This window comes from Corella eumyota, chromosome 1 (genome assembly GCF_963082875.1).
Source record: "Corella eumyota chromosome 1, kaCorEumy4.1, whole genome shotgun sequence".
NCBI lineage: Eukaryota > Metazoa > Chordata > Ascidiacea > Phlebobranchia > Corellidae > Corella > Corella eumyota.
In genome coordinates, this window is record NC_137490.1 from 9,736,910 (window position 1) to 9,801,843 (window position 64,934).

The 64,934-nt window shown below is 25.5% G+C and overlaps 4 protein-coding genes and 1 pseudogene across 8 annotated transcripts; 2 read left to right on the forward strand and 3 right to left on the reverse strand.

Annotated features, from left to right (window-relative positions):
• Nucleotides 1-21,039: 21,039 nt before the first annotated feature.
• On the reverse strand, nucleotides 21,040-22,326 carry LOC145758554 (uncharacterized; annotated as a pseudogene). Its single transcript, XR_014286503.1, has 4 exons — nucleotides 22,044-22,326; nucleotides 21,707-21,954; nucleotides 21,443-21,617; nucleotides 21,040-21,344 (listed from the first exon to the last, which is right to left on the reverse strand). The product of XR_014286503.1 is annotated as an uncharacterized LOC145758554 (transcript).
• LOC145759275 (uncharacterized) lies at nucleotides 22,285-23,652 on the reverse strand. 2 transcript variants are annotated; one of them, XM_082573062.1, is made up of 5 exons: nucleotides 23,589-23,652; nucleotides 23,260-23,483; nucleotides 23,053-23,163; nucleotides 22,817-22,981; nucleotides 22,285-22,740 (listed from the first exon to the last, which is right to left on the reverse strand). In XM_082573062.1, the coding sequence occupies exons 2-5, from the start codon at nucleotides 23,323-23,325 to the stop codon at nucleotides 22,429-22,431; spliced, it is 654 nt and encodes a 217-aa protein (XP_082429188.1). In that variant the 5' UTR covers nucleotides 23,326-23,483; nucleotides 23,589-23,652; the 3' UTR covers nucleotides 22,285-22,428. The 2 variants fall into 2 exon arrangements, with proteins under 2 accessions (XP_082429188.1, XP_082429197.1); XM_082573071.1 differs by lacking the exon at nucleotides 22,817-22,981.
• Nucleotides 23,653-27,407: 3,755 nt separating this feature from the next.
• LOC145758344 (uncharacterized) lies at nucleotides 27,408-30,450 on the reverse strand. Of its 2 annotated transcripts, none has more exons than XM_082572505.1 (6): nucleotides 30,173-30,450; nucleotides 29,770-29,864; nucleotides 29,512-29,693; nucleotides 29,212-29,366; nucleotides 28,615-28,806; nucleotides 27,408-28,542 (listed from the first exon to the last, which is right to left on the reverse strand). In XM_082572505.1, the coding sequence occupies exons 1-6, from the start codon at nucleotides 30,330-30,332 to the stop codon at nucleotides 27,938-27,940; spliced, it is 1,389 nt and encodes a 462-aa protein (XP_082428631.1). In that variant the 5' UTR covers nucleotides 30,333-30,450; the 3' UTR covers nucleotides 27,408-27,937. The 2 variants fall into 2 exon arrangements, with proteins under 2 accessions (XP_082428631.1, XP_082428632.1); XM_082572506.1 differs by having other exon boundaries at nucleotides 27,409-28,542; nucleotides 29,770-29,852.
• A 2,904-nt stretch (nucleotides 30,451-33,354) lies between these two features.
• Nucleotides 33,355-41,741, forward strand: LOC145764105 (frizzled-4-like). The gene is made up of 10 exons (XM_082575693.1): nucleotides 33,355-33,595; nucleotides 34,654-35,288; nucleotides 35,426-35,608; nucleotides 35,959-36,094; nucleotides 37,936-38,047; nucleotides 39,839-39,945; nucleotides 40,188-40,336; nucleotides 40,614-40,751; nucleotides 40,868-40,956; nucleotides 41,063-41,741. The coding sequence occupies exons 2-10, from the start codon at nucleotides 34,687-34,689 to the stop codon at nucleotides 41,401-41,403; spliced, it is 1,857 nt and encodes a 618-aa protein (XP_082431819.1). The 5' UTR covers nucleotides 33,355-33,595; nucleotides 34,654-34,686; the 3' UTR covers nucleotides 41,404-41,741.
• A 1,338-nt stretch (nucleotides 41,742-43,079) lies between these two features.
• LOC145764104 (Na(+)/citrate cotransporter-like) lies at nucleotides 43,080-52,343 on the forward strand. 2 transcript variants are annotated; one of them, XM_082575690.1, is made up of 16 exons: nucleotides 43,080-43,229; nucleotides 43,500-43,628; nucleotides 43,809-43,945; nucleotides 44,441-44,558; nucleotides 44,855-45,002; nucleotides 45,123-45,249; nucleotides 45,326-45,356; nucleotides 45,983-46,063; nucleotides 46,167-46,321; nucleotides 46,551-46,670; nucleotides 47,071-47,181; nucleotides 47,280-47,390; nucleotides 48,425-48,522; nucleotides 49,823-49,941; nucleotides 50,570-50,731; nucleotides 50,911-52,343. In XM_082575690.1, the coding sequence occupies exons 1-16, from the start codon at nucleotides 43,122-43,124 to the stop codon at nucleotides 51,223-51,225; spliced, it is 2,070 nt and encodes a 689-aa protein (XP_082431816.1). In that variant the 5' UTR covers nucleotides 43,080-43,121; the 3' UTR covers nucleotides 51,226-52,343. The 2 variants fall into 2 exon arrangements, with proteins under 2 accessions (XP_082431816.1, XP_082431817.1); XM_082575691.1 differs by lacking the exon at nucleotides 43,500-43,628.
• The last annotated feature ends 12,591 nt before the right edge of the window (nucleotides 52,344-64,934 follow it).

A 64,934-nucleotide genomic window follows, 5' to 3' on the forward strand; every position in this document is an offset into this window, starting at 1 on the left:
AATAAACCTACTAAATAAATTATATTTATAAAAAAGAATCAAACAATTTCGAACCATATTTTATTATGGTTCGAAATCTTAGATTTCGAAACATATTGTTATTGTCATTATATTTATTATTATTATTATTATTATTATTATTATTATTATTATTATTATGGTTCGAAATCTTAGATTTCGAAACATATTGTTATTGTCATTATATTTATTATTATTATTATGGTTCGAAATCTTAGATTTCGAAACATATTGTTATTGTCCGTATATTTATTATTATTTTTATTTTTATTCTTACTAATCCGAATTTTGAAATCGAATAACTTTTGTTCTTTAAAACTAAAAGTTCTAAATTTTTAGTATGTTTGTTATTATCCCAACGAATCGCAAACCTCCTATTTACAACTTTTAATTATCACTAATTACTAATTAATATATTTTATTATTAAAATTAAAAGATTAAAATTTCTGAAATTTTAATATGTTGCTGGTATTATTATTTTGTATGTTGCTATTTAAAATGAAGATTTAACTTTAGCTAAATATCGTTTAATCATTATTTTTGTTTTTTTATAAAATAATGAATCAGTGTGAGTTTAACGCGTGAATAATTTAATAGCGTTCTGGTCGCCGTCAAAAATCGTCCTTATCGCTGTCCATTAAAGTAAAAAATAATGGTTGAAAATTTAAGTAAAATGTTAAAATATAAGTAAAAAATGTGTAAAATTTTTGTTTTAATTGTTTTGTTATTATTATATTTCAATACTTATTTGATTACTAAAAATTAAGATCTGTATTTTGCTTTTAAATTTAGTTTACTTTTATATTACAATATCAATGAGTGCGTGTTCGCTTGTTAAAATTAGGTTTAAATATAAAAAAGTTCATATTTAAATTTATAATTTAATTAATAAACCTACTAAATAAATTATATTTATAAAAAAGAATCAAACGATTTCGAACCATATTTTATTTATCAAATAAATCTAGTTATTATTATGGTTCGAAATCTTAGATTTCGAAACATATTGTTATTGTCATTATATTTATTATTATTATTATTATTATTGTTTTTATTCTTATTTGACAAATTTTGAAAGACGATAACTTTTGTTCTTTAAAACTAAAAGTTCTGAATTTTTAGTATGTTTGTTATTATCCCAACGAATCGCAAACCTCCTATTAACGACATTTAATTATCACTAATTACTAATTAATATATTTTATTATTAAAATTTAAAGATTAAATTTGCTGAAATTTTAATATGTTGTTGGTATTACTATTTTGTATGTTGCTATTTAAAATGAAGATTTAACTCTAGCTAAATATCGTTTAATCATTATTTTTGTTTTTTATAAAATAATGAATCAGTGTGAGTTTAACGCTTGAATAATTTAATAGCGTTCTGGTCGCCGTCAAAAATCGTCCTTTTCGCTGTCCATTAAAGTAAAAAATATTGGTTGAAAATTTAAGTAAAATGTTAAAATATAAGTAAAAAATGTGTAAAGTTTTTGTTTTAATTGTTTTGTTATTATTATATTTTAATACTTGTTTGATTACTAAAAAATTAAGATCGGTATTTTGCTTTTAAATTTAGTTTACTTTTATATTACAATATCAATAAGTGCGTGTTCGCTTGTTAAAATTAGGTTTAAATATACAAAAGTTTATATTTAAATTTATAATTTAATTAATAAACCTACTAAATAAATTATATTTATAAAAAAGAATCAAATAATTTCGAACCATATTTTATTTATCAAATAAATCTAGTTATTATTGTTTTTATTCTTATTTGACGAATTTTGAAAGACGATAACTTTTGTTCTTTAAAACTAAAAGTTCTGAATTTTTAGTATGTTTGTTATTATCCCAACGAATCGCAAACCTCCTATTAACGACATTTAATTATCACTAATTACTAATTAATATATTTTATTATTAAAATTTAAAGATTAAATTTGCTGAAATTTTAATATGTTGTTGGTATTATTATTTTGTATGTTGCTATTTAAAATGAAGATTTAACTCTAGCTAAATATCGTTTAATCATTATTTTTGTTTTTTATAAAATAATGAATCAGTGTGAGTTTAACGCTTGAATAATTTAATAGCGTTCTGGTCGCCGTCAAAAATCGTCCTTTTCGCTGTCCATTAAAGTAAAAAATATTGGTTGAAAATTTAAGTAAAATGTTAAAATATAAGTAAAAAATGTGTAAAATTTTTTTATGGTTCGAAATCTTAGATTTCGAAACATATTGTTATTGTCAGTGTATTTATTATTATTATTATTATTATTGTTTTTATTCTTTCTAGTCAGAATTTTGAAAGACGATAACTTTTGTTCTTTAAAACTAAAAGTTCTAAAATTTTAGTATGTTTGTTATTATCCCAACGAATCGCAAACCTCCTATTTATGACATTTAATTATCACTAATTACTAATTAATAGGTGTTTGTTTATTAAAATTTAAAGGTTGTTATTAATTTTTTAAATCTTGGTCAATTGTATATTATGATATTACTAACTCAAAAATAAATTAAAATTTTAATTTTTATCACTAATAACTTAATAATAGGTGTTTGTTTATTAAAATTTAAAGAATGTTATTAATTTTTTAAATTTTTGTCAATTGTATATCATGATATTAGTAACTCAAAAACGAATTAAATTTTAATTTTTGTCACTAATTACTAATTAATAGGTGTTTGTTTATTTAAATTTAAAGATTGTTATTGGGTTTTTAAATTTTGGTCGGTTTTATCTTATAATATTTATAATTCGAAAATGAATTAAAAAATAATTCTTGTTTGTTTTTTATATTTGAATGCTGGTTTGTTCATTAAAAAAGTTCGACTTTAAGCATTAAAAATTTGGTATGATGTATTTTATAATATAAGTAATTAAAAAACATATTAGAAAAATAATTTTCGTTTATTTATCATATTTAAATGCTTGTTTATTTAATAAAAATCAATTTTAAGAATTTAAAATTTACTATAATTTATATCCTAATATTACCAACTTAAAACTGGGTTAAATATTAATTTTTGTTTGTATTATATTTTTAATGCTTGTTTGTTTATTAAAAATCAAAGGTTCGTAATATTCTTAGTTAATGTTTATGCATATCTTTTTTTATTTATAAAAACCTATGAAAAATAATCAAATATTTTCGAACCATATTTTATTTATCAAATAAATCTAGTTTTAATTGTTTTTTTATTATTATATTTTAATACTTGTTTGATTACTAAAAAATTAAGATCGGTATTTTGCTTTTAAATTCAGTTTACTTTTATATTACAATATCGATAAGTGCGTGTTCGCTTGTTAAAATTAGGTTTAAATATACAAAAGTTTATATTTAAATTTATAATTTAATTAATAAACCTACTAAATAAATTATATTTATAAAAAAGAATCAAATAATTTCGAACCATATTTTATTTATCAAATAAATCTAGTTGTTTTTATTCTTATTTGACAAATTTTGAAAGACGATAACTTTTGTTCTTTAAAACTAAAAGTTCTAAATTTTTAGTATGTTTGTTATTATCCCAACGAATCGCAAACCTCCTATTAACGACATTTAAATGTCACTAATTATATTTATTATTATTATTATTATTATTATTATTGTTTTTATTCTTATTTGACGAATTTTGAAAGACGATAACATTTGTTCTTTAAAACTAAAAGTTCTAAATTTTTAGTATGTTTGTTATTATCCCAACGAATCGCAAACCTCCTATTAACGACATTTAATTATCACTAATTACTAATTAATATATTTTATTATTAAAATTTAAAGATTAAATTTGCTGAAATTTTAATATGTTGTTGGTATTATTATTTTGTATGTTGCTATTTAAAATGAAGATTTAACTCCAGCTAAATATCGTTTAATCATTATTTTAGTTTTTTTATAAAATAATGAATCAGTGTGAGTTTAACGCTTGAATAATTTAATAGCGTTCTGGTCGCCGGTCAAAAATCGTCCTTTTCGCTGTCTATTAAAGTAAAAAATATTGGTTGAAAATTTAAGTAAAATGTTAAAGTATAAGTCAAAAATTTGTAAAATTTTTTTTTTAATTGTTTTGTTATTATTATATTTTAATACTCGTTTGATTACTAAAAAATTAAGATTGGTATTTTGCTTTTAAATTTAGTTTACTTTTCTATTACAATATCAATGAATGCGTGTTCGTTTGTTAAAATTAGGTTTAAATATAAAAAAAATCATATTTAAATTTATAATTTAATTAATAAACCTACTAAATAAATTATATTTATAAAAAAAAATCAAACGATTTCGAACCATATTTTATTTATCAAATAAATCTAGTTTATCAAATAAATCTAGTTGTTTTTATTCTTTCTAGTCAGAATTTTGAAAGACGATAACTTTTGTTCTTTAAAACTAAAAGTTCTAAATTTTTAGTATGTTTGTTATTATCCCAACGAATCGCAAACCTCCTATTAACGACATTTAATTATCACTAATTACTAATTAATATATTTTATTATTAAAATTTAAAGATTAAATTTGCTGAAATTTTAATATGTTGTTGGTATTATTATTTTGTATGTTGCTATTTAAAATGAAGATTTAACTCTAGCTAAATATCGTTTAATCATTATTTTTGTTTTTTTATAAAATAATGAATCAGTGTGAGTTTAACGCGTGAATAATTTAATAGCGTTCTGGTCGCCGTCAAAAATCGTCCTTTTCGCTGTCCATTAAAGTAAAAAATAATGGTTGAAAATTTAAGTAAAATGTTAAAATATACGTAAAAAATGTGTAAAATTTTTGTTTTAATTGTTTTGTTATTATTATATTTTAATACTTGTTTGATTACTAAAAATTAAGATCTGTATTTTGCTTTTAAATTTAGTTAACTTTTATATTACAATATCAATGAGTGCGTGTTCGCTTGTTAAAATTAGGTTTAAATATAAAAAAGTTCATATTTAAATTTATAATTTAATTAATAAACCTACTAAATAAATTATATTTATAAAAAAATCAAACAATTTCGAACCATATTTTATTTATCAAATAAATCTAGTTGTTTTTATTTTTATTTGACAAATTTTGAAAGACGATAACTTTTGTTCTTTAAAACTAAAAGTTCTAAATTTTTAGTATGTTTGTTATTATCCCAACAAATCGCAAACCTCCTATTAACGACATTTAAATGTCACTAATTACTAATTAATATATTTTATTATTAAAATTTAAAGATTAAATTTGCTGAAATTTTAATATGTTTTTGGTATTATTATTTTGTATGTTGCTATTTAAAATGAAGATTTAACTCTAGCTAAATATCGTTTAATCATTATTATAGTTTTTTTATAAAATAACGAATCAGTCTGAGTTTAACGCTTGAATAATTTAATAGCGTTCTGGTCGCCGTCAAAAATCGTCCTTTTCGCTGTCCATTAAAGTAAAAAATATTGGTTGAAAATTTAAGTAAAATGTTAAAATATAAGTAAACAATGTGTAAAATTTTCGTTTTAATTGTTTTGTTATTATTATATTTTAATACTTGTTTGAATACTAAAAAATTAAGATCGGTATTTTGCTTTTAAATTTAGTTTACTTTTATATTACAATATCAATGAGTGCGTGTTCGCTTGTTAAAATTAGGTTTAAAAATAAAAAGGTTCATATTTAAATTTATAATTTAATTAATAAACCTACTAAATAAATTATATTTATAAAAAAAATCAAACAATTTCGAACCATATTTTATTTATCAAATAAATCTAGTTTTTTTTATTCTTATTTGACGAATTTTGAAAGACGATAACTTTTGTTCTTTAAAACTAAAAGTTCTAAATTTTTAGTATGTTTGTTATTATCCCAACGAATCGCAAACCTCCTATTCACGACGATTAATTATCACTAATTACTAATTAATATATTTTATTATTAAAATTTAAAGATTAAATTTTCTGAAATTTTAATATGTTGTTGGTATTATTATTTTGTATGTTGCTATTTAAAATGAAGATTTAACTCTAGCTAAATATCATTTAATCATTATTTTAGTTTTTTATAAAATAACGAATCAGTGTGAGTTTAACGCTTGAATAATTTAATAGCGTTCTGGTCGCCGTCAAAAATCGTCCTTTTCGCTGTCCATTAAAGTAAAATATATTGGTTGAAAATTTAAGTAAAATGTTAAAATATAAGTAAAAAATGTGTAAAATTTTTGTTTTAATTGTTTTGTTATTATTATATTTTAATACTTGTTTGTTTACTAAAAAATTAAGATCGGTATTTTGCTTTTAAATTCAGTTTACTTTTATATTACAATATCAATGTGTGCGTGTTCGCTTGTTAAAATTAGGTTTAAATATAAAAAAGTTCATATTTAAATTTATAATTTAATTAATAAACCTACTAAATAAATTATATTTATAAAAAAGAATCAAACAATTTCGAACCATATTTTATTATGGTTCGAAATCTTAGATTTCGAAACATATTGTTATTGTCATTATATTTATTATTATTATTATTATTATTATTATTATTATTATTATTATTATGGCTCGAAATCTTAGATTTCGAAACATATTGTTATTGTCATTATATTTATTATTATTATTATGGTTCGAAATCTTAGATTTCGAAACATATTGTTATTGTCCGTATATTTATTATTATTTTTATTTTTATTCTTACTAATCCGAATTTTGAAATCGAATAACTTTTGTTCTTTAAAACTAAAAGTTCTAAATTTTTAGTATGTTTGTTATTATCCCAACGAATCGCAAACCTCCTATTTACAACTTTTAATTATCACTAATTACTAATTAATATATTTTATTATTAAAATTAAAAGATTAAAATTTCTGAAATTTTAATATGTTGCTGGTATTATTATTTTGTATGTTGCTATTTAAAATGAAGATTTAACTCTAGCTAAATATCGTTTAATCATTATTTTTGTTTTTTTATAAAATAATGAATCAGTGTGAGTTTAACGCGTGAATAATTTAATAGCGTTCTGGTCGCCGTCAAAAATCGTCCTTATCGCTGTCCATTAAAGTAAAAAATAATGGTTGAAAATTTAAGTAAAATGTTAAAATATAAGTAAAAAATGTGTAAAATTTTTGTTTTAATTGTTTTGTTATTATTATATTTCAATACTTATTTGATTACTAAAAATTAAGATCTGTATTTTGCTTTTAAATTTAGTTTACTTTTATATTACAATATCAATGAGTGCGTGTTCGCTTGTTAAAATTAGGTTTAAATATAAAAAAGTTCATATTTAAATTTATAATTTAATTAATAAACCTACTAAATAAATTATATTTATAAAAAAGAATCAAACGATTTCGAACCATATTTTATTTATCAAATAAATCTAGTTATTATTATTATTGTTTTTATTCTTATTTGACGAATTTTGAAAGACGATAACTTTTGTTCTTTAAAACTAAAAGTTCTGAATTTTTAGTATGTTTGTTATTATCCCAACGAATCGCAAACCTCCTATTAACGACATTTAATTATCACTAATTACTAATTAATATATTTTATTATTAAAATTTAAAGATTAAATTTGCTGAAATTTTAATATGTTGTTGGTATTATTATTTTGTATGTTGCTATTTAAAATGAAGATTTAACTCTAGCTAAATATCGTTTAATCATTATTTTTGTTTTTTATAAAATAATGAATCAGTGTGAGTTTAACGCTTGAATAATTTAATAGCGTTCTGGTCGCCGTCAAAAATCGTCCTTTTCGCTGTCCATTAAAGTAAAAAATATTGGTTGAAAATTTAAGTAAAATGTTAAAATATAAGTAAAAAATGTGTAAAATTTTTGTTTTAATTGTTTTTTTATTATTATATTTTAATACTTGTTTGATTACTAAAAAATTAAGATCGGTATTTTGCTTTTAAATTTAGTTTACTTTTCTATTACAATATCAATGAATGCGTGTTCGTTTGTTAAAATTAGGTTTAAATATAAAAAAAATCATATTTAAATTTATAATTTAATTAATAAACCTACTAAATAAATTATATTTATAAAAAAAAATCAAACGATTTCGAACCATATTTTATTTATCAAATAAATCTAGTTTATCAAATAAATCTAGTTGTTTTTATTCTTTCTAGTCAGAATTTTGAAAGACGATAACTTTTGTTCTTTAAAACTAAAAGTTCTAAATTTTTAGTATGTTTGTTATTATCCCAACGAATCGCAAACCTCCTATTAACGACATTTAATTATCACTAATTACTAATTAATATATTTTATTATTAAAATTTAAAGATTAAATTTGCTGAAATTTTAATATGTTGTTGGTATTATTATTTTGTATGTTGCTATTTAAAATGAAGATTTAACTCTAGCTAAATATCGTTTAATCATTATTTTTGTTTTTTTATAAAATAATGAATCAGTGTGAGTTTAACGCGTGAATAATTTAATAGCGTTCTGGTCGCCGTCAAAAATCGTCCTTTTCGCTGTCCATTAAAGTAAAAAATAATGGTTGAAAATTTAAGTAAAATGTTAAAATATACGTAAAAAATGTGTAAAATTTTTGTTTTAATTGTTTTGTTATTATTATATTTTAATACTTGTTTGATTACTAAAAATTAAGATCTGTATTTTGCTTTTAAATTTAGTTAACTTTTATATTACAATATCAATGAGTGCGTGTTCGCTTGTTAAAATTAGGTTTAAATATAAAAAAGTTCATATTTAAATTTATAATTTAATTAATAAACCTACTAAATAAATTATATTTATAAAAAAGAATCAAACGATTTCGAACCATATTTTATTTATCAAATAAATCTAGTTATGGTTCGAAATCTTAGATTTCGAAACATTTTGTTATTGTCATTATATTTATTATTATTATTATTATTATTATTATTATTATTGTTTTTATTCTTATTTGACGAATTTTGAAAGACGATAACTTTTGTTCTTTAAAACTAAAAGTTCTAAATTTTTAGTATGTTTGTTATTATCCCAACGAATCGCAAACCTCCTATTAACGACATTTAATTATCACTAATTACTAATTAATATATTTTATTATTAAAATTTAAAGAATAAATTTGCTGAAATTTAAATATTTTGTTGGTATTATTATTTTGTATGTTGCTATTTAAAATGAAGATTTAACTCTAGCTAAATATCGTTTAATCATTATTTTTGTTTTTTTATAAAATAATGAATCAGTGTGAGTTTAACGCTTGAATAATTTAATAGCGTTCTGGTCGCCGTCAAAAATCGTCCTTTTCGCTGTCCATTAAAGTAAAAAATATTGGTTGAAAATTTAAGTAAAATGTTAAAATATAAGTAAAAAATGTGTAAAATTTTTGTTTCAATTGTTTTGTTATTATTATATTTTAATACTTGTTTGATCACTAAAAATTAAGATCGGTATTTTGCTTTTAAATTTAGTTTACTTTTATATTACAATATCAATGAGTGCGTGTTCGTTTGTTAAAATTAGGTTTAAATATAAAAAAGTTCATATTTAAATTTATAATTTAATTAATAAACCTACTAAATAAATTATATTCATTAAAAAGAATCAAACAATTTCGAACCATATTTTATTTATCAAATAAATCTAGTTGTTTTTATTCTTATTTGACGAATTTTGAAAGACGATAACTTTTGTTCTTTAAAACTAAAAGTTCTAAATTTTTAGTATGTTTGTTATTATCCCAACGAATCGCAAACCTCCTATTCACGACGATTAATTATCACTAATTACTAATTAATATATTTTATTATTAAAATTTAAAGATTAAATTTTCTGAAATTTTAATATGTTGTTGGTATTATTATTTTGTATGTTGCTATTTAAAATGAAGATTTAACTCTAGCTAAATATCGTTTAATCATTATTTTTGTTTTTTTTATAAAATAATGAATCAGTGTGAGTTTAACGCTTGAATAATTTAATAGCGTTCTGGTCGCCGTCAAAAATCGTCCTTTTCGCTGTCCATTAAAGTAAAAAATATTGGTTGAAAATTTAAGTAAAATGTTAAAATATAAGTAAAAAATGTGTAAAATTTTTGTTTTAATTGTTTTGTTATTATTATATTTTAATACTTGTTTGTTTACTAAAAAATTAAGATCGGTATTTTGCTTTTAAATTCAGTTTACTTTTATATTACAATATCAATGTGTGCGTGTTCGCTTGTTAAAATTAGGTTTAAATATAAAAAAGTTCATATTTAAATTTATAATTTAATTAATAAACCTACTAAATAAATTATATTTATAAAAAAGAATCAAACAATTTCGAACCATATTTTATTATGGTTCGAAATCTTAGATTTCGAAACATATTGTTATTGTCATTATATTTATTATTATTATTATTATTATTATTATTATTATTATTATTATTATGGTTCGAAATCTTAGATTTCGAAACATATTGTTATTGTCATTATATTTATTATTATTATTATGGTTCGAAATCTTAGATTTCGAAACATATTGTTATTGTCCGTATATTTATTATTATTTTTATTTTTATTCTTACTAATCCGAATTTTGAAATCGAATAACTTTTGTTCTTTAAAACTAAAAGTTCTAAATTTTTAGTATGTTTGTTATTATCCCAACGAATCGCAAACCTCCTATTTACAACTTTTAATTATCACTAATTACTAATTAATATATTTTATTATTAAAATTAAAAGATTAAAATTTCTGAAATTTTAATATGTTGCTGGTATTATTATTTTGTATGTTGCTATTTAAAATGAAGATTTAACTTTAGCTAAATATCGTTTAATCATTATTTTTGTTTTTTTATAAAATAATGAATCAGTGTGAGTTTAACGCGTGAATAATTTAATAGCGTTCTGGTCGCCGTCAAAAATCGTCCTTATCGCTGTCCATTAAAGTAAAAAATAATGGTTGAAAATTTAAGTAAAATGTTAAAATATAAGTAAAAAATGTGTAAAATTTTTGTTTTAATTGTTTTGTTATTATTATATTTCAATACTTATTTGATTACTAAAAATTAAGATCTGTATTTTGCTTTTAAATTTAGTTTACTTTTATATTACAATATCAATGAGTGCGTGTTCGCTTGTTAAAATTAGGTTTAAATATAAAAAAGTTCATATTTAAATTTATAATTTAATTAATAAACCTACTAAATAAATTATATTTATAAAAAAGAATCAAACGATTTCGAACCATATTTTATTTATCAAATAAATCTAGTTATTATTATTATTGTTTTTATTCTTATTTGACGAATTTTGAAAGACGATAACTTTTGTTCTTTAAAACTAAAAGTTCTGAATTTTTAGTATGTTTGTTATTATCCCAACGAATCGCAAACCTCCTATTAACGACATTTAATTATCACTAATTACTAATTAATATATTTTATTATTAAAATTTAAAGATTAAATTTGCTGAAATTTTAATATGTTATTGGTATTATTATTTTGTATGTTGCTATTTAAAATGAAGATTTAACTCTAGCTAAATATCGTTTAATCATTATTTTTGTTTTTTATAAAATAATGAATCAGTGTGAGTTTAACGCTTGAATAATTTAATAGCGTTCTGGTCGCCGTCAAAAATCGTCCTTTTCGCTGTCCATTAAAGTAAAAAATATTGGTTGAAAATTTAAGTAAAATGTTAAAATATAAGTAAAAAATGTGTAAAATTTTTGTTTTAATTGTTTTTTTATTATTATATTTTAATACTTGTTTGATTACTAAAAAATTAAGATCGGTATTTTGCTTTTAAATTTAGTTTACTTTTATATTACAATATCGATAAGTGCGTGTTCGCTTGTTAAAATTAGGTTTAAATATACAAAAGTTTATATTTAAATTTATAATTTAATTAATAAACCTACTAAATAAATTATATTTATAAAAAAGAATCAAATAATTTCGAACCATATTTTATTTATCAAATAAATCTAGTTGTTTTTATTCTTATTTGACAAATTTTGAAAGACGATAACTTTTGTTCTTTAAAACTAAAAGTTCTAAATTTTTAGTATGTTTGTTATTATCCCAACGAATCGCAAACCTCCTATTAACGACATTTAAATGTCACTAATTATATTTATTATTATTATTATTATTATTATTATTGTTTTTATTCTTATTTGACGAATTTTGAAAGACGATAACATTTGTTCTTTAAAACTAAAAGTTCTAAATTTTTAGTATGTTTGTTATTATCCCAACGAATCGCAAACCTCCTATTAACGACATTTAATTATCACTAATTACTAATTAATATATTTTATTATTAAAATTTAAAGATTAAATTTGCTGAAATTTTAATATGTTGTTGGTATTATTATTTTGTATGTTGCTATTTAAAATGAAGATTTAACTCCAGCTAAATATCGTTTAATCATTATTTTAGTTTTTTTATAAAATAATGAATCAGTGTGAGTTTAACGCTTGAATAATTTAATAGCGTTCTGGTCGCCGGTCAAAAATCGTCCTTTTCGCTGTCTATTAAAGTAAAAAATATTGGTTGAAAATTTAAGTAAAATGTTAAAGTATAAGTCAAAAATTTGTAAAATTTTTTTTTTAATTGTTTTGTTATTATTATATTTTAATACTCGTTTGATTACTAAAAAATTAAGATTGGTATTTTGCTTTTAAATTTAGTTTACTTTTCTATTACAATATCAATGAATGCGTGTTCGTTTGTTAAAATTAGGTTTAAATATAAAAAAAATCATATTTAAATTTATAATTTAATTAATAAACCTACTAAATAAATTATATTTATAAAAAAAAATCAAACGATTTCGAACCATATTTTATTTATCAAATAAATCTAGTTTATCAAATAAATCTAGTTGTTTTTATTCTTTCTAGTCAGAATTTTGAAAGACGATAACTTTTGTTCTTTAAAACTAAAAGTTCTAAATTTTTAGTATGTTTGTTATTATCCCAACGAATCGCAAACCTCCTATTAACGACATTTAATTATCACTAATTACTAATTAATATATTTTATTATTAAAATTTAAAGATTAAATTTGCTGAAATTTTAATATGTTGTTGGTATTATTATTTTGTATGTTGCTATTTAAAATGAAGATTTAACTCTAGCTAAATATCGTTTAATCATTATTTTTGTTTTTTTATAAAATAATGAATCAGTGTGAGTTTAACGCGTGAATAATTTAATAGCGTTCTGGTCGCCGTCAAAAATCGTCCTTTTCGCTGTCCATTAAAGTAAAAAATAATGGTTGAAAATTTAAGTAAAATGTTAAAATATACGTAAAAAATGTGTAAAATTTTTGTTTTAATTGTTTTGTTATTATTATATTTTAATACTTGTTTGATTACTAAAAATTAAGATCTGTATTTTGCTTTTAAATTTAGTTAACTTTTATATTACAATATCAATGAGTGCGTGTTCGCTTGTTAAAATTAGGTTTAAATATAAAAAAGTTCATATTTAAATTTATAATTTAATTAATAAACCTACTAAATAAATTATATTTATAAAAAAGAATCAAACGATTTCGAACCATATTTTATTTATCAAATAAATCTAGTTATGGTTCGAAATCTTAGATTTCGAAACATTTTGTTATTGTCATTATATTTATTATTATTATTATTATTATTATTATTATTATTATTGTTTTTATTCTTATTTGACGAATTTTGAAAGACGATAACTTTTGTTCTTTAAAACTAAAAGTTCTAAATTTTTAGTATGTTTGTTATTATCCCAACGAATCGCAAACCTCCTATTAACGACATTTAATTATCACTAATTACTAATTAATATATTTTATTATTAAAATTTAAAGAATAAATTTGCTGAAATTTAAATATTTTGTTGGTATTATTATTTTGTATGTTGCTATTTAAAATGAAGATTTAACTCTAGCTAAATATCGTTTAATCATTATTTTTGTTTTTTTATAAAATAATGAATCAGTGTGAGTTTAACGCTTGAATAATTTAATAGCGTTCTGGTCGCCGTCAAAAATCGTCCTTTTCGCTGTCCATTAAAGTAAAAAATATTGGTTGAAAATTTAAGTAAAATGTTAAAATATAAGTAAAAAATGTGTAAAATTTTTGTTTCAATTGTTTTGTTATTATTATATTTTAATACTTGTTTGATTACTAAAAATTAAGATCGGTATTTTGCTTTTAAATTTAGTTTACTTTTATATTACAATATCAATGAGTGCGTGTTCGTTTGTTAAAATTAGGTTTAAATATAAAAAAGTTCATATTTAAATTTATAATTTAATTAATAAACCTACTAAATAAATTATATTCATTAAAAAGAATCAAACAATTTCGAACCATATTTTATTTATCAAATAAATCTAGTTGTTTTTATTCTTATTTGACAAATTTTGAAAGACGATAACTTTTGTTCTTTAAAAGTAAAAGTTCTAAATTTTTAGTATGTTTGTTATTATTTTAACGAATCGCAAACCTCTTATTTACGACATTTAAATGTCACTAATTACTAATTAATATATTTTATTATTAAAATTTAAAGATTAAATTTTCTGAAATTTTAATATATTGTTGGTATTATTATTTTGTATGTTGCTATTTAAAATGAAGATTTAACTCTAGCTAAATATCATTTAATCATTATTTTAGTTTTTTTATAAAATAATGAATCAGTGTGAGTTTAACGCTTGAATAATTTAATAGCGTTCTAGTCGCCGTCAAAAATCGTCCTTTTCGCTGTCCATTAAAGTAAAATATATTGGTTGAAAATTTAAGTGAAATGTTAAAGTATAAGTCAAAAATGTGTAAATTTTGTATTTTTAATTGTTTTGTTATTATTATATTTTAATACTCGTTTGATTACTAAAAAATTAAGATCGGTATTTTGCTTTTAAATTTAGTTTACTTTTCTATTACAATATCAATGAATGCGTGTTCGTTTGTTAAAATTAGGTTTAAATATAAAAAAGTTTATATTTAAATTTATAATTTAATTAATAAACCTACTAAATAAATTATATTTATAAAAAAGAATCAAATGATTTCGAACCATATTTTATTTATCAAATAAATCTAGTTATGGTTCGAAATCTTAGATTTCGAAACATTTTGTTATTGTCATTATATTTATTATTATTATTATTATTATTATTATTATTATTATTGTTTTTATTCTTATTTGACGAATTTTGAAAGACGATAACTTTTGTTCTTTAAAACTAAAAGTTCTAAATTTTTAGTATGTTTGTTATTATCCCAACGAATCGCAAACCTCCTATTAACGACATTTAATTATCACTAATTACTAATTAATATATTTTATTATTAAAATTTAAAGAATAAATTTGCTGAAATTTAAATATTTTGTTGGTATTATTATTTTGTATGTTGCTATTTAAAATGAAGATTTAACTCTAGCTAAATATCGTTTAATCATTATTTTTGTTTTTTTATAAAATAATGAATCAGTGTGAGTTTAACGCTTGAATAATTTAATAGCGTTCTGGTCGCCGTCAAAAATCGTCCTTTTCGCTGTCCATTAAAGTAAAAAATATTGGTTGAAAATTTAAGTAAAATGTTAAAATATAAGTAAAAAATGTGTAAAATTTTTGTTTCAATTGTTTTGTTATTATTATATTTTAATACTTGTTTGATTACTAAAAATTAAGATCGGTATTTTGCTTTTAAATTTAGTTTACTTTTATATTACAATATCAATGAGTGCGTGTTCGTTTGTTAAAATTAGGTTTAAATATAAAAAAGTTCATATTTAAATTTATAATTTAATTAATAAACCTACTAAATAAATTATATCCATTAAAAAGAATCAAACAATTTCGAACCATATTTTATTTATCAAATAAATCTAGTTGTTTTTATTCTTATTTGACAAATTTTGAAAGACGATAACTTTTGTTCTTTAAAAGTAAAAGTTCTAAATTTTTAGTATGTTTGTTATTATTTTAACGAATCGCAAACCTCTTATTTACGACATTTAAATGTCACTAATTACTAATTAATATATTTTATTATTAAAATTTAAAGATTAAATTTTCTGAAATTTTAATATATTGTTGGTATTATTATTTTGTATGTTGCTATTTAAAATGAAGATTTAACTCTAGCTAAATATCATTTAATCATTATTTTAGTTTTTTTATAAAATAATGAATCAGTGTGAGTTTAACGCTTGAATAATTTAATAGCGTTCTAGTCGCCGTCAAAAATCGTCCTTTTCGCTGTCCATTAAAGTAAAATATATTGGTTGAAAATTTAAGTGAAATGTTAAAGTATAAGTCAAAAATGTGTAAATTTTGTATTTTTAATTGTTTTGTTATTATTATATTTTAATACTCGTTTGATTACTAAAAAATTAAGATCGGTATTTTGCTTTTAAATTTAGTTTACTTTTCTATTACAATATCAATGAATGCGTGTTCGTTTGTTAAAATTAGGTTTAAATATAAAAAAGTTTATATTTAAATTTATAATTTAATTAATAAACCTACTAAATAAATTATATTTATAAAAAAGAATCAAATGATTTCGAACCATATTTTATTTATCAAATAAATCTAGTTTTTATTCTTATTTGACCGAATTTTGAAAGACGATAACTTTTGTTCTTTAAAAGTAAAAGTTCTAAATTTTTAGTATGTTTGTTATTATCCCAACGAATTGCAAACTTCCTATTTACGACATTTAAATGTCACTAATTACTAAATAATATATTTTATTATTAAAATTTAAAGATTAAATTTTCTGAAATTTTAATATGTTGTTTTTATTATTATTTTGTATGTTGCTATTTAAAATGAAAATTTAACTCTAGCTAAATATCGTTTAATCATTATTTTAGTTTATTTATAAAATAACGAATCAGTGTGAGTTTAACGCTTGAATAATTTAATAGGGTTCTGGTCGCCGTCAAAAATCGTCCTTTTCGCTGTCTATTAAAGTAAAAAACATTGGTTGAAAATTTAAGTAAAATGTTAAAGTATAAGTAAAAATGTGTAAAAAATTTTTTTTTAATTGTTTTGTTATTATTATATTTTAATACTCGTTTGATTACTAAAAAATTAAGATCGGTATTTTGCTTTTAAATTTAGTTTACTTTTCTATTACAATATCAATGAATGCGTGTTCGTTTGTTAAAATTAGGTTTAAATATAAAAAAGTTCATATTTAAATTTATAATTTAATTAATAAACCTACTAAATAAATTATATTTATAAAAAAGAATCAAACGATTTCGAACCATATTTTATTGATCAAATAAATCTAGTTGTTTTTAGTCTTTCTAGTCAGAATTTTGAAAGACGATAACTCCTGTTCTTTAAAACTAAAAGTTCTAAATTTTCAGTATGTTTGTTATTATCCCAACGAACCGCAAACATCCTATTTACGACATTTAATTATCACTAATTACTAATTAATATATTTTATTATTAAAATTTAAAAATTAAATTTTCTGAAATTTTAATATGTTGTCGGTATTATTATTTTGTTTGTTGCTATTTAAAATGAAGATTTAACTCTAGCTAAATATATTTATCAAATAATGAATCAGTGTGAGTTTAACGCTTGACTAGTTTAATAGCGTTCTGGTCGCCGTCAAAAATCGTCCTTTTCGCTGTCCATTAAAGTAAAAAATATTGGTTGAAAATTTAAGTAAATTGTTAAAATATAAGTAAAAAATGTGTAAAATTTTTTTTTTTTAATGTTTTGTTATTATGATATTTTAATACTCGTTTGATTACTAAAAAATTAAGATCGGTATTTTGCTTTTAAAATTAGTTTACTTTTATATTACAATATCAATGAATGCGGTTCTTTTGTTAAAATTAGGTTTAAATATAAAAAAGTTCATATTTAATTCTTTTTTTGTTTGTATATATCTTTATCCTCGATGTGGGAAAGTCGAATGCGCGACTTTAACATAGAGTAAAATTAGTTACTCCGACCCAGTCTTGAGTTGCCTGTGGCAGTTTGGGATATTATAGATTATAATTGCCCGATAATTATGCTGCTGATTAAGTGCTTGCTTAGCAGGAGTTCTTACCGTTTATAGCGCCTTACTCAAGGGCGCTGCAGCATGAGATCAGTGGGGATTGAACCCACTATGTGTGGTGTAGCAAGTGTTCTTACCACTACACCACGCTGCTGGTATTAACACTCTCTTTAAAACAAATGTAACATTATCAAAAAGTTATTTTGTTTAAGACAAAAAAAAATTAAAAAGTGTCAATAAAATGTTAAAACAACTAACATACCGGAAACATAAATTATTTTTAAAATCGTTGGTGCCAAATGTTTAGTATTTGATTTTTCCAGACAGAGGGGAAATCACGATTTGGCCAGTAATTGCAAAAAATTAAAATTAAATGATTTGATGTTTCTAAGACAAATGGCACTGTAATTATTTCAGTCCGGTAAAATTTTTATAACGTGCAAGAGTCACGACAGCAGTCTATAAAAACCAGAAAGTAACGCAGTCAAACTTATTTGCTAGTTTTTGATAGGCTAAAGAATTGCATTTATACTTGTCAACGACTCAAGAAAAGTGTGATTTCAAAAAGTTAGTCTTAAGTTTTACTTTTACATATAAATTTAACCTTGGAAAGTTTAAATAAGTTTTGATTATTGTTATCGGTATGCAGAAAAGTTATTTTACACAAATTTTGAACATCATTATCAATAAACTGAACAGCCTTACTAATTTTTCTTTTGTACATTTTTAAAAATCTTCATTTGTTATTATTTTCTTAAAGATATTATAAAGATTATGTTGAAACCTATGTATTTACGAAAATATCATTTTTTTAATTTTTTAAGGGAAATCGCTGAGGCGATAATCGAGCCATTGTACCCGCGTAGTAGAGTATGGATCGGATTACGTAAGATCGACGATCAATGGACTTGGAACGACGGAACAAACGCAACAGATGCTGAAATTATGTGGGACTACAATCAGCCAGATTTAACAGGGGATTGCGGTAACTTCTTTGACCACAGATCAGACTATCGAACAGACGACGATGACTGCAGTGTAAGCGATTTATTTAGAGCTTTATGTGAAAGAGTTAAGCCTAGTTTTGGGCCGGACTTCTAAATTAAAAACGCTTAAAATTAAGACGTATTTTTATGGATCATTGTATTTAAACAAGTTAATTATTCGCTTAAAGCACCTATACATTTTTACCAATTATTTTATGTAGTATTCATTTAAAAAGTTAAAAATTTTATGAGGCCGCAAGGTTTATTTATTGCCTTTACTGAAATTTCTTAAACTTTTACGTTGATTTTTTGTTTTTCAAATTGGTTTGAGTATACTTTTGGTGAAATTTGGAATTTAGGTTGCAAAAACCACTAAAAGAAAAATTTTCGTCACGTGACATGTGACCCACCAGTTTATGATCATGCACTGGCAAACACAGACTAGATTAATTTTTGTTTTACGTTGGTGTGTACCTAACACAATATCACCAAATAAAATTTATATTGGTGTTAGGTTCAACCACAGCATAGTTTTGAAACTTGATCAAAGCGCAACTAAAATTTTTTAATAATAAAAATAACATAAATAAATAATCTAACAAGACATCATTATGAGCTTAACTAATTGAATTTTTTATCAGAAAATACAACAAAAGATTAATTGTGTGTAACTATCAACAAAAATAATGAGTCGTACTTAAAATACGTATTTATTTAAATTAGTGATTTCGAATTACTTTGTCATCTCTGCCTAATTTGCAACACATAGTTATTAATCAAGGCAATAAAGCTTTTAAAACTACATCAGTACATAAAGACTAAGCACCCCGAATTAAAAGACAATAAAGTGGCTGCATTTAAAGACAAACTAAAATTTTTGGATGATCGCGCCAACATAGGGCTATTTAAATTACTTTGAAAGACAGCGAGTCTGAGCAAGCGTTTTCCAACCTTGTGTGCAGTCACTTGGACACAAGAGTATAATCGCTATTTTCCAGGTAACTCTCGCTGAGTCTGACTTAATCAACCTGACCAAAATATCGTACGTGATTGGCTGTTGGTATTCTCTGTTGCGTAACAGTAATCTCTGTTCCGTAACACAAAAATAACAATATATGCTTTTAAATAACAATGGGAGTTTTTACCGCGTAAATCTATAGTGTTATTCAGTTATAAAATTTTACGTTTGCATTAAATTCGAAATGAACTTTTCAGGAAACACATTTGAGGGCCAGGTTTCTTTTTACACGGCAACAGGGGGAATGCAGGAGCATTTTAAAGCTCTTGGCTTGTAAAACTTGTAATTCATTCTTGGAAAGAAGGGGATCCAAAGACTTAATATTTACTAATGAAATATTATATGGACCATTTTTTAACAAGTTTTTAAGTAAGCCCTTTTTTTTAAGTACCGCAATAGATGGAGTAACCTTCTTTATAATTGCTACTGGTGTTTTTGCTACATAGTTAGTATGGGGTTTTTTGACTGGCGGAATTTGAAAGTCGGACCCATCATCATAAAAGGAACACCCTTTTGGAAACAAAGAAGTTACTCGGTATAGGTCCCGCATAGAATCAGCATGTTTACCATGTCTTGATACAAACTTGTTTGCCTTTGGATACTTTCTCGGAAGCTCATCATGAACTGCTACTTTTGATTTAATTACTTTGGTTGATTTTTTTTTTATCTTTTCTTCTGATCCCAACACTCGCAACCCACCATCATGTTTACAATTATTTCTCATATCCTCGATAACTTCATTTAGTGTCGCTTCAGCCTTCAACAAGGCTTCTTCTGAAGTAACATCGAATGATAAATCTCTTATGGTTGTTAAAGCATTAGAGATTCTCGTTATTGTTGAGTGTTTTGTTTTCTCTTGTATTTTAAGTTGTTGTGATGGTGTTTTGGATTCACAATTGGGTTCGTGTCGTTGTGGTACTGTCTGTTTAATTTTGCATGTAGCTTGGTACACTGGATTTGTAGGATTAACAATGCAAGGATCCAAAATCATAAAAGGAGAATTTAGGTACCATGTAGGAAAATTTTCCCATGACACATCTGGAAATTTTTTGAAAATGCTAAACATGTTTGCATGGTAAACAGTTTCTTTTAAAGTCTACACATGAGCATTTTGGTCCCTGATAAATAGAAACTTCATAGACTTCTTTTGTTTCTGCGCTGTTCACATACAACATATCTTCTACTCTTGATATTGATTCACTAGAAATGTCAGTTGAACAAAGCATTCTTTTGATGCAATGTTTTATAATGTTGTGGGGTCTATCATGTAAAAAAGAAGGAACATTACCATGGTATTGACGATAGTTATTGGAAGCCGCAAGGTTTTCATTTCTGTACCTAAAAAAGCAACAGCTACCGTTTTAGGTGTAAAATATAAAACAAAACTTGATGATACTGCTACTATTCGGGTCACATATTAAAAATGATATACTAACCTTTGAAAACTTTCAGGCAAAAAGTCTTTATGTAACACTGTGATAACTCCAGATAAAGTCTGTCTGTGCGAAAGCGTATATGGCATTCCTTTAACGTTTTGTTTTGACTCTCCACACCATTGTTTGTGTTAATAATAACTTTGAGCTTATTTACTCTATAGAGCCAAGCCCAGCGCTACAAAATAATGCAATAAAGATTAATAATGATTTTAATTTTATTTTTTTGATTAAATCTAAACACTTAGATATGGTTTGTTGAATTACCTCTTTTGTAGGTTCCCAATATTTTTCAAAATAACTTTGAAACTTAGCATTATCATTCCAAATATTACTACTTTTCAACTGAGTTATTGCCGTTGTAAACATCTCATCAGTATCTGCTGAGGCAACAAATCGCAATAAACCCAATGCACATTGTTGCTTGCTTTTATCACTAATGCTATTATCATGTTTTCTCACCCATCTCCCCCATGCTTGTTCTCGGTGAAAGTCACAAATCAATACTCTACAGTCTTTCGATAAATAAAAAATATTAACAGCTTAATTGTTATTTATGCTTTTTAAATAATATAATGTTTTTTTAGGCTAATATATATAACACCTTTAAAAATGGCCTCAATTGCAAGAATTTCAGCATCGCACTTATCTGTCATAAAATATAAGGGATTCCAATTGGGACACCATTTTCGCAAAACTTTAAGTGCCTCTTCAATATCATCAGCAGTTTCATTTTGTATAATAAAGGAACCAACAACTTGATAGTTAACGTTGGTCTTTACACAAAGAAAAAAAAGGGGAAGGGCATATTTTGATGTTTTGTAGGTAGCATCTAAAAGACACATCTCTTGCCCATACCTTTCAAGCAAACGTTTTTGCCAAGCAAATTAATGTACAAATAAAAGTGATTGCCTACACTTAATAAAAGGAATTTCATCCCATTCACTTTCTTGTTCTTTCACATTGTTTGCTTCTCCTGCCACATATGGTCAATACAAAACATTGTCATCAGTACCATATGACTTTTTCCATTCATCAATTAAAAGTTTTACGTTGGTTGGATCGAATTTTGATAGTTTTTTATTTACAAATGCATAATAAAAGCTGTTTTTTAAATCCTTGATGCATGGATAAAATCTTCGATTTGTAGGACATGGCAGGGGTTGATCTTTAAATAAATCATGTCTAACATAAAGAGCAATTGCTTTTTTAAGTTCACGGACACTGCTAACACCTTCGTCAAAAAGTTTTCCTATTTCAGCAATTTTTCGCTTATCCACTGTCTGCTGATATCCAGCTTCCTGTTACAATAATTTAATATTATTTTTTGTTTTATAGAAGTATTTAAATATATAACAATTTTTTTTTTTAAATAACCTTTCCAGTTACATGACCAACATATAAGTGGCTTGGTGGAAAATTTATTTTATAAACAATTCTAGATTTTATAGATGATGGTGAGTTGCTCAGTTCATACTTTAAACTTTTGGATACTCGGTTTTTAAGTTGTTTCAATTCTTTTTTGCACTCATAAAAATTAATCTTGAAAATGTAATTTGTTATTAGAATGTTGCAATTGTGTTTTAGGCAGTAGTTAAAATGTTAAAATAAACCTTGTATGTTGGAAAAAGTTTTATTTTGGTAATGCTAATGTTAGCAGGACAATTTGTTTTTTTTGATCCTTGTAAGCCCATGTATGTTCTAGGTACCACATGATCAATAAGCTAAAAATTGAAAATAATAAATTGTAAATTATTAAGTAATTTTCAGTTTGACCTATCTTTAGCAAAATCATTATTAATATAATTTAAGTGGTTTACCTCTGGTATAACTTTACTCTTAGCTTTCAAGCTATTGCTACGGTCTTTGCCATGTTGACATTCCATATTAAAAAACTTTCAATAAATCTGTATGGTACAAAATCCTTGTTCCATAAAATTTGCTCACTTTTACTCTTGTGGACTTGACGCTGTACAAACTTGGTCAAGGTGGAGGTTTCAAATTTAGTAATTGTGGCCTCAACCTCCTCAATTGTTGTAACAAACTAAAATATTTGTATTTAAGATGTAATTTTAACATGATGTTTTTTAATAACAAAAGGATAATATAGTTTTTTAAAAATTAAAAAACAAAAATATTTTAGCTGTACCACAGTCAGCATACTCGAAGGCGATTTTACTTCTGAAGTGTTCATTTCTTTTTTTTCCCTTCTGTTGCCCCTGCCTTTCTTGTTCCTGCAATATTCTAAAAATAAACTATATATACGGTTAGTAGAAGCCTACTTGACTTCCTTAACTACTTTAAAAAACTTTATATAAAAGTAAAGGCTACACAATTTTCAAATAAGTTCAAAAGAATCAATATATTAAATATGGTAAAACGGTTTTAGTATAGAAAAGAACTGTTTTTGGTAGAAATAGTCTTAAAGAACTATAACCGGTTAATGTTTAAAAATTGAGCTTTAAAAAACGCAATCTACTACAGTAGTATTCTCTAAAAAATTAACATAAATGCCGTTAGTTAATTTTAATTACTAATAAAAAATACTACCTAAATGTCACACAATCTATCTATTAAAAATTTTATAACTGAATAACACTATAGATTTACGCGGTAAAAACTCCCATTGTTATTTAAAAGGTTGCCAGCAGCTTCGGCCGTGAGAAGGTTCGGCCTGCAAAAAACGCGGGGGGTCGGTGACGAAATTGCCGCGTAAAATGTCAGTTTAAGACCATATTTTACCGATATTCGAAATAAAATTTGACAAAAAGTATAATACATAAAAAAAATTTAACAAGTTGTTACTTTAAATATATATGTTAGTTTTTAGAATATTTATTTTTTTTTAAATTTTTGTTCCAAAAATGTATTTTTAAAACGGATTAAAGACGGGCGCTTATGGCCTGCATAATTTTTCATCTAACTGCGGAAAGTCCACGACGTAAAGCCCGCGTTTGATATTAACGTAAGACCGTATTTTATCGAAATTCAAAATAAAATTTGACAAAAAGTATAATATATAAAAAAATTTTAATTGGTTGTAACGTTAATGACATACGTTAGTTTTTAGAATATTTATTTTTTTTAAGATTTATGTTTCAAAAACTAATTGTAAAACGAATTAAAGACAAGCGCTTTAGGCCGTCAAAATTTTACGACGAATCGCTCTCGGCCTGCGAAATTTTTCATTAAACTGCGGGGAGTCTCCAACGTAAAGCCCGCGTATACCTTTAATGCAAGACCATATTTTACCAATATTCAAAATGAAATTTGGCAAAAAGTACAATAGTTACAAAAGTTTTTACCTGTTGTTAAGATAAATATATATGATAATTTTTGGAATATTTATTTTTTTTTAAATTTTTTTTTCGAAAACGTAATTTTAAAACGCATTAAAGACGGACGCTTTTGAGGTAAAAAATTCGTGCTAGCGTACATCCCATTGATTTTAAATTTATATTATCAATATTTAAAACGAAATTACGGAAAAGTTTAATTATAATTTCAATCCTACTGAAATAAAACGCATTTCTAAAAAATAAAAAAAATCTTAACAAACACATAAGCATAAAATTTTAGGAAAAAGGGGAAATTGCTTTAAAACAATTATTTAAAAGATAAACTTTATTTTTTTGTACCAAATCCACTATATAAAAAAATCCAAGTTTATTTAATATACAATCCCAGATTTAAAATACAAAGCAATATTAACCCCCGGATTCAAACTGATGTTTATTAATTACCCCCAGTTTAAAACTTTTGTTTATTATTTAGCCCCAACAACATAAAAAATGTTATCAAATCCCAAGTTTTTTTTAATTAACAGCCCCAAATTTAAAATACAATTCATTATTTACCCCCGGATTCAAATTTTAGTTTATTATTTACCCCCAGATCCAATCTTTAGTTTAATTAACACCAGCTATAAACTTTAATTTATTAATAACCACTAGTTTTAAACTTCAGTTTATAATTTAAAATAGACTAAAAATTCAGCTTTATACCAGCTTTACTTTTTAAATTTGGTGCCAAATAACAAACTGAAAACTCTTAAACCATTAAAACTAAAAACAAACAAAAAATCCTAAATTTGTTTTACATAAACCAAAATTTAATTTAAAAAAAATTGAATTACTTAACAATAAACAAACTTTTATTTGCAAAAAAACAAATTTGTTTTAAAAAAACCTAAAACTTAAAATTAATTAAAAAAATAAAATCTAGTTTACAAATACCGAAATTTGATTTATTAAAAACAATTTTTACATGTTGAAAACTAATAACCTAAACTAATAACCTGATAATATAAGTTTAACATCAATTGGATGTACGCTAGCACGAAATTTTGACCTCAAAAGCGTCCGTCTTTAATGCGTTTCAAAATTACGTTTTCGAAAACAAAATTAAAAAAAAAATATTCCAAAAATTAACATATATATTTATCTTAACAACAGGTTAAAACTTTTTTAACTATTGTACCTTTTGCCAAATTTCATTTTGAATATTGGTAAAATATGGTCTTGCATTAAAGGTATACGCGGGCTTTACGTTGCAGACTCCCCGCAGTTTAATGAAAAATTTCGCAGGCCGAGAGCGATTCGTCGTAAAATTTTGAAGGCCTAAAGCACTTGTCTTTAATCCGTTTTACAATTAGTTTTTGAAACATAAATCTTAAAAAAAATAAATATTCTAAAAACTAACGTATGTCATTAACGTTACAACCAATTAAAATTTTTTATATATTATACTTTTTGTCAAATTTTATTTTGAATTTCGATAAAATACGGTCTTACGTTAATATCAAACGCGGGCTTTACGTCGTGGACTTTCCGCAGTTAGATGAAAAATTATGCAGGCCATAAGCGCCCGTCTTTAATCCGTTTTAAAAATACAATTTTGGAACAAAAATTTAAAAAAAAATAAATATTCTAAAAACTAACATATATATTTAAAGTAACAACTTGTTAAATTTTTTTTTAACATATATATTTAAAGTAACAACTTGTTAAAAAGCATATATTGTTATTTTTGTGTTACGGAACAGAGAATACCAACAGCCAATCACGTACGATATTTTGGTCAGGTTGATTAAGTCAGACTCGTAATCGCTACATTGCAAATGATGGTAGCCTAAAATATATTTTTGATACAACGACTTTACCAACGTTTTGAATCAAGATCTAGCCCGAATACCCCGACTTTGCCATAAAAGCACTAAAAACTTTGTTGCCATTTCCGACATCCTCTTTATGCGAATCTGGATTTTCTGTCGTAGTCCGATGCCATGACCGGTTCGCCACACTATCGGACTGCCAGCAACAAAAACGAAATCGCAAAACAAACTTGGCGTGAGGGACACCTTGCGGGTTTCGATAATATCCGCGTGGGAGCGTCTCTTTGCGGCAAAACAAGCTCAAGGTTCTTTTTCAATTCAAAGTGAAAAAATTTTAGTGTTAAAGCGGTTCGCCGTGCAAAAAAGGTTGCAACTCCTGGTGTAGGTAACCAAAATACTAATATATTTTCTTATTCTTTTCTGTGTACCGGTTTTACAATTTCCAAGGCTAAAGTTTGTAAATGTTTGTTTATGTAACAAAAATTGTATCTAAAAGTATAATTACAATAACACAGTTGCAATCTTTTTAACGCCTTTTATGTTACCACTTTATTGGATTTCCCATGTTTGGTATTTAAACTTTGTTAAAGTTTTTTTATTTGTATTTTATATATACTTTAAAAATGCCTTATTAAACTTTTTTTTCATATTGGTAAATTCTTTTAAGAAAAATTTTTCTTAAGTTTTTTTTTTTCATATAATAAAATCTTACAAATAAAGGCTTATTTTGCTTTAATTGAAAAAAACAAAGGTGGGTTAAACAGACGGTAGGGTTAAGTAAAATATCACTAGTCAAAATAGTATCGTTAAAATTGCTATTCACTTAAAAATATCTTAATATTTTATACAAAAATAGGATTTTAATGGCAAAATGTTTTTAATTACTGTTTTCATAAATTTAACTATAAATGGATTTAAACCCAAGTTTACTCCTGTTAAACAAAAAAAGATTATTATTTTGAAAACCACATCTTGGCCTTGATTATTATACAGAAAGAAATTAAGCAACCAAAATAAAGTTTAGTAATTATAACAAAGTAATTTTAAACGGTATTTATATTTGCGTACATGTCACTGCAAAGCTTTAAATTTTTTAAAACATTATTTATAGACCTTTTAATTTTCATAATATTAAAAATTTTGGGGTAAAAAATTTATGACATATTTTTATTTCTATATCGATTGAAAAACAACAGTTTTCTCTGTCTTTACAGGTAATAAAACTAAAAAATTGAAAAATATTTACTTAAAATCAACTAAATTAAATGCGAAACTAGAATATTATCAGATTAAATTAACCCGTTTTATTGACAATTTTTACAAAAGATTAAAATGTAAGTAAGAAAAGTGGAAAATGGTTAAACATTGGTAAAAAGATTGTCTCTCTAATTATGGTTAGTTACCTGATGTTCTTGTACACCATTAAACGAGCCATTGTTACTTAAAACATCAGTAAGTATGTTGTCAGTTGAGTTTTTTATAGTATTCATAGTACCACAATCCTCAATTTCAAGTTTGGGTTTTAGAATTGAATCGATTAAGGTTCTATTTACTGCACCTAAAACTGGTTCCTTTTTATCTGAGTTGTTTTTGTAATTATTTGAACTGAATTTAAGATCATTTTTACAATCGGTTAGTTCTGATTTAAGCTGCGACTCATTATCAAAACAAATATTTTGATGCTCGTAATTTGGCGTCCTTTCATTTGAATTATAATCATTACAATTTCCAGTGTGATTATTTTCTGTTATTGAAGTAATATAAGCTTTTATATCAGGATCGTTTGAATTATCGCTCTCAATACTAGTTCTGCTTTCCCACGTGTCACCTGTATCATTATTCCAGTCTATTATCTTTTCCTCTCTTGGGGTTCCCTGACTTTCAAGTGGACTTTTTGACCCTTTTTCATGATGCAGTGGTGTAGAACAAGCACTAGAATGATCTTCATCATGAAAATACGGTTCCTCATAATTTTCTACATTGCTTTCATCTAGTTTGTTGGAATAAAACATTATGTTATTGGGGCTCTCGCTTTTAAAATCATCCATATTGCTTTTATTACCTTTGTTGTCGTTTTTGTTTGTCTGTTTTACTTCTTGTTGAACCAGATTGTTCTTAATGGTTTTGTCATCGCTTTTGTGATTCAGTTGGGTTTCTTTCTGTTTTATGTTCAAAAGTTGTTTCTGAAGAACTTGGATAGTACTTTGCATTCCTTCAACCTCTTCGTCAAGTTGGATAACAAATTCATTTAATTCTGAAAGTTATAAGGCAAAATACTAAGACAGAAATATAAAAATTGTTTATACCAAACTTCAAGTCGTATTTTTCAACGTAAAATAATGTTTAACAATTCAACAATAAAAAGTGATTTGCTGAGGGAAACGTGCAAAACTTAACTTTATTTTTACCTTGAAAAATTCTTTAAGGGCATTGAATAAGTAAGTGTATTTATTTGGTATCAAATTGGTATCATGCAATTACAAAGATAAAATTTTTAATGAAATTGATTTTGTAGTTTTCGTGATAACGTCTTTAAAATTTTCACACAACTTAACAGAAGTAATTGGCAATTATCTAATAGGATGACTTTTAATTGCTCTGCAAAATATTCTGACATGTACCAACCGAACACTTGAAAAATAAATATTTATACACTTACCATCCTGACTAGCTTTTAGTTCGTCGTTATATTTAGTTTGAAGAGCCAGCTCAGCCTCAAGTTGAGCAGTTTTGCCTTGGGATAGTTGCTCACCCAACTCTTGATTCTCTGCTATTAGAGTTCGACATCTTGACATCAACTTTTTGCCATTTTGACTGCACATAAAAGTAAAAAAATAGGTGTATTAGCAAAATAGATAAAACTATTTCAATTAAGTTTTTTATTAACAAAATTAATAAAGGTATTTTTAAAAATTTGTTAAATGATTGTTGCTTTGTTTTAAACTATATTTTTCTGTACCTGTCAGGAGTAAACTTCCATGCACTCAGTTCATTTTGTGCCTGTTCAAGTTTATCTTTTGTTTGCTGGAGCTCCTCTCTCATTTTTCCAAACAACAAGTTAACCCCCGGATCCAAATTGGCTTGACGAAGACTTTGGATTACTATATTTTCTTGTGACTTTTTAATGTGGGCAATTTGTGCCTAAAATAAGTTCAAGTATTTATACAAGACTTGTTATTGGCAGCTTGGTAAAGTTTCATAAATTTGTTAAACTTACAGCACAGTCTTGAGCTTCCTGTTCCTTGTTAGCAAGTCTCATTACCAAAACATTTTCTCGTCGACCTGACTCTGTTAAGGAACCTGAATGCATTTCTAATATTTTTAAAATATTTAAAAACTTAAACTGTAAGAATTGAGGTTGTAAAACCTAATTTTATGTGTTTTGTTGATGTAATTAGTCTGCAATTTTAATTTGAAACTCCACATTAAAAAAAAAATTAAAAACGGGTTTGTTGTCATGTCACTTTAGTATATTTGACAACACAATCAAATTACAGGGGTTTTAAAATATTTTGAATTAAGATATATATAATTTTCGGTATTTAAACTTTAGGGAAACATTTAAACAGTCAATCCTAACAAAAAAATTAAAAAATTTTAGTTAAATTTTTGTTGGTCACCTGTTAAAGGATTAATGCTTTGTTTGTTTTCTAATTGTTGAATATATTCTTGGAGCACCTTGACTTTTTTAATTAATTCATCCTTATTTAATTCATCCAAATTTTCACTTGTTGAAATTCGACTTCGTTTCGCTGGTGGACTAGTTAGGGCATTGTCCATAATTTGAATTGTATATATTTATTTCTTAGTGACTTTTTACAGCTATAGCAAAAATTTATGATATTTTTTTTTCTGAAGTATAAAGCTTGCAGGTTCCCTTACTAACAAAATTGTTTAATATAATTTCTGGAAAAAATATTAATTGTTATCGTTTTCTAAAATCAAATAAAAATTAAATACTTGCGTTGATATTGATTTACCGGAGCTCTATTAGTGTCATCCGCAGGTTTAAACGGGTGGTACTAAAATGAATGCAAAAAAGGGCGGAATTCACAGGCAACAAGAGAAGATTAGGGTAAGATTATAAAAATTTCACCTTTTCCGCATTTATAAACTTGGCGGACGACGCTATTAAAGCTCTGATTTAACTGTAACTATTTTAAACATAATATGGTTACTGCTTGATATTAACTAACAGACCATTTGACCATGACGCCAAATTTTATAACAAACAAACAAATTGAAATTGGCAGACATGACATCAAGACCTTGGTCATGTTAAGTGATAAATTACGAAAATAAAATAAACAATTAAAAATTTAACTTAACATTACATACTATTTAGAAACAACTTTACATGTAGAGTTCAAATCAAAAAAATAAACAAATTGGGAGCCACCTTAGCCTGCTAACATAACAGAAAACTAAAAATTGAAAGTGACGGATAGCTGCCGTGACACATTTGAGGCCAGACAAATTTTGATAAACGAAATCAATTAGTTTATTTTGCAAACGGTAATCAAGATATACCATTTTCTTTTATGCTTATGTGGTCAGAATTGTTACAGTATTTTGTATTTCAAATATTTTTTTTAGTTATTTTAAAATCTTTTTTTTTATTTATCCTCGGAGTGAGAAGGTCGGGATCAAGACCCAAACATATAGTAACATAAGTTACACCAGACCCAGTCTTAAGTTTTCTTTGAAAGTTTAGAATATTATATATTATAAAAATAATAAAGCTGCTGACTAAGTGTTGGATTAGCAGGAGTTTATACTGTTCATAACGCGAGAGCAGTGGTCGAATCATTGCCAGCTCTGTTCTTAAAAGTAAGAGCATATTAGGCATATTATTATGAATCAAACTTTATAATAAATAATAAAATCAACCTAATCATTAGTTTTTAAAGATGCTAAAAGCACTTCAAGACTTGTTGGTTGGGGTAACAAAATGTTGTCATGTGTTTAATCTGCAAAAGCGGCCTTCACTTGGTAAACAAATAAAACGCACTAAGAAGTACTCTTTCGGGCGTACCCAATCAGTACCAAAACAAGCCAGCCATGAAAACAAACTTATTCTCTATGTTAAAATAAAAAAACATCACACAAATCATTGTGCAAAAAATAAACCATGTTAAAAAAATAAAGAATTGCAACGAGTAAGTATACAAAAGCCTTAACAAATTTATGTAGCCTAGTAGTGTGTAGACTACGTAACAAAAATCAAATCCAAGTAATTTAAATAAAGTTATTGATGTTAGGGAATTCTGTTGGTGAAACATATTAGTCTTAAAAAAAAATTGTAATATAACACACATTTTTTTAGCATATTTTTTTCAACCATATTTAAGTTTGTTTGGTTGGTAGTTGACTTTAGAAATATGTTACTAAAATAAAAACTATTTAATTTACAAATTCTGAAGCAGTTTAATCTAATTTTATTGATTTTTTGTTTTTCACAGTAATAAATATTTTAGGTTTATTCTACTTATATTTTGGACAAGTTAGCATGTTCAACCTTTTATGATAAGGCAGTGCGAACTAATTACTTCAAATATTTTCGTGTTAAATTATAAATTTCTTAAAAAAGGGTTTGGAAATTGAATTTTACCGATTCATGCTGTTTGTTGTACGGTGTATGCTTAGAGCACACAGTCGATAAACGAAGTAATGTTTGCATTTGAGCTGACTGAACGAGCGCTATAGTTTGGCGGTCGCGGCATATTTGGAGATAGGTCGAGTTCGGCTTTAAAAAAAAGATGAAAAGGGTAATTAGCAGGATATGATGGCAGGCGGCAGTACATGAATCATAAGAAAAAAAATAGTTTAGCAAAGTACACCAGTTTTAAATCACCACCAGCAACCTAAATCATCAGTTTTTGTGGAAAAGAAAATTTACCTGTAGTGAGCAATGAATTTATAGATTTTATATTAAAATGTGGAAGTATCTATATAAACTGGTACTTTGTTGTATAAGGGTATCTTAAAGATAATACTGTCCCTTTGATTATTTCTGGGAAAATCAAAAGTGTTGTTAAATGACACACTTAAGTAGTTTTTAGTTTACCCAATCAAGCGCCATACATGCTTTGTACCTACTCAAGACGTTAAACATAAATATTGTATACTATCCCCTTTAACTATTAAATAAGAAGTGGTTTTAGTCATGGTGTGACATACGCGCTTTCGGTTTCCATTATCTAATAACTTTTAGTTTTTTTGAGGCCGTGTGTTTATGCTCTATTGACCAGGCATGGATTTATTCAAAAAAAACTTATTCCTACTTACACGCAGTCAGCCTATTACCAGCCATTTTTTCGCGAGATTCTCAATATAATGACGGTCTATTTTTGTGTTCTATTTTTTGAATAATACAAATAAATTAAAGCCTCTGATCAAAGACTTACGAAATCAAGCGGTTAGATAAGTACTTGTTAATTAAAATTAAAAAAGACTTTGATTTAATATGGTTTTCTTTCGTTTAAAAAAATATTAGAAAATATGATGTATAAGCTTAATAAATTCTCAGTTAGTGTATTATACTTGTAATCTTATTTAAATAAACAGTGAAAAGATTGTATAAAATGTATGTAGATGTTGTACCACAAAATATAATACGGAATCATTATTTTAAATTAGGAAAACTTAGTTTCGCTTTACTAACTATGGTATTTTTCGTCGCCTTAACATGTTAACCCCTTAAATCTCCTTGTTAAGATTTTTAAACCGAAAAATGTTTTTACTTATCGGTTTTTGTTCACTTATAATTGAAAGCGGTATTTTCTTTGATCTGGTTGGAAAACCAGGCCGGTAAGCCAGCAGCAACGAACTGTAAAACTTGCTCAAAAGTTAGAGTACAAGTAAAACCTTGTGTTCGTTAGTTGTTATATGTTCATTCAGGCATCCCGACTGACAAGGCTCTAAAATAATAAGATCACCCGCAGTTCTTATAGCATAAAATGTTGTTGTTTTCTTATAAATAAATTTAGCGTAGTTAGTAGTTTTTTATTCCAAGCTTTCTTTAATTCGACTTTTTTAACTTGGTGAGTTTTTAAAATTTTACTTTTAACACATTTTTTTTAATAACCCGAATGTTATTTTATTAGTTTATGGTGTTTATAGCATAAGTAAAAATATGTTTTTTTTCGTGTTAGTTATTTATTTATTAATTTAAAAAAAATTCAAGTAAAACTAAAAAAATCCGTTAGTTCTCAAAAACAGTAGGTTGTTTGCCTAAGTATGTATACTTTAAATTTTGCTACCGACAGGTTTAATTTATGCGGCCGTAAAAATATGGACGGTTTTATGGTATGTTTGTTTATGATCATTCAGACATATTTGATTAGGAGTATAATTTTACATAGTGTAAAACAACTATGCGGGACAACTTTATTTACGAACCTGCCGCACTCTTTAGTTAAATTTCAAGTTGTAGGAATAATTTTAGTAAAACTTTTGTGTTAGGTCAGGAAAAAATGTAAAGTTATCATCAGCAAAGTTTCTGTTAAATTTCTACTTGTGATTGTTATTTAGTTTAATTCACCTATTTTATGATTAAATTGCCATATTTAGGAAAGAATGGCATAGTTAGATACCATTGTGTATATTTTGTTCTATTATCTATTCATTTACTGATGTAGGCCAACCGACCCGCTGCGTCTATAATTGGATGTTTACCGAACGTTTTGTGTAATTTTTGAGTATTAAGCTTTAAAATAAAAACGGTTAATTTTATTTTATATAACCTGTTTTTTAATGTATAATAAAGTTGTGTCTTTTTTTGTATAGTTGATGATTTTACTGAATTGGGACATTACAATCAAGTTACACGACGTTTAAAATTATTTTGAAGTGTGTAATTAGGTTGTTAAAGCTTCAAAAAATCTAGGCTATTCTTAATTCCCTTTCACGAAGCCAAGCAATTTAAAGTCTGCTAAAGTTAATATTATCTACTATTTATTAAACTGCTATGTATATGTTATCCTTTTAGTACATTTTACAGCTTGGGTTGTCATTTATCAGAAAAATGTTACTTAGCCTCATAAAATCGTATAATCTATGCCAATATTTTGTATACAATCGAAATATAATTTTTTTTTAGCCAATTTTAAAAATCAAATTTATAAGGAAGAAGATGGTTCGTTTCGAAATTTTTAATATATATTATAACGTCACAGTCATTGTTTTTATCTCCGCAACATTATGCTACGCTCAGCCATCTACTACGAATCGTAACAACAGAAATCCAACAAAAATGGCTGCTTCAATTAATCAATTGGGAATCTATCAAGAAGAATATAGATGTGAAAGAATAACAATAAAAACGTGCATGAGTGAAGGGTATAACTATACAAAAATGCCGAACAGGTTAGGCCACGAACGCCAAATTGAAGTTCAGCGTTTATTGTACACATACCAACCTTTAATACAATACAACTGCTCCCAGCAACTTGTTAAATTTTTGTGCGCTGCCCATGCTCCCATGTGCGACGAAGATGCCGCCACTGTAGTGGGACCGTGTGAGAGTATGTGTCGAGCTGTTGAGATGCGCTGCAAACGATTTTTGGAGACCTTTGGTTTCAAGTGGCCCGAGAGTTTAAACTGCTCAAATTTTCCGCGTTTAAACACAATGCAAACCATGTGCATGGAAGGTGACGAAGAGTTTGATATTGATAATGAAGAAGATGAATCAGCTCTTGTTAAACCGACCACGATCGAGAAAACAAATCCTTGCAGGTAATATTAAGATTCAGGAACTAAAATTAATATAAAATTTGATTTTTTTTGATTTAAATTAATAAACAACATAAAAAAGCTGTTAAAAGCATTAAAATTGGTGTTTAAGTTATTTATTTCTATTATTAAATATACAGACCGCCCCAGATTCGGCTTAGCGGAAGTGACGTATGTGCGTGGAAGTGCGGGTATGAAGATGGAATGTTTACAGTAGAGGAGAAGGATTTAGTTGATGTGTGGATGTCAGTTTGGGCCAGTCTTTGTTTTACAAGCACCATTTTCACTGTGTTAACTTTTCTGATTGATGCTTCTCGTTTTCGGTAAAACGATAGCACTTTTATCTATAAATTTTATGCTTATACTTTTACACGATGAAAATAATTTATGTGGTATTAAGCATGCGTTTTGCCGACTTGTGTTATGAGACTGTTTAAATAGAATGATAAAAATAACCTTATGATAAGTGAGTCATTTTTTAGTCTTAAAAAAGAATATTATGGGGCAATTTTACATCATATATTTTTGACCTTTTGTATAATTTGTTAGATTTTTGGACAAATTTGGTTTTAAACAACTTGTAAAACACCCCGATTTTATTCATTATTTGTAAAATTAAAAAATAAACAATAAATTTAAATAAAAATATTAAACTTTTAATTATTTTTTTAAGATACCCGGAACGACCCATTATTTTTCTAGCAATTTGTTACAATATTTACAGCATCTCGTTTATACTTCGGCTGATTGTCGGAAGGGAGCCAATTTCCTGTGAAATTAATAAAGATGGTGACATGTTTCTCATACAGGTAGTTTCAAATATACAACAAGTTACGGTGATGTTAAATTTCGAAACTATGTTAAAATTTAATTTTTACGCAATAGAAAATAATTATTTTGTCTGAAAATTTTTAAAAATACAACATAGATTGTTTAGCTTTTTAAAAAAGTAATACAAACGCGTTTAATTTTAACTTGATTGTTTTTGACTAGTTTTTTGCGATCTTCCCTGTCAAATTCCTGAAAATTTGGCTTATTAAATAAACAATAAATTACTCCCATCTGTTCTAAACTGACTTTTTTATAAAATCTAAAAACAGCTTAACCAGCACTACACAATGACGTAGTGAATGGCCTGTTAGTAGGGCACAATCGAATATCAACGCCGTTGATCACGTCACGGTTCTGCATTAACAAAAATTTGACTTTTTTGTGTTACCAAATTTGGGATATTTAAAAATTTAAGGCAATCGTGTTTATTTCTGTTAAATTGTGTAAGGTGACCCTCGCTAAGTAGCATGATACCTTGTAGGTTAACAACGCATAACATGCATAACAGAAATACAATACAACTATACTTACGTAAGGTTACAGCAAATACTTGTTAAATTAACATGTGCTAAGGTTTAAACAACATGCTAAAACAATGGAATTTATTATTTAATTTGTGATTTAATATTTAATTGCTTTTATTTTTTATTAGAACAGCACCATAAGCTTATCGCTTGCAAAGGTTAAATCTTTCGCCATTTTTAAAGTTACCTTTTAAGAAAATTATTTTTTTAATTTTTTGATATTTTTAAATTTAAAACTATTCCATAATCGAATAATTAACCTTTTTTAATAAGTCAATAATTAAGTCGAATTAACTGATTTTATTACAAAGTGTTTTGGACAAACATAATAAATATGATAAGGTTTGTTTTATATTTAAGCTTTTATTACGTCGGTGTTAAAGCGACGATGTTTAAATATCAAAATTTATTATTCGTTTGTTTTTTTTAACGAGCGCACATAAATTGGCTTTTTAGTATCATTGCTCTTACATGAAGAGTTATTTACGACGGCGATAAAATTTAATTCATCGTTTTGTTTTAACAATAGTCGAAAGTAAACACGGATCTTACATTGTAACCCAATCTAAACAATCATAAAATTAAGATAAGTCAACCCCTAAAATCAAACTGGGTTTTATAGTAGTACCATGTTTTATGAATTTAATGTATTTGTTGTGCGTAAAATATATAAAAATGTGCAGGGCTTATATATCCTGATTTTTTTTTGTTTATCCTAGCATTTTTTAAAAACGTTTTGCAATTTTTTTGTTTTAAAATTTTGTAATATTTTAGTTGAATTTATATTGTAATAAGGGTTCTTTTAATTTAGTATAACTCGCATTTTTTGTTTCCTTAAACAAGCTAAGTAAAGAGTTAAAAATCTCTTAATGACAGTACAGCATATTTTGTGAGGCTAAGCAATATTTTTTGGGTAAAAGGTAAAGCGGAACTACTTTGAATATACTGAACGTACAAATTAAATAAAAAATTCTAATTAGTAAGAATGAGCAAACTCTCCGGTTGACAAATTGTCAACGCTTGCTAGTTTATTGTGATGTCATGATTCACAAGAGTAACTACACAACCACGTTTTTAAATTGTTTTAAAATCAAGTCTTAAATTAAGATTTTAGACTAAATTAAATAAATTTTAAACACAGTATTATAACAACACTTACATTAATATGAAATTAAGTTGTAAGGTCCTAAGCCCCACTATTTAAAAACTGAATTTAAATTTTTAATCTAATGCAATTATTTTTTAATACGTTCGTTTGATGTTAAAAATAAATTACTTTGCAATTACTTTGGCAGAAGGGGCTTGGCAACACTGGATGCGCGATAGTGTTTCTTGTTTCATATTTCTTCGGGATGGCAAGTTATCTTTGGTGGGTGATCTTAACTCTAACATGGTTTCTCGCAGCAGGTATAAAAATATTTAAAACATAATTGAATTCAACATTGTAAGTTATTGATTGCAAAGAAATAATTGCAAAATTTAAATTGCTTTTAAATTTTAATAAAAAGCTTACAATAACACTTACCCAGTTTACGTTACAATAACAAAAAACAACAAAAATAGCTCTCGAAAAATATATCTTTGAATTTCACCGTTTTAAAAAACTAACGAAGCGATTTATTAAAAGTGCGCTTTAAAATTTTAGTCCGAATTCCGTGGTCGTTAATTGAAAGGTCGACTTTAAAGTAGGATATTTAGATCCCAGGTTTGCATTCAACCGTAGCTTAACCTTTCTAAAAATTCTTGTTATCCTTTTTAACGGGTAAAAGTAGATTTTAAAGAGTTTCTGGCGTGGCTTCAGAAACCGTAAGTCTAAAAGGCGCCAACCTAATATTTCGGCTTGACGTGTGTTTTGTTTTTGCTGTTTGTTATTTAATATAATCTATGTTTAAAACTTAAATTTTTTTTTATTTTTAAAAGTAAAACTCATTGTTATTATCAGTTAGGTTTCTTAAAGAAAATGTTATAATTTTTGAATTGTAATAAGCAAAAAGATCTATACCAAAAGACAAGGATTTTATTTATAATTAGGTTAAATGTAATATTTTAAAGGGCTCTTTCTTTACAGTTTAATTATTTATTTTTTTTAGTAACAAACCTTAACGAAAGCGCGTTTTTTATATTCTTCCTAATACTTTGCATTGATGTCGACAAAATTTGCAAACAATAAGCTTTGTTTTATTATATTGAAATTGTCAGAGAATTTAACAACATCGTTCAATCAGATTTTTAGATTAAACTTTGATATATACGCGCCCTATTTTTTCACTATTGCGCTTTCAATATATAACCTTCTCATTTATTTTACTTTTATTATAGCTATCAGTCATATTTTAGTTATTTTAACCTATTTTCTTATCAGAACAAGGCAGATACATTTATACACAAGAGAACATTGGATGTGTGTCTTTAATATACAATATTTGTTTAGTTTTTATCGTGTGTACATGCTTGTCAGACCTAGGTTAAAATCCACATTGGTACGTAACAAATTAGTTTGATAAATGTTTTCGATGTTTACTTGTACTCATATTTTTAAAACAAACTTTTCAAAAATTTTAATAGGCCTCTGCTTTTACAGTTTACAGAAAATGGCACATTTTAACTTGCCTTTTTAAATTTTTAAAGTTTTTATTGTTTAATTAGCGATTACCCTTTTAGGCTAGTTAACAAACTTGAAAACAGACTACAATTTAATTGTAAATTATTTATTAAAAGAATTTTTAAAAGTATTTTTGTTAGTTTTGGTTTTGTATCATGCTGTGGGACCACACACGCAATCAAAACTAAAATTCACTGGGGAAAAATTTCTCCGACGGTCCACAAATTGGGGAGTTAAATTTATTAGATTTTATTTGGGTAAAGCAAATTTTAGAGTACAATTCCTGATAAATTATTTTAATTTGTAAAATTAGTTTGCCGGTTTCGAATTCGGAATAAGTAATCACATTTAAACTGATTGGAACAAAATTGAAATTATTTTTTTTTTATAGGAAATTTTTTTTTACAGTAAATTTTTTTTTATAGGAAATTTTTTTATAGTAAATCAAAACAATTTTTGGTTTATCGTTATTTTTAATAAAAGTTTATTGTTAATTTTAAATAATAGTTTAATTAAAAAAAGCAATAAACTGTTAAAATTATGTAGTGAAATTTAAAAAATTTACGAAAATTAAAATAAAATGTGTTTATTTTAAGGTTTAAAATGGTCTCATGAGGCAATCGAGATGCATAGCTCCTATTTTCACTTGGTGGCTTGGTCTATTCCCTCCATTAAAATTGTAATTATTTTAGTTATGCGACAGGTAAGAATAAATATTAAAATAATACAATTAAATTAACTAAAACGATTATAATATTAAAATTATAATAGTAAGTTTAAAAAAAAGAAAATTAAACGGTTTTTCAGTATTTAATTTTATATTATCAATAAACGACTTTAATAACGCTCTTAACGTTAATCCACATACAGATAAACTTAAAAAACTCATTAAGGTACTTTAAAAGAAATAGCTTGTACTAAGTTTCTGTTTTTACATGTGTATAGGTTGATGGTGAGGAACTGACAGGTTTGTGTTATGTGGGAAACGAAGATGGTAACGCTCTAATTGGGTTCGTTATGGTTCCCTTGTTTACTTATTTGGTTATCGGAACCTCTTTTTTGTTCGCTGGATTTGTAAATTTGTTTCGAATCAAGTAAGAGTAATAAATTTGTTCTTAAACTTTATAATTTTTGTCTTCTGCTTGTTTATGTAGATTGACAAAGTTTTTTTAAATATATTTTATGTATTTTGTTAAACAATCTAAAGTACTCTTTAATTATATTGTAAATGCATTTTTGATTTTTTGTACTATGTGGTTTGTAGTTTAATATGTAAAGATAATTTCCAAGTTGGACGTAAGTAATTTAGTTAAAATCCTTATACTTATACGTATCATTTTCACTTTATTTTGTTGTACTATTGTTTGTTAGATCTTACATGAAACAAGAAGGTAGCAAAACCGATAAACTTGAAGGTTTGATTTTAAAAATTGGAATATTTTCCGTTCTTTACGTTGTGCCTGCCTCTGTTGTAATTTGCTGTTACTTTTATGAACACACCAACAAAGTGTATGTAAAAGAATATTTCGTAATTTAAAATTATTACACATTTTAGTATTTTAAAATTTAACCTTTTTTTAATCAAAGTCTCTCAGTTTTAATATTTACTGTTTTGTTTGTTAAAGGATATGGCAGAAAAACCAGCATTCAAAGCCCACTGCTTCTATATACATGCTCCGAATTTTAATGCAGCTTATTATTGGAGTTTTTACAGGTATATTGTCATTTATAGTGCAAGTAAAATTTATGAAATTTTTTTTTAGTAAAACACTTATTAATTAACTACGTTCTGAATATAACAAAATTTTATTTTTGTAAAGGTTTTTGGGTTTGGTCGCGTAAGACAGTCCACTCTTGGAAAAATTGTTCAAAATCGTTATTTTTAATTACCCCTAATTCTTCTAATAACAAAAAGAAGAATAACAGCATGCCTGTTCATATTGCTAGCCCAACAGACAGTTCTTCTATTCAAACTTACTCTCGATCGCCCACTAACGAACGGTTTTCGACAAACTTTGTGCGCTCTCAAGAGTTGCGTGATTTGGAATCGGCGAGGCGACACCGGGCAATAAGCGAAAACCAACAAAAACAACCTTTGTTAAATAATAACAATAAAAACAATAATAATCGAACATCATCAATTTTAAGTAGAACCGCTTAATTTTTGTTTCGCGATACAGTTTAAAATTTTATTCATCAAATTTTAACCTATTTATTGACAAAATGTTTTTTTTGTAATCGTTGATCGTTCTCGACTATTTAAAACAGAATACTTTTATTTTATTTTGGGATTGTACTTATAAGACGTTAAAAATATTTCTTCAAAATCTCTTTTTAGTTATATATGTATATTATTTGTTAGCATTTTAAATTGATAAAACCTAACTAAAATGCGAATTTTGTATTGAAGTCTTCAATGTTAATAATTTTGTTAAGTATTCCTATTTTTTGTATAATTTGTAATTTTTTTAAATTTGTTGCAGTTTTCTTCAGTAAAAATATTTATAATTTTTTTATTACTTTCTTATTTTGTACAAAATGTGGTTACATCTTTTTTTTATAATAAATTATCCTACTAACTTTGTACATACGTTTTTTGTATGTTTTCAGTCATGTTAGCTTGTTTATATTAAACACAGTTGCTAATAATTGTAAGTACAAGTCTATTGTTTTGTTAAATTGTTGAGGACGGTAATTATTTGATTTTAATAAGGAAGAAAATGACCAACCATTTTTTTTTATTTTAGGCGTCAGTTTCATATTAACAACTAAACTAGATTTATTTAATAATTGAAATTTAAAGTTATTGATTTTTTTAATTGTAAATATATAATTATGCAGATATGTAAACATAACTAAAATAAGAAATCCTATATAAACTAATAAGTAAAATAAATAGTTCCTACTGGAAAAGAAAAATTTAAACTGGCTTACTCATGGTAAATAATTTGTCTTTTTGTTAATATAAGCGACAAAACTAATTGGTTAACCTTATGGTTATTTCCTTTTTGGCATCTAAATTTGTCAATAGTTTATTTACGTAAAGAAGAGTCTATATTCAAGCGATATAAGTCATTGCCCTTGAGGCCGTTTTTCTATATATAATAAACTCGGTTTTAAATTTTGGTTGGTTTAAAAAGAAGGTGTGTTTCGTATGTAATGACCTACACGTATACTGAGTCGAATCAAACAAAATAACCGGAATGTTTAGTTTGACTTTATGAAAAAACTACGTTTAGTCATAATAATTTATACAAAAAAATCGATTGACTTAAAGTTTTTGAAGCCTAACTGAAATTTTGTTTTCAGGTACGTAGTCTACTAGCGTTCTTTGTATGTCATTAGCTCTTAAAAATTAATGTAAAACTTTAGTTTTTTGAAGTTTGTCAAGGAGAAAAGAAGGATCACGCCCCCAAAAACGCCCATATGCGTTAATCATATAGTAGAGAAACGTGGTCTCTCATAAAAGAGAACGAACGCAGCGTGAATGCGCTACTTATAATTTAACCTTTGTCTGTGTACGCGTACTAAGTTAGTTTTAACTGGCCGAATAGCAAATAATAAAATATGAGCTTTTTATCAATCTACTTTTAAAAGTTTTAGTCAGGTGGTCTTTTTTGATATTATCACTAAACTAAGTTATATATTACCAATAACTTTAAAAAAATATGTTTTTTAAAACTTAATGTGTTTGTCAGAAGGACTAACAAAATTAAAAAATAAAAACATTTTTTTAAATTTCATATCCATAAATTTTGTAGTTAGTTTATCTTAAATTTTAATTAGTGTAATACTAATACTAAAATTATGTTTTACATATTTTTACTTTAGATTAATTTTAACAGTACTTAGAATAGAGCATTAAGGCAACTAGACACAATGGGTTTTTTTCGCGAATTATACACATTTCGCTCTTCTTTGATCTTAATTTTTACCCCTATTTTGCTGTTGCCTTTAATTATTTTTCATCCACCAGGATTGCATGATGTAAGTTTTAAAATTTCAATAATTGGTTTGTTTTTTGCTTAAATTGAAATTTGTTTTGTAAAAATGAAGTGTAATAGCCTATACATTTATATATTCTTTAGACAATAACTTCATGTGACTTTTATAATAAATTTGTGCAGTATAATATTCTAAATCTTGATATTAATTTGGAATGATTCACTTATGTACCACAAAAGTTCTTTTTTGCAGCACAGTACATAATGTAAAATATATTTAAATAATAATTATTAATTTTTTATTAAAATCAAGGAATTGGCGTGCGCTTACACAATTATATTGATGGCTATCTATTGGGTCACTGAAGTTGTGCCATTGGCTGTCACTGCGTTACTTCCACTTGTGTTCTACCCTTTTTTGGGTGTTTTACATGCTAAAGATGTAATACCCTGTGTAATAAAGTATTAAATGGGTTTAAGGATGTTTTAAAACTTAATAGGTCAATAAACATGTTTAATTGCTGGTGACCTTTAAGGCGTTTTTTGTTAATTAAGTTTTGCCCAGAATACGATTTTTAGTGCTTGGATGTTGTAGCATTTTAAATTTTTTTATATTTTGTAGGTAAGTCGTCAATACCTGAAAGATGTGAATATTTTATTTTTGGGTGGTTTGACAGTGGCCGTAGCAGTTGAACATTGGAATCTGCATAAAAGGATTGCTCTTAAAGTTTTAACTTTTGTTGGTGCAAAACCACGTTGGTGAGTTGTTAATATAAAAAAAAATAAATTCTGAATGCGTTGTTCTTAAAGGATATAGGCTATACTAGGTATTAAGTTTTAATTTTTTAAATAGGTATATTTTTTATATTAATATATTCTTTAATCTTTTTTACCATAACTTTAGATTTAAATATACACAGCACCAGTACATATTAAAAAATAAAACCTTTTAGTTTTGCATAGAAACATAAGTTAAATTGTAATTAAAAGCAAAGCAGCACAAGGAAAATTTATTTCATTTATTGATTTACGAACCATTGAAATCACACGATTGATTTTGTAAATCGTAATGCATTTGTGTTGTTGATTTATTACGTTGAAACATGCTTTTTATTTACTTAAAAAAAAATCATTAAACATTTTTTCGATTATCTATTTAATATGAATACTATAAAGGTGTGTTTGATGATAACATATTTATCAAGTATAATTTTTATTTATTTGTAAAGTTTTAAGCTATTTAATATTTTTCAGGTTATTATTCGGTTTTATGACAACAACAGCTTTTTTGTCGATGTGGATAAGCAATGTTGCAACGACTGCAATGATGATTCCTATTGCACAAGCTGTTCTTACTGAATTAACTGCAGATGTGGGAATTATAATTTTATTACCATAATTTTTTTACCTGCATGTTTTTATTTTAATTGTGCCACCTTTTTTTATCAGGGCTCCCTTGTAAAAATAATGAAATCCTATGCTACTGCAGTGTTCAACTAATTGCAATTTGAAGCTAATCAATTGCGATAAATTTGGCACCCTTATAAATTTTCACAGATGCTAACTGACAACACATGAAATATATTAACAAATTTTGTTTTTATAAGAAAAAATTAACTTTTAAATTTTAATAGAAATATTTTCTATTTATTGGGAAATTTTTCTTAGGATGCTCAAAAAGAAGAAGATTCATCTGGAGATTCGGGTCGGAGTACCCCCGATATGGATGAATTACCTGCCCCCAATCATTCTCATCCCCCTCATAATGTTTCCCCATCTAGAGGAGAGGTTTGCCCATCCCAACCAAACCCACTCAGTAAGAAAATTCACATATTTGTTTTTAGATAAAATTTAAAGGATTAGAGGTTTATGTTAGGAAAATGTAAGTGGCTTTATAATTTTTAAATAGGTTTATGTTTATTTTTTAAAATCTAAGTTGCTGAGATGGGAAACATAGGGCAAGCGAGAAAACTTGGTAATCAATTAATTAATAATTCTCAAGAAATGAAACCTTTATCTAAAGGAGATTACACCCCTGTACCACAAAACAACTACTATGAACAGTAAGACTTTTTTCGACCTAGTGGTGATTATATTAGACTACAAAGCTCTTATAAACATTTTTATTCCTTTTTTTAGAAATGAGGAAAGAGGAGACACAATTTTTCCTGTAAGTAAAAACTTATTGTTTAAATAAATTATTAGAGTGCCTTTTGTGATATTTGAAACAGGTAGCATAAAATTACTATATCCTATTCTAAATTTTTGCGTAGTCAAAGAACTTATTAATGCTGAACTTTATTTAAAAATAACATTAATTTGTTTTGTAAATGCATGACTCTATAATTAAATTTATTAATTAAATATAAACATCCTGTTTTTCTTTGTCAAACATAAAAAATATATTTAGTTGGTATGTAATAAATCACTTTGTATTGCTTTTACAAAAACATTTTTTTTAATTTGTATTGTCAATTTTTTTTATTGATTAGTCTGCAATAAAGGAATTTGTCACAAGGGTAATATACAGGCCAATACATTGTAATTAAATAATTTGTGTATTTATTTTGTTAAACTTTTTAATTTTTTAAAATAAAAAATTTTATTAAAATTTTTTATGCCATAATTGATAGGCAGTTTTTTTTTTATTTTGTATTAAAATTGTTTAATGAAAATGGCTTCTTTAAAGGTTTTTAGCTATACTTTTATTACCACAGAACAAAAATTACAATATTTTCCACTATATAAGTAATAAGTTAAAAATTTTTTTTACTAACTACACTATACTTATTACAGGAAGTAGTTGTAAAAAATGGTGATGTAACTCCACCTTCGGAATGTGGTCCTGAAGGTTCCAGTGCCCAGCTTATTCCTGAGGTTTATTTAAAATTCAAATTTGTTGTTAAAATATTTTTTTTTAATATCAATTTAAGAAAATCAATACAATTTAATGTTAAATTAAATAATTTTTTTTATATAGAGAGATGAGTTTTCTCTTAGAATTGATCGTGAAAAGCGTAACCAAGGAATGGCAAAAGCATTGACAATTTGTGTTTGTTATGCAGCAAATATTGGTGGCACTGCCACACTTACTGGAACAGGACCCAATCTTATTATGGCCGGTCAATTTAAAACGTAAGTATAAAAAAATATATTCAAGTTCGATGTTAGTGTAGTTTTTGCTTATTTTATTATATAAATCATAACATTTTAGAAACCTTTAGAATAACTAATAATTGTGTGGAATTTAGGAATTGTTAAGTTGGTAATTTCATGCTATTAGATCTAAAATTATTTAAATATAAAACTATAACTGGTTTAACTATAAAAAAAACTATGAATTTAAATTTATAAAAATTTTTAGAACCTATCCTGGGGCTCCTGTAATAGATTTTGGGTCCTGGGTTGTTTTCGCACTTCCAGGAATGGTTTTATTTCTTATATTTACCTGGTTTTGGCTTCAATTTCTTTTTCTAGATATTAAGTAGGTTTTTTGTGAACAATAACTGTGGTAACACTTAGTTATCCTAATGCCAAATAACTTTAAATCTTTTTTTTATAATTTGAGTAAACATCAAATAAACAATCCTACAGTAAATTAATTTTTCTTTTAGCTTACTAAAAATACATTTATAATAAACTGAATAAAAAAATAACAAAATAATTTACTTGTTACATTGTAAAAACATTTTTACTTTTAATTTTAACCTGAAAAAGCAGGTTTAAACACAGGTTTATCTTTAAAGAACGGTTGTTAACCCTTCTATAGCTATACACATAAAACTCTTTTTAAGTAATTGATAGTTTTACAAAAATGCTGATGTGGTTAAATTTTCATCATCACAGTTAAAAAATTATTTAATGTTTTTTTTACATGTTTTTAGTTGGGCAGAAATAGTACCATGCTTTTTTCGAAAACGTGTTAATCAAACTAATGATGAGATGCAGGCTGAAGCTATAATCAAAAGACAGTACAATGATTTGGGCCCTATGAGGTAAATGAAAAAAAACTTTATTTAATTTTAAAATTGTATTAGTTTTTTTTTTATTATTTTAAATCTGTGATAATTAACATTTTTTGATATTTTCCAAGTTTTGCAGAGAAATCAGTTTTGGGTTTGTTTATTTCTCTTGCCCTTTTGTGGTTAACAAGAGATCCTGGTTTTGTTGCAGGTTGGGGTTCGCTTTCTATTTTTAAATCAGGGTAAATTTTAAAATTTATATATATAAAATATTTAGTTTTTAAAAAATTTTTGTTTAAAAAAAACTTTTTTTGTAAATAATTTTGTTTTGAATTGGAACTTATTTTTCACATATATTTTTGTTTAGAGCTTTATTCAAAGAGGTATTTAAAATAAGTTATTTTCTAGTGCATGACCCACATTTAAAATTTTCCATATATAATTTGTATTACTTGCTATAATTCTTCATATTAATATAATATGTTCATGACATGATCTTAGGAATGTTGGATTTACGTAAGATTTATAATATTTTTTTTAAATAATTACATGGGGTAAAATGACCTTTTTATTGTTTACTATGGCTCAGATTAGTTTATCTGTCTGCTTAATTCAAGTACACTTGTATTATGCATAATTAGGACTTACAAATAGGAACTACAATCACATCATATGTTAGCTTACTATAAGGAATTTTTTACCTGCCATGTTAATTAAGTTTTATTAAGTATTTGGACAGATAATTTCATGTTAAATTATTTAGCAAAAAATACACACCTAAAATATTTTAATAATGTAACCTAGTAAAATGTACAGCATCCTGTTGGATTCATGTTAAACAAGCTTGATAATTTATATTTAGTTTATGAACTAGGTCATAAATAGAGTTATACTTAAAAAAAAAACTTGTATCTTCACTTGCTTTGTATTTGGTAAAAGTTAAGATATTTGGGAAAATAACAAGTGAACCCAAATTTATATAATTTTAGTTGATTTTTAATATTTTAAAATTTGAAATAAAATGAATTTGAAATAAAATAAAATGAACATAAAGGGCATCAATATGCTATTGCTGGTTTATTATTAGTTGTTGCATAATATTATAGTTTTGTGCTATAATATTATAGACTGTTTTGGAAAATTAATCTAGTTTTTAAAATTTTTTTTTTTATTTTAAAGTTAAATATTTGGCTTGAAGACCATCTTATGTTTTTTTCTGAAATCAATTAAAAATGTGTGAAAACAAAAAAAAATATATAACTGTTTTAATTTTTAGATATGTAACAGATGCTAGTGTAGCGATGGTCATAACTTTTATCCTTTTTATTTTTCCTTCAAAAAGACCCAATTTCCTTTGCTGTAGGGCCAGAGGAGGTAGATAATATTTAATGTTTTGTAACAAGTACTTTTTTAATATTATTTTTTAAGGACTTAAAAATAGTTTTTTTAAAATAAGAATAATAAAGGTGTGAAAACACACTAATAAAGCAGCTGGTGTGAAATTTATCTTTACTTAAGGAAATTCTTAAAACCTTTGTCAGTTTATGACAATACATTTTTTTAGTATGTGGTCACCTTTTGTTTATTAAACTCTACAAATAAACTCAATCACCATTGGTTTTAAATAAACCACGTGCGGTCCACAAACAATAACCTACCCCACTTGTGTTGTGTAATTGTATACTGTACTGAACTTTGTCCTATGTATGGCTGAGGTATCTTGGTTATGTAAGCATAGGCATAAAAATTCAAATAAATATTAAGAAACCTGTATATTTTACTTTTAAATAATGTATAATTTCAATAAATATTTAGTTTTAATTTAATTTTTTAAAAGAAAACATTTTTTATTGTTGTAAACATTAATAATTTAAGTTATATAGGCGATAAGTGAAAACATTACTTCTGCACATTTTTATTTACACCAATGCTTACCTAATGCTATGAGCCTGACATAACGCGTGATTTATCACACAAGGGTATGGGTAGAGGTGTGTTAGAATATTTATTTTCCACATGTGGTTCTATTGTTAAAATGTATTCAAGATTATCTTACATGTTAATTTGATGAACCAAGATTTAAAAAAAAATTCAGTAGCACATGTCCAGTTGTATTAAGTATTATTAACATGTGAAAGTATGTATTAGGGATAGGCCAATCGAATTCGAGTCCGAGTACTCAGCCCAAAGATTAAGAATATGTTAATGCTCGTGCTCGAATCTACTCTCAATTATATCACGTTATTTAAGCAACGATTGCACAACAAATACACTTTTTACCTATGCATAATAAATTTGAGACTTATACAATTTCATTTCAACTTAAAATGATATTGCTATCAGCGGTAAGTAGTTTTGCCAACGTTTAACACTTTATAATTCATAAATACGTGTTTTTTGGCAAATTTTGCAGTTTTAAAATTATGCGGGAAAGATTTGTGAACAGTTATATACGTTTAAATGACGTCATAACCGTGTACTCGGACTCGGCCGAGTATCGCGACAAAATATTCTGGCACATTAAATTCGAGTAATTTAGATTTCAGCCCATCCCTAGACTATGTATATATATAACGGGAAATTTAAATAAAATGTTTTTTTTTTAATACACTGATTAACTATTAAGACTATCACCGGTTTTAGATGACTAGATTACACATATTTTTTTGTATAGATACCAGTGAACCAGGCCCAGTTCCAGCCTTACTAACTTGGAATGTGGTTCAACACAAAATGGCCTGGAATGTTATTTTACTTCTGGGAGGGAGCTTTGCTATGGCTCTTGGCTCTAAAGTAAGAAATGTTAACTTTTCAATATCCTTATGTTAAACCTGTTTTAAGTTAAATAATTTAATTTATTTAAAAAAAGAAGAAGAATATTAAAACTTTGTTTTTTTTATTCACCGGTACGATACCAAAAAGTGACATAATTAAAGCATAGAAAGGGTAACAAAAAAAATTGGAGTCAATAATTTATTTTTACTAGATTAATTTTTTTATAAGTTTTGTATATATTTCAAAATTTGTGTTTTGGCAATGACAAACCAGTTAAAACACACATACATATACTATTCAAAACAAGTGCTTGAGTATGTACTTAACTGTCTAGAGCGTTTAACACTTCAGACCTAAATGTCATAGTATCGGATGTGTGTTGTAAGTATCGTATTTTTTAGTTCCTAAATCCACTTAAAACTGATATTCCAACTAGGTTATTTTATCATATTTTTACTATAATTGTAGAAGAAAAAAAACTTTATATATTAAAATTTTTTAAGCAATAGTTATAAAACTAAATTATAAGTAATTAGTTTAACAGATTAACCACAAACATCAAGTACTAAAGAATAACACTTTCGCATCAAACAAACATTTAATTTGAAAATAATTTATATAAACCCAATATTATTTTTCCCTATAGAGATCAGGATTATCAACGTGGATAGGGGAACAAATGGAGCCTTTAAATAGTATCTCACCCATCGGTGCAAACTTTATTTGTTGTTTTGTTATTTGCGTGTTAACTCAGTGCACCAGCAATACTGCTACTGCCACAGTTTTTCTACCTATATTGGCTGAATTAGTAAGTACTCTGAATCAGTCAAATTGCTTTAGCATTATGATTTTAGAGGATCAAACCTTGTTTTTTCTCCAATTTAGGATTTATTTCCTATTCTTGAACAATATATGTGACAAAAAAATAACATAAAAATAAGTTTAACAATAAGTAATCTTTAACATTTTTACTATTTTTATTTTAAGGGTGAAATTCTTGGTGTAAACCCTTTGTACTTAATGCTACCTTCCACACTGATCACCTCATATGCTTTTATGCTGCCTGTGTCTACTCCTCCAAATGCTATTGCTTATTCCTATGGACATTTAAAAATGGGGGACATGATAAAAGCTGGTTTTGTGCTCAACATTGTTGGGATTCTAATTGCAATGTTCTCTGTACACGTTTTTGGAGGGCCTGCTTTCAGTGTGTTTACACAATGTCCTTTATGGTTAAAATCAGAACACTGCTCTTTGATTGAAAATTCAACTGCCATCTTTTTAAATTCTACCTTAACATGATACATATTAGGGGTAATCTATTTTAAATATATAAAAAGTTTTTTTTTAAACATGTTTTACACAAATTAAATTTATTTAAACAGTTTTTATCCGAAATACACAGTTATGTTAATAACACATAGTTGTAGTAATAAATAACTACCTAAACAAAAAACTAATAACTTAAATTAAAGATTACCTTTTTATAAACTAGTTTCATGCCATAAGATATGTAAGTATTTCTATAAAATTGTATATTTTTATAAAAAAAATATAGATTTTAAAAAGCAATTAAACTATTGCAAATTTTAAAATGTTAATTTTTTTATTTTTAGTACTAGTTATTTTAATATGAAAATTTACCTGGTTAGCTGTGGTAATGAATTTTTATAATTATTCGCTGATACACAATTTTTTTTTCAATATTGCGATACACTCGATTTGATTTAATTAGCCATCAAAATTTACTGTGTTGTCATTTTTTCTTTTAATAAAGCATGACATAGTGTTTTAAATATGTAAATTATTTTTCAACATTTTTTTTGTTACTATACAACATAAATTTTTATTTCTTTTTATTTTAAACTGTTAAACTTTTATGTGACTAAAATATTTATAGTATTTGCGCTTATATAACATTTAATTAAGGTACTGGACATGTAAATTAACCTGGTACTTATCAATAATAGTTTTTTTCATTAAAATTTTGGCTTTTGTATCCATTTTACAAAAAATACTCTTTTACAAAATTATCGCAATCCTATATTTTGCCTGTTTTGTTTTAAACTGTGAATACAATAATCCATGATACACATTACTTAAAAGTTATACACGAATAAAAAAATTCAAAATATTTTAAACTTGCCATTTTAAGATAATGAAATTGTGTACTACATTTTTTTTATTATGTTGATATACGTTTAAAACAATGCCCCTAATGTAGTGTGATAGGTATTGTTTTAGATATAATAACGTAGGAATTTATTTATTTTACATGTACATTTTTTTGTTTTGTACTAATTGAATCCAGGTATACACAGCGAAACTTTTAAATTAATATTTTGATTATTTATTTTGTTTTCTTTTTATTAAAGTTATAGTATTTATTTAAGTTTTGTATAAAATATGTAACTTTATGTGCATGGATAAATTTGATTGAAAATATAAACTTTATTTATGACAAAATTTTGGAATTAATTTGTAATTTCTATGCTGGCAAACCTAGACCAAATTTAAAAATTATTTCTCAGTGTTCAGGTTAAACAAAATTTTTACAATTTTATTAATAAAATAAAAGTTTAATCTTTAAATCTTATAGCTTTTAGAAAAGTCAGTAGTAAAGAAATCGAGCAACATTAGTAACTTAAAACTGCCAATTTTTAAATTGTCAAGGCATTAAAAAAGTCAAATATTTAAGTTACCATACTCCGAAAAAGTTTTTTTTATTAGCCTACATATTTAAACAAAAAATTAACAGCATTAAATTTTTATAAACATAAAATTTCAAAGTGGCTTTCAATTCTTCCATTAAATAGCAAAGATTTAACAATCACCAATATAACAGGTTTCATCTTGATCATTTTTGCCTTTAATTACTAACTGTTTACCATTAGTTGATTTTATTAAAGTTAAAAGGTGGTCTATTTTTTCTTCTAAAATACCTTGCCTAAAACAAGATGTGCACATGTTAAGTTGTCTTACAAAATTATAAGCCTCTTTTTAGTTTAGGCAAGCTGCAGTTATAACATCTGTATTTATTTTTGCATGATAAAAAATATATTTACCTTTTTAATAGCTTTATCATGCTGCTATCTTGTTTTTTTTGGTCGGGTAAACTCTGATATACATGTTGCTCCAACTTATTGAAAAAATTAAAAAATTCCTGATTTCGAGTAATTTCTTAAAAACAGATACAATTTAATTATTTTATGTACTTTATTTCACATTTTTTCTACTACAGAATAAATAGCTTTAAAAACCATACATAACACATGTTTTTTTAAAACTTACTAAAGTTATTTCCACTAAATTTGTGTCCAGTCAACCAGTAGAATAATCTTACTGCATGATGAATAATAATAAATGGTGGAGGTGTTGATGGCCTAAATGAATATTCACGAATAACATTGTACCGGCTAAAACTCCAAGACACATTTGCATTGTCTTCTATTTTTTGGAATGTATTGCTATAGATAAAATAAAACAAAACATAATTTTGTTTATTTATTATAATTTAATTTTAAATTATATCAATCGAAACCTTTTACTTAAATAAAATTACTTGTAAATTACCTATACATTGCAATTAGCAAATTCACCAACAAAATATTAGTTAAAAACACATAAAGGCCGCCTATAATCGACAAAATTACTCCAGGACCATCTGCTTGTGGCAATTGCACAGAATCTAGTTGATCGCCAAATACATTCCAAAAAGGCACTCTTAGAATGTGGTTGTAAATAAAAAAAAATGTACCTCCTGCTGTTGTGACATTTAAGTATGCCCTTTCTGGGTTTACAACAGTGGTGTTGCTAGAATATAATATAATATTATAAAAATTAAGATTATGACACATGCCAAGTGTAACAAAAAAATAAAATAAAACTTTATGTTATATTTTTACGACTTGTATATTTAAAAAAAATTTTATCTTAAAAATAAAGTTGTATATGGTTGAAGTTATCACGTTATAAGTTCTGGCTTTAAACCAAACTGCAAGCTGTGCGATATTACACCATAATTCAGTAAAAACAAGGCCAACAGCAGTAGAAAAACGTATGTGTCGTTGAACTATAATAAATAGCAAAACACTAACTAAAACTACTCAATTTAAAAAAAAAACTTTAGAATAGAAATAACTAAAATATGTTTTAATTTATATTGTCTATACAGTTAGAACAATTCACAAATTATAAAACTACTTGAATAGCGTACCATTTTGTAAATGCTAAGAACTTTTGGACCCACGAACTTGCTAACTAAGTAACTTTGAATAGCCCTTAAATACAAAATGACAAGACTTAAACACAAAAGACATTTTGCAAAATACCAAATAGAATTATTGTTTTGGCCTGACCATATTATTGAATTACCTGAAAAATAAAATTTTGCTTAGAAAACTAATATAAAAAAAAATTTTCATAAATATGTATTTTTTTAAATTTCACACCTTTTTTAACTAAATAAAAATTTAGTGTAGCATTTATTAATTAACATTTAACCCACCAATATAGTAAGAAAGAAGCATGACAAAATCTAATATATTCCAAGAATCATTAAACCAGTGCATTACTTTTTTAAAAACAGATGATTCAGCAGCATTCAATACCTTTTATAACAGAAATAATATAAACACAAGTATAAAAATTTATAATTTTGTTTTTTGGGACTGGGTTGGAGTAATGAATGTTTCTCCATGTTTAGTTTGTGATGTCGACCCCCCAGACCAAAAATTATAAATATAAAAAAAACTTTATGAAAACATTTAGATACCTGTCGTGTTTCATCCAGGGATAGTCCAAGCATGTAAAGAAACAAAAATGAGGATTTTGCATCAAAAAAAGTTGGGGTAAAAACATTTAGTTTGATAACATTATAGCTCATTATTAAAATAGCCAAGATGAGCAAAATCTAACAATGGAAAATGTTAAAACATTTCAGTTTTTAAATAAGGTATTATTATAACCAAGTTATTATTTTACCAACATATAGAAGTTGAGACATAATTTTATCAATACTACATTTGTAAGCTAAACATGGGTGTATGTTAGTATAAGTTAAATATAAAGCAAAAAGGTTTAACAATTACCCCATGTAAAATAAATGTTACTCTAGCTGAATTGTAAAAATGATACATATCAAATAACTGTTTATGGATTATAGCCTTCCTTGAAATTTTTCTGTTTTTGGTATCATTTGAGACAATGCTTAAACTTTGATCTAGCGACTTGTTTTTATTTTGAAAATGGAAACTATTAGGTCCTTAACAGAAAATATATATGTAAGAAAATGTTATAAATTATATATTAAAAAATGTTTATATAAAGTTTTTAACATAAAAAATAACAAACCTAGAATTTGAAAAACAAAATACTAATCTGTTAATAATACAAAATTCATCTTAAAAAAAGAAAGGTGTTTTTAATGATAACAGTGAATTAAGGTTTAACAGTCTAATTACCTATCTTTGCTTTAATCATGTCTCTATTGGAAAATATATGATTAACCTACATAAAATTACAAAGTTGTATTTACTTTTCTTCAAAAAGAAAATAAATGATATATAAAACAAACAATACTGTTTGATTTTAGCAAACTACAATTTTCAGCTGTACAAAAATAAGGCATTATTATCCACAGCAGAAAATTTGTCGTAGAAAAACCAGTCTTAGACAATCGACTGTGTGACAACAACCTGGCAATTATAATCCATAAAATATCTGCTAAAGGCAACTCGATACTGGGTCGGAGTAACTTATGTTACTCTATGTTTAGGTTGCACATTTGACCTTCCCACATCGAGGATAAAGATATATACAAAAAAAACTTTATAGCTAAGTTTTACAAAACTATTCATGTTAAAATAAAACAAAATGTGGTTTTAGTTGTAAAAAAAGAAGTTACACAACAGAACAAACATACCTGTTCTACCGATTTACATTTACCCTGATTATCTATAATATCCAACCAGGAAATTATAAATGGAAAAAAAATGGCACACAAAGTCTAAAAAATCATAAATTTACTTAGTATTTTAAAAGAGAGACTAAAATTTAAGTTATAGAAAAGACTCACTTTTACAAAAGAATGTTTTCCAATTTTAATATTTCCATACCAAATTAAATCCAACGTTTGTTGAATTGGAGGTTGTGCAAAAAAGTTTAAAAACCTTAAATGGTGTCCAATTGTTAGGCAAGAAAAGCTGCCAAGATGCTTGCAGAATAAAAAAAATATATTATAAGAAAACAATCTGTGGAAAATATTGGCCGGCAGCGTGGTGCAGTGGTAAGAACACTTGCTACACCACAGCTTAGGTCGTGGGTTCAATCCCCACTGATCTCATGCTGTAGCGCCCTTAAGTAAGGCACTATAAACGGTATGAACTCCTGCTGAGCCAGCACTTAATCAGCAGCATAATTATCGGGCAATTATAATCTATAATATCGCAAACTGCCACAGGCAACTTGAGACTGGGTCGGAGTAACTGATGTTACTCTATGTTTAGGTCACGCATTCGACCTTCCCACATCGAGGATAAAGATATATCCAAAAAAAATGTTTTAGGTTAAAAAAGGTAATGTTGACAAAATAAAACTTTTAACATTTAGGTGTACCGTTAGATTTGTATTCATATACCGAGAAGTAGCAAGTTTGTTAATACGAAAACAACCATTAGCAATTTTGACTGCTGTATCTTGCCAATTACTAGGGAAAACAGTTAAATTAAAATTATAAAATAATAAAATTTTGCAGAAAAGGAAAATTTAGTTGTAGATTTCTTGTTATCTAGGTAAAAATATATATCAATATGCTTTAACTACACCGGTTTAGTAATATGTAATAATACCAAAAGTTTAAATATACTACTGGCAAAAAGTCATGGTAAGGGCATCACATATGTTTGATACTAATTGATAAAAAACTTGCTTTGTTTAGTACTTGAAAAAAAAAGTATTACAAACAAGATTCATAATTACCAGGAATGTTGTTGAAATTTCTGAATTATAAAACTGTCCAATTTTTTTTCCTCGAATTCATGTGATGCTTGTTGACAAATTGCAGCAGCCATTAAGCATAGACCTTAATAAATATATTATATAATTAGACACTAATAAATATATTATATTATTAGAAACTACTATTTAGCACAAAAAATTACTTAAAAATATGTTAAAAATTATGCCATAGCACGTTAAAATACATATTTAACTTACAGGTGTTTCTTAGTTTACCTAATTTATCACTAGAATAGCGTAATATTATTTTGGCTGCCTCATGTTTATCGGTGACTATGCAAAACAGAAATACATCTCTATAAGGTTGGGGTGCAAGAGGTAATTTATTTACGTTGGTTTCAACATTATTGCCTAAAATTTAAAGGTTTTCTACAGCAGTAGTAAAATTTTAAGATTTATCTGATCCAAAGTGTACATTTCTTTATTTTTATGTAACAGAAATTGTATGGGGCTAATTATGGTATCGATTTTTCTATGTTAATAAATATCAATGTTTTCAAAAAATCATAAAGATAAACTCTTTATTAAGTGGTTTAAGTTTTATAAATTGCACATCCAAACCTAATTTACAACTTAAATATTACTTATTTAACAAAAAATATTTTATATGGATAAAGATTCTATAAATTTAAATTAAAAATGTAATTTAAAATAAACTACCATTAAACACATAAATTGAATCCTTGTATATATTTTGGGCTGAATGTTTAGTTAGATGATGAAACATTTCACCAACATGGTATAAAGAGGATTCTGAAGTGTCCACATGTTTGTTAAACAAAATTGTACCCGGGTTGTGTTTTTCATAACCCATACTTCTATAAATCTGACAAACAATATATTCAATAAAACATTAATTAAAACTTTTTTTAAAAATTATATTCTAAATACACAAAAATTAAAATTATATTCTAAATACACAAATATTGTTTAACCTTGAACAAATCCAAAACTGAAACATTTTTAATCACATCAACATTTTGTTCATAAAGTAACTCGAGTAACTTTGGATGGTCTGTTAGCACACTTACATATAAACATGCGCTTAAAAAATCTTTGTTGTTCTGTAAAATATAACAACTGTATATATCTATCGCATTAAACAAAGACTAAGAAATTTAGGTAATAAATTTTTTTTTATGTATATATGTTTTTTATGACAATTAAACATTCTTTTTTTAAATCATACGATAGGAAAAACGTTTTGGTTGAAAAGATCCTTAATAAAATCCAATTTATTCCAACATACAGCCAATCTCAGTAAAGATATAAAAGAGTATCTATTTCCTACATAGAAAAAATTATTTACTTTTTACCAAAAAGACTAATACAGCAACAATAACTTCTCTAGCAACAAAGATTACAAAAACATCATTAAAGTTTACAATTATGTTAATAAGGATAAAGTAAATAATTATTCACTTTTTTCAAACAAAAAGGAAATTAAAATGAATTAAAATAACGTTTCACCTTTTGTAATTAACTCCAAGATTGTTAACCTGAATGATTCGTGTTGTTTTGTTGGATATATAGTCATTGACTAAACATAAAGTAATAAAAATAAATTTCAAATTTATGACAATAATATATTATGGAATTAAAATTGTTTAAGTTTTGTAATAACAATTTATTTATTTTCTATACTGTAAGTAAATTTTTAAACTATATTTAAAAAAAAATCAGATTTAAAGAAAACCATTAAATTCCAACCTTGCGAAATGGAAAACATTTAAAAAAATCTACAGCATTTTGTTTTTGCTCATCAGTTGTATACTCTTTAAAGTAATGATCTAAAAATGACGTCAGCTCCAACAAATCCTCTGATGTTGGAATTCTAATATTAATGATGTTAAAAAATATTTTTGTCTGTACATTTAAAAAGCTTTATTACAGATTTTTACTATACCTAATTTTTTATATATACCAAAATTGTCATGATTACAATATTAAAAATTTTATCCTGGTTAATTTTGCAAAACTTTAATAAAATTAAGAACAACTTTATATATATTACTTATTATTTCGGTATTTATCTGACATATATTCAATCAGAAAACGACAATGTTCAGATTTTCGATCAACTATTACTGGATGATTTTTGGCAGCTAGTTTGATCATTATCTCAAGTCCATGTGAGCAATCTGAGCCCAAATATCCAATAACCGGAATTGTCACAACTAAACATTACATAAATTAAAATCTGCAGTAATTTATTAATATAAAAAATTTTAAATAGTTTTTCTGTCAAAAATTAATGTTTGAAAACAAACATATTTTTTTCAAATACAACATATACAACCTACTAAAATTAACATTAGTATACCTACTTTACATACAAACTTTTCATAAAATTTAAACTAATAAATATTTAAATGATATATATACAGTTTAAAAAAGAAGAATCAAGTTCAATTGGCAAAGCTCCAATCCAAGTAAGCAAATTGCTTTGTAGCACTGCAGCCTCCTGAGCATCTCCCTCAACAAATATAAAGTGAGTGTGGTTGCAATCTATGTTTGTTTTAGAGGCTATGTTTTTAGTTGCATATTTAATCGGAAATTGACCCTGTGATTTAAAATTTTTAAACATAAATTTTATTTTGAAAAAAAATAATTAAATTGTTTTGAAAATAATTAAATTGTTTAAATTTGAACTTGAAAATATTATTTAACTGTTCTAACCATGTTTCTATGGTAGTTTTATAAAAAAATTAATTAAAATTTTAAAATATTTTTTTGTTTAAGGATTAATTTAAAAAATATTTATAATATTAACCAACTTCAGATAAGCTGGAATAAAAATCTTCAATAAACTCCTGTTCAAAAATGGAAATAACTGCAATAGAAACATTTACAAAAGAACTTGTTGCTAATCCATTGGTTAACATCCATGAATTGTTTTGTACAACTTTCCACTGTTCTTTCTGGTAAAGAGAGTAATACCCACTTGCAGCAATAATGACCCATGGTACTCTTAAACCCCACACATTGGTCAATAGTTTCCATAGCAATAATGGCTCAGTGTTTGGCAACACTGTGACAAACTGAATTATCATTTTAGTATATAAAATTGTTAATATATTATATTTTTATTCCTGAAGCAAAAGGACCAATTTCAGAGATTGAAAACTAGCTATTGAGTTTACAATATAACTAATAATGTGGCAATTTATACTAACTGGTATTTAATTTTTATTTTTTAATCATATAAATTAAATATGTGCCAAGATTAAACACTGTAAGTTAAAAAAAAATGTTTTGACTTACTGGAGAATAAATATCTTTTATTCCATTGTGTTCGAATTCTATTTCTCCGTAACAGTACTGATTAAAGCCGGGATTTTTTTTCACAAAATTTTGAAAACTTCTCTACACATAAATACAACAACCTTTTTAAACATGTTTATTATATAAAATCATAAACTTACGCAGCTTCAGTTTTATCGTGTATTTTTTAACTTAGTTAAACATTTCAGTGCAACTCAATTTTGAAAAATTTACCGAGATTGTGACGTATCATTTAACGAATTCATAGAGATTTTATAATTATACTCAAACCGTTACGTTGTTACTATAAGTTTTGTTTCGCCAAGTTAATGTATATTTTTAGTTACTTCGCCGCTGTTTTCATACGTTAAAATAATGTAGTATTTTTTAACACCATACATTTGTATGCAGGGTATTAAAACGCATATAACCGTTTATGACAATCATTCCCGCTTTTACAAGTTACCACTATTTCTAAAAAAAAAACTCTTCAATTTAACTGAATCAATCTATGTTTTAAAGCGTGCCTATTTGTAAAAAAAGTAAGCAGCTTACTGAGCTGTTATAACGCACAGCTTTGGGAAAATAGGTTATTGGTTATGCCAATAATTGTAAAGCTCATAATTAAAATGTTTTCACTAAAAAAAATTTTTTATTAAAATGTTATAATAAAGCTATTTTAAGTATATTTACCTATAGATTAAAGCAACTAAAACATATACTATTAAACCATGGGTTTACTAAATATGCGCAGCAATATTTTTTTCGAAAGGTCTACGTTCTATTACCAATTTTTTTATATCAAAATTGTTTACCTTTGTCAAGATTTGAGAGTAAATATCATCCATAATAAAAGACAAGTGCAAACAATATTTATGTTTCGCTAAGTTTTTACTAGGTCTTATATTAGCCTATGTCTTTTTTAATACACAGCAAGTTTTAATTTGCTTCTTATTACAGAAATAAGAGAATAGCATGTTTTTAGAATTAATGGCATTAGTCATTAAAAAACAAACACGTTTGTACTTTGTTTAAAGAAACAACTTTAGCGATATTTAATTTCCGTTCAAAATATTTTTAATATTGCACATGAGTCAAAACATAAACGCAACAGATAATAAAAATTGGCATATTTAAGGTAAAGGATTTTCTTAATATTTTGTGTTTGGTAGGTGTTAAAAAATATAAGCCTAATTAACCAAAACGTAATGTTTAAAAGCTATAAATTGTAATTTTGAAAACAAGACGCATATCAATTAACTATGTATTCCAAATGTTAAACACACTTATCTATTCAAGTATGTTACAGTTTCACCCAAATCTTATTTTGCAACATTTTTGTAAAAAGTGGGTAATTTAATTGTGTTTAGAGGTAAATCAAATGTTAACAGAAAGGTTGACAAATTACTCTTTTCAATTATTAATATAATTTTGTATCTTTCAAAGTTAACATTTCTTTTAACAAAACGTTAAATTTACTATTGGAAATTTTGTATTAGTCATACAGCATTTTTTTATGTTATTTAAATTAATTAAATATTCTTTGTATAGTGACTAAGCGATGTAATCCCATTAATAAATGTATGTTTTTATTTTTAAAATACTCAAAGGAGAAAATTCCACGATGTTTAAATTCTCTTTAAAAAATGTTGAAAAATAAGAAAAAAAAGGAAAAAATCTATTTTTATAGCTTATAGGTAAATCATCTAAAAAAATTTTGTAATTTACTTTTGATGTTCCTAATAAATTCTACTAATTTTATATGTTGTTTGCACTAGTTTAATTGACTGAATTTATTTAAATTTATTTAAAAAAAAATTTTTAAATTCTTTATTTTTGGGTAAAATGTAAAAAAAATTATACGATTCGTTTCATTACCTAATAATCTTAAAAAAATTTACAAAATATTTACTATTCAAACCGTTATCATTTTTAAACCAGATAAATTTTCGTAGATTCGTAATCGAGTAGCCATATTATCTTATAATAATTTTATGTGTCGTAGGCATGTATGTAATCTAAGTACGTATACTGCAAAAACACCGATAATAAAGTGATTGGATAGGCTAATCGAAATATTATTGCCAAACCAGAAAAAATAATTCTATAAATACTGGTGCCTGTTTTTTGTTTAATTAAATCTAATTTGTTTCAATTACACAAAACTAAAACAATTATTTACAATGTCTAACGATATTTTTGAAGAGTACAGCTCGAAAATGTTGGAACCAGTTATATTGACAAGTAAAAAACGTCGACTATCTATTAATTTTTTTCAAACTAAAAAAACTAATAACCCTAAAGTTCATGGTAGAAGGTTGTCAAACGGTATAGGATTTAGTAACTACAAAAAAAAAGTGGTGAAGCTGGTAAGTGAAATTGTAAAACTGATTTTAAAAATTCAATCAAAAAAATAGCTTTTGCAAAAACTTTAATTTAATTTTTGAAATATTACCCGCAAACTGTTTATATGTTGTTATTTAATAATTTAAAACATTTCGTAGGCTCCTTTAAACTGCAACACTCCGCTTAAGAACATGCCCCGCTCTCAATCGGCTTGCATTATTGATCATGACGTCACATTAAAAAATGAAAGCAATTTTCGAAACTTTCTAACAACTCCTATTAGAAACATAGCTGCAAAATTTCACAACGTTGCAAAATCAGCTTCTAAGACGTCACCAAAACGAACCAGATCATTGCCAAGAAATCATAATCCAAGACTCGCAGTAAATTTAAAGTCATCCCTTTCTATGACGTCACTACCTATGTATGCAGTCGTGGCAAGTGACGAAATCACTCCAATGAAGATAACCCGTAGTTGGAATAAACAAATCAAAAAGTAAGTTGTCCTAAAAAGTAAGCAAACTACGTGTTTCTAAAGTTGTCTGTGTTTGTGAACATTCTTTAACAACTATTGTGTCTGTAGTGTTTAACGCTGTACGACTTAAACCCTAAATTTAAATAAAATTCGTTTATAATAAAACAAAGAATAGTTTAATATCATGAAGACATATGTGTCTCGCTTATTAATTAATAATCGATAACACTTTTTAAACCTAGAATTGGCAAAAATAGCACCGATTTCCTTGTATTTTAGGTTGCCTTTGAATTTGCAGTGTTTGTACACATAGTGTGATATGATTTGTTTGTTAAATCGATACATTGTAACATTGTTTACTTTAGTGCGATTTAGACGTGTTGGGTCTTGTTTTGTTTGGCCTAGCTGGTGATTGTGTTTGTTAAATTGTAAAAGCGAGAAAGTGAGCTGTAAAAAACAATGACTACTTCACTCGTTTTTAAATCGCTTCTTTTTTAATTTAAAAGAAGGGAATAATTTTATTCTCCAACTATAAAAAGAACAATATAAAGTTATAGGTGTTACATTACAATTTAGAAAATTTTTGACACTAGTTTAAAAATATAAAAATGACTCTTTTTATTAGCAACTTGGAAATAATTGAAAAAAAACAATCATCGGACGAAACTATGGCCTTGCCAAAAAAACGAAAAAGCGATTATTTTCTAACGTGAGTATTAGTTAAGAGATTTAAATAACGTAGTACGAATTTAAATATAACAATAAATTGTTTGACAGTAATATTTCAATGTCGCACACTGTATATATATTTTAATAATTTTTTATATTTTTAGGTTAACATCTTGGCGCACTGAAAAAAATAATCCTACTATAAATCTGAAGGAATATTTAAAGAAAAAATGTAAGACATTTAAATTTCTACTATTCGCTTTTTTAAATTGCTACTTATCACAATTTTAATTAAAACAAAATAATTTTAAAATAATTTGTTTCTTCTGTTACGATAATGTTAACTACTTTTAGCTCGTGTTCTCGCTTTTCGGACATTTCTTCAAAAGGAATTTAGCGAAGAAAATTTAGACTTTTGGGTTGAAATTGAAAATTACAAAAATCTAAAAATTAACAAACAGAAGAAGATAGCTCCTATTATTTATGATACTTACATAAAAGTCGGCGCCCAGAGAGAGGTAAATATAACTTGTTGTTATTTATTTAAAATATATAGGTTGCTTATTTCATCAACCAACGTTTTCAAAATTGGTATATAAATTACTGTTTACATCCAACAATTTAATTTGTTTTAATTACGAATTCACGACATAATCTATACGGTCATTAAATTCTGTAATTGCATTTATTGTTCTTTCGTGGGTAATGTAAAATAATCGTTTTTGTAAAAAACTTATTATCTTAAAAACCAGCAATTAGACTAATTCATTCTTTAAAATTAAAAAATATTCTTAATTGTAATTATTATGTTATTATAACCAGATCATTAATGTAAAAAAACAAGCCTTATACATCAACTATTTTTAACACATGTTGTCTTCATGTTTATTTAAACATATAGTTTAATGATACATTTAAATAACATAATGATTTTTTTAAATATTTGCTTTTATATTTATAGATTAACATTGATGCTAGAACCCGACAAAAAACTAAGGAAAACGTCGTTAACTCAAACAATTTAACGTTTTCTCTTGCGCAAGAACGAGTCCTTATTTTAATGGAAAGGGATTCTTATCCACGATATTTACTCAAGAAAACAAACCTGAAATCTATAATCAATCCACATTCTTTAACTAACAACAAAAAGCTAAAAACTTCATCAAGTTGTATATTAAAAATTGATTCCAAAAATTATCGTAAATCAGTTTCAAATAATTCTAACATGGATTTTGGTTCG

Coding starts and splice junctions, on each gene's coding strand:
- LOC145759275 (XM_082573062.1), bottom strand. CDS start 23,325: ATGGAATGTCAACATGGCAAAGACCGTAGCAATAGCTTGAAAGCTAAG. Junction 22,982..23,052: donor AACTTTTTCCAACATACAAG/GTTTATTTTAAC, acceptor TACATTTTCAAG/ATTAATTTTTATGAGTGCAA. Junction 22,741..22,816: donor TTGGTCATGTAACTGGAAAG/GTTATTTAAAAA, acceptor TTATTGTAACAG/GAAGCTGGATATCAGCAGAC.
- LOC145758344 (XM_082572505.1), bottom strand. CDS start 30,332: ATGGACAATGCCCTAACTAGTCCACCAGCGAAACGAAGTCGAATTTCA. Junction 29,694..29,769: donor AGGAAGCTCAAGACTGTGCT/GTAAGTTTAACA, acceptor AACTTATTTTAG/GCACAAATTGCCCACATTAA. Junction 28,543..28,614: donor AAACAAAAACGACAACAAAG/GTAATAAAAGCA, acceptor CCAACAAACTAG/ATGAAAGCAATGTAGAAAAT.
- LOC145764105 (XM_082575693.1), top strand. CDS start 34,687: ATGGTTCGTTTCGAAATTTTTAATATATATTATAACGTCACAGTCATT. Junction 36,095..37,935: donor GTGACATGTTTCTCATACAG/GTAGTTTCAAAT, acceptor TTACTTTGGCAG/AAGGGGCTTGGCAACACTGG. Junction 38,048..39,838: donor AACATGGTTTCTCGCAGCAG/GTATAAAAATAT, acceptor GTTTATTTTAAG/GTTTAAAATGGTCTCATGAG.
- LOC145764104 (XM_082575690.1), top strand. CDS start 43,122: ATGGGTTTTTTTCGCGAATTATACACATTTCGCTCTTCTTTGATCTTA. Junction 43,946..44,440: donor GTTGGTGCAAAACCACGTTG/GTGAGTTGTTAA, acceptor AATATTTTTCAG/GTTATTATTCGGTTTTATGA. Junction 44,559..44,854: donor TTACTGAATTAACTGCAGAT/GTGGGAATTATA, acceptor AATTTTTCTTAG/GATGCTCAAAAAGAAGAAGA.